This window comes from Lepisosteus platostomus, chromosome 27 (genome assembly GCF_059453375.1).
Source record: "Lepisosteus platostomus isolate fLepPlt1 chromosome 27, fLepPlt1.hap1, whole genome shotgun sequence".
NCBI classification, from domain to species: domain Eukaryota; kingdom Metazoa; phylum Chordata; class Actinopteri; order Semionotiformes; family Lepisosteidae; genus Lepisosteus; species Lepisosteus platostomus.
The window spans coordinates 5,426,404-5,480,827 of record NC_142637.1 but is presented as its reverse complement, the minus strand read 5'-3'; the positions used below and the strand labels follow the sequence as shown (position 1 = coordinate 5,480,827).

The window sequence follows — 54,424 nt, the reverse complement described above, 5'->3', positions numbered from 1 at the left end:
AGGCGTCTTTGTAATGTAAAATATGAAGAACTACTTGTTCGGTTGTAGGTGACATTTTCACTGGCGATCAAAAGTAGGAGCGCAGTGGTGGCACTGTGACTGGAAGGTTGCCGGTTCAAATTCCGCGGCTGGCAGAGGAATCCTACTCCGTTGGGCCCCTGAGCAAGGCCCTTCACCCCAACTGCTCCAGGGGCGCCGTACAATGGCTGACCCTGCGCTCTGACCCCCAGCTTCTCTCCCTGTCTGTGTGTCTCATGGAGAGCAGGCTGGGGGTATGCAAAAAGACAAATTCCTAATGCAAGAAATTGTATAGGGCCAATAAAGTGATCTGATCTTAAATGTAGTAGTTCAGGTGGGTAGCTGCGTCAGCATGCGTAGGCTGCAAAGGAACAGGTAATAGGTTTATTCCATGCTGAAAAAAAGAAGAGAGAAAACACCACGGCCGAAACGTTGTGTTTTCTCTCTTCTTTTTTTCAGCATGGAATAAACCTATTACTTGATCTTAAATGTAGCCTGTTTCGGAGTGCTTGTGCTGCAGTTATAACGTGTTAGTAGAAAGCACCGACACTTCCACTCCCTTCCACACGGTGGCGATGTTGGCCTTTAACAGCGCCCTTGGGGAAACCAATTGGAGAGCTCGGGAGAAGATCTTCAGGTAAGGTGGGAAAAAAAGGAGGAGACACTCCAGGGCGAGAACGTGTGCGTGTGTTGGGACGTTCAGATAGGGGGGTCTTTCGAAAACGTGATGGGTTTCATCTCATAAACTGCAAGGCTGACCTTCACAAACTTTAGAAAAAATATGTGTGACCCGTGCAGCGTGGGGCTCGTGTCTGCGTCGCTGTAGACTCAGCAATTTAGGTAAAGGAAGGGACAAAAGGAACTGAAATGGATCTGAAAATACAAGAAGGGCTTGTGTAACTCTCCGGGCCTTGACCTTTCTGTCACGGACTTCATGCATGTCCACCAAGCCGTCGGCGTGACAATGCCACGTTTTACAAGAAGCGTTTCGCAAATTAGGGTGTGAGATGGAGGTTTAAGGACGATGTGGAAATCGCAAACATGCTCAGAGCACGGTGCCATAAATCAGGATTGTGCTCTCTTTCCATCCCATCTCATCTCACTGGTTACATAAAAGCCGCCCAGTCTACTGTCGTACAAAATGACAACAAGGTTACGAAATTCTTTGGCCTTTATTTTACCGGATCAGTTAATCAGTCAGTTAATAACACGCTCTCATTTGTAGTGATAACCTGGAGACCCAATTATTCAGCACAGCACTTATCGAAGCGATTTTTCAGACAAGCACCATGCTCGGGGGTATTAGTACAGCATCCAGTCCTACGTTTTGGGCACACAGCTGCCTGGACCGCTGCTGCAAACTGCGTTGTCCTGACCCTGCCGGTATTCGCTCACGGTCACTCGTGGGCTCCAGTAAATGCACTCGGCCCCAGTCCCGAAACAGCGGCTAATTCTTTTGCAAGGGGGTGAAGACGCTTCCGCAACATACTCGGTGCACAGAACTCCTGTTGCACCCTGTTACTCTGCACTGGCTACGTTTAACAATTATATTGCTACCGAGCAGACGTTTGTGGCATTTTTCACTGTTTTAAATCCTTGCACAAGCTTCCGAAGCTCTGACTAAAGCCTGCAGGCATATCACCCTGCGACTCACAACTGGTAGCCCACCGATTGCCATCAGGTGTGAGCCTGGTCAGTACACCTGGATGGGAGACCTCCTGGGAAAAATTAAGTTTGCTGCTGGACAGGGTGTTAGTGGGGCCAGCAGGTGGGGCTCACCCTGCGGTCTCTGTGGGCTCCAGTATAGTGAGGGGGCACTAAAATGTGTGAAAAGGTGCTGTCCTTCAGATGAGACGTAAAACGAAGGTCTTGACTCTGTGGGTATTTCTCGAAAAGAGTAGGGGTGTTACCCCGGCATCCTGGCTGAATTTCCTATTGCCCTTTACCAATCATGGCCTCCTAATAATCCCCATCTCTGAACTGGCTTCATCACTCTGTTCTCCTCTCTACTGAGAGCTGGTGTGTGGGGAGAGTACTGGTGCACTATGGCTGCTGTTGCATCATCCAGGTGGGGCTGCGCACTGGTGGTGGTGGAGGGGAGTCCCCATTACCTGTAAAGCGCTTTCTAAGTGTAAGCAATTATTGACTGTTTTTATTACTCAACAGACTTGTTTCTCCTGTAGGGCAGTGACTTTGGCACTGGAGAGTAGAGAGCCAGGAAGTCAGGCAACACTGTGGTTTCTCCTGTCAGCAAGGGGCGATGGCTGAAAGTCTATATTTAGACAACAGGATACAGCTTTATCTGTGTTGTGAGGTTGCGCTGCCCCTTGAGCGCTTATCATGCAGCCTCTTGATTGTGTGAATGCTGAGGCTTGGCTGTGAGCTACAGGTTATCAGATAAGGCTGCTAGTGTGTTGGTTACATTGTGCAACTGGTGCTAATTCATGTCAGAAAGTCCTTGGCTGTAGCCCACATTTTTGCTTAAGCATGAATTTAATTGACTTGTACTTTTTTACACTTTTCACTCTTCCCCACTTTCATTTCTTCGTTACATTTTATTTTTTCCTGCTTTTAGTATTGATTTGCATCATAGATATACAAATGAAAATATAATTAATCTATATCAATGCAATTCTTTTATGGTCTCGCCTATCTTCGTCAGCCACATCGCTAATTCAATAATGTTGTTAACAATGTACAACAGAGGCCCACATATTAAAATGACATTGGTAATCGAATCCCTTTAGTCTTGTGAGATACTTAACCGTTACTCCATCATCCACTTGTGGCAATGCTGCAGAAGTGTTTATGAAGAAGGACCCCAACATCTGTAATACTTGACTTTTGAAGTAAAATGCATTAGTTCCAAACTACCATCTGAAATTAAAACAGGAGCAGTCAGTTCTGATTTCCTGCAAAAAGAGATTTCTTGACAGTTGTAGCTGCACATCACAAGAAAAATGAATGGTTACAACATGTAACATCTCTTGCAGTTATTTGAGATATCTCTTAGAAGCTAGACACCCTTGGGACTTGAATTTCCAGTACCATGGAGGCAAGGAAGAAAATTCCATGCAGTGTGTATAAGGTCACCTACATCTATGTTGCCTTTAGGACATTTTTCAAAGGCTTTAATGAACTAACATTGTCTGTAGGGTTTTATTACACTGGGAGACATTACAAACACGGCGAATGGTTCCGATACACATTTGGTGTATTGGAATTTACAGAATATATGTGGTGCAAAATCAGAAGGCAAGTTATTTAAAGGTCCCTGATAGTTTGTCTTGTTTTTAATTGTTCACAAAAAGACTTTAAATTGTTGAATGTTTGGTGCTTGAATTATTTTGTCTCTGAAGCTTTTCAAGGTTTGCTTGTTTCCCAAACAGGCTTGACAGAGCTGTCTGAACTGTCGTCTTATTTCATCATACAGTACCTCTGTGTAAATGTAATTTTTCCCTTGAATTTCTAATTGCAAACCTGTTCTTTTTATTGATAAAATGTAAAAATGTCTTGTTAAGCAGAAGATGTTTGAATAGTTAATTAGTATTAATCCATCCATCTCTTAGAATATGCTGCAGTAAAGGTATATTATTTCCACATTGTGGTTATTATTGAAATATTTCTGTGAAACAGTATATCCCATCAACATATTTTTTTCTTTGGAATGTTGAATCAAAATTTGAAATGTAAAAATGTGTTTGACAAGAAAAGACTCCCTGCTTAATTCTAGTTAAAAGCCAAACATGTCATGTTAGAATTGCAAAACGTACTGCTGAAAAAAAGTACCTTGCAATTGAACTCAGATAAGATTGAAATAAATGTTCTTTTTAGGAGCAGTTACTGCTGAGCCATCAGAAACTAAATTCTGTTTGTTAGGAAAGAGAATCAGTGTGAACTGTGGCAACGGGATTTACTGTAGAACAAGCAAGAGCTGGAATAGATCCCATCATTTAAACCAGCCCTTGACTTAGTGTTACCCGTGGTACAGATAGGTGGAGCTGTGTACTCAGTTTTGGGAGTGCAGTGCAGATCCAAACACTACATCCCTGCTGGCTCAGCAGGTTCTTATGAGGCACTTAGAGAAGCTTCTCACTGTAAAAAGAGGAATTCATCAAACTGAATCCATTGGTGTCTCCCTGGCTTCTTTGACATCCTAAAGCCCATTTTGGTGAACGACAGAACAGAAGCATGAGTCGGCTTGGACCCGAAGCACTCTTCCCCCAGAGTATTATGATTAATTTATTTAGATGACATTTTTATTCATCCATCCGTTTTTCTAACTGCTTCATCCAATTCAGGGGCGCGGCGGAGCCAGAGCCTGTCTCAGCAAGCAGGGATACACCCTGGACGGGGCAGCAGTTCATCTTGGCACTTTCATCCAGAGCAACAAAAATGTGTGGCCATTAATACCGCAAGGACATTTTATAGAAGCTGTGGGAGGGAAGTGGCTTGCACAAGGGTTCAACACTCGGTGCCCCACCCAGGACACCCGCCCACAACCTTCCACTGCTTCAGAGCAAACACTGTATAGTAGAGACCAGAGAGAACATCCCTCCATTCATTTTGTGACCACTTTATCTAGTACAGAGTCACCGGGGAGCCAGAGCCTATCCCAGCAAGCAGTGGGTGCAAGGCAGGATACACCCAGATACACATTCGTACCAGGACCAGGTTTCCCAGAAGTCACTTAACCTACCAGCACGTCTTTAGACTGTGGGAGGAAACCCACACAACCATGGGGAGAACATGCAAACTCCACGCAGACAGCACCCCAGATCCGGAATTAAAACCAGGGCCCCAGATCTGCAAGGAAGCAATGCTGACCACTGCACTACCAGTGCTGCCTGGAGAGACCATGGGATGCTTAAAATATAAAATTTGCAAACATTCATAAGCACATTCAGCATTAACTCTGTTTAGGATCAGAAATTCTCAAAGACTTGATATACCTGTGGGTCTTAACAGCCTGTGTCCGTTAACGAATAATCGTTCAAAAAGAGCATCGTGTTATATAATTCCATTGACATGAAATCCATTTAGTTGCAGTAAACACAGGAATTAAATGAAGGTTTATAGTATAAATAAGTACTTGAAGAGGATATTTTTTCCTTTTTCCCTGTGAAATAGAAAGTGGTATATTATAAAAAGCTACCATGTGCCCTGATGCTTAAAAGAATACTCTTGCTAGAGGCAAAGATACACTGCTGTAGGGTTTAACATTAGGAAGTAATTGGAATTGTATTTCTGTGAGAAAATGTTCTTTCATTAAGTAGGTAGTGAATGAATTTTTACAGCTCAGAAGGTTAGATGTCAACGATGGGTGAAGGGTGAGTTGGTTCCCAGACTAATCTTTTATAATTCGCAACATTTAAAGACCTGCAAGCTGTGTGCCTTTTTGTGCCATTTTGTACCAGAGGATGTGGATGATTATGAATATCTGTCTCCTGTATTGAGCTTTGATACACACACAAAATATTAGAAAATATACAAGGCTTGAAGAACTTTTCTGAGATCTCAACATCCCAAGTAACTCTGAATGGAACAGAAAAATACTAATTACAAGCTTAAAATCCAATCAGAAATAACCCTGTTTTGTTTTCCTGCTTTGTTGGTTTTACTTTTGCATAACAACAGGACTGTTTTACCAAGACTCTGCAGCACCACATTCATATCCCACATCTGCAGTTAGTAATACGTTACTGTCAATAAAGACAACTTAAAATTGTACCATCCAGAAAAGCTCAGGTAGAATAAAGAGGTATGTTTTGGCATGTTTGCAATTGAATTTGCCTCATAATCTTCAGATTGTGACTGCAGTGACGAGATTTGTAGACATAGCTACTTAAATTCAGACTGAATGCATCTGCATTCCTGTGTAATACATTACTGTACGTGCAAATGTAAGAACTTCCTTACCCTTGCTCACAGTTGCACACTTACACACATGTTCCATGTTCTCTGGAGCTTTGGAAGGTAATGGGTGAGAGGTTAAGGGTCATGCACAATCCCAACAGGTAACTTGTGTAGCTGGGCTAAGCAAGGAGTAGTGTGCTAAGAAAAAGATGCTGTATATTAATCAGATTGTATCTCACTCAGATCTGAAATAGATCTGTAAAGAAGATCTATAGTATAGATGCAGGAATTTTAATACCCCTTGTTAAAGATATGCAAGCCATATGGAAATATTTTGAGAGAATTCTGGAGTGCACACACTTTCTTCGTGCCAGCAGGAGCTGCAGGGGTTACAGGAATTGTGTACTTGGATTGGCTGTGAGTGTAGCTGAGGGGCCCATGGAAGTGTGGGAGGTCAGTCCCATAGCTCTTGATGTATGTGGGGTTCCAAGCTGTCAGACAGTGTCCTAAAGTAACCTTTGCAAAGTGCCGCTACAGGGAGGGCGTGCTGAGAGTTTGCCAGACTCCGCCCACTTTGAGATCAGGCTGTCCTCAGCGGCCAATCGTGTCTCAGTGTGTCTATAGTCAAGGCAGCAGCAGGCATGGAAAGAATTCAGAAGTTAAAACATTGAGAAAACACTGTAGCGGTGGACCCCAGGTCTGTGTCTGCTCAGTCTTAAAGCACGAGTGCCCTGCCATGATCTTTGTGAAAAGGCAGATGGAGCAGAGTCTAGAAAGCAGCAGGACTATGTGTCTCATGTGCAGCCACTGTGGCCAGATGTAGACATTGGCATCACTGCTGTAAGCTTCCATCGCTAGCTCTTATTCAACTATCTAAATACTTTCAATAGGGACCCTGGAAGTCACCCTAAAAATATGGGGATCACTGCCCTTGACTGTCCAATAGTGTGCATTGAGAAATTGTCTGAATCCCTGATATTGTTTCATTTTAAAAGCTCTTTCTGTTTTTTTTATTCAGATAGCAAGGTTTGTTTGCTATTTTCCTTTCCCCTGAAGTCCGTTCTCTCCAGAGCTGGATTACCAGGGGTTTAGATTACAAAAACAGCTCGCAGAGGACAGATCAGAAACACAATAGAGTGCACCACCTTCCAGCAATCAGATGTTAATCCCCAGTGAAAAACAGGTCAGGGGTTTGATTCAAGACAAATAACTGGGCTTGATAATTGAATGAATTTTCACTCTAGCCATGTGGATGGCTATTTTATCTTTTTAAAAATAAAAGTGTCAAAGCTGAGCCTTAAAAATGAAAACAGTACCTTCACAATTCAGCATGCAACACCAGCTACATCTTAGCTGTCCCTCAGTCAGAAAGAGCTTTGCCTCTCTTCTAAAATTCATGCCTTTAGGGATACGCATGCCATGTGTGACATGCCCGAATGTGTCTAGAGGTGTTTTTTTTCTTCTTTGGAAAACAACCAATGAAAAAGCTGAACTGTGTGCAAGAAACAATGATTCACCTTCATCCTAAAACGCAAGCTATGTACCCTAAAGAGCAAGAAACCTGAAGCTTTCCCAGACTGCGGACGAGTCTCTAAATCATGAATAGTATCAAATACTTGTTGCTGGTGTCTCTGTGTGGCTCAGACATCCCTAGAGCAGGTAAGATGCCTTTCTTTCATCGCGTTCGAATAGCTGCGCAGCCCTGATGGCTGTCAGTCACACTTGGGTTGGGATGTTACATGTACACCAGCAATTCTGTTGGCTCCGGAGCGGAAATCACTTTTGTGGGGGGCTTGCCTTGGCTTGTCTGCTCTGGAATGTTACGGATAAAAAGGAATTATTCCAACACACCATCAGTTTATGGGAAAGTGTTATTTTTTCTCCCTCCTGGCTCTCCGGGGAGGTATACAGGATTTATTTACACTAGTTTGTGAATCTAAGGTATGCTGACTTCATTTTGAAGTGCTTGTTTTTTTGGAACCTGCTGTAGTTCTGTCTTTGAAAGGTGGCCTGTTTCTCCTTCCTGTCCTTGGTATGCTGGGGATGGAATGGTTCAGGGTGTGCAGGCATCAGATGGGATCTAAGGGCACAAACAAGTAGTGATGGGTAGAATCTGGGATAGCATGCAGGACTGCTCTGCTCATCCTTCAAATCAATAAATGACTGAGAAATGGCTGATAATAAATACCAGCCAATAAATGTCAGGAGACGCTACATCACAAGCACAATATGTAGAGTTCGACATGCCATCTGGAGGTTCTTGTTCAAACCTGGGAGAGTGAGAGGAGCAATTTGATTAGCTAGATTGGGGCAAGGTGGCTTTCCTAACCCTTTGCCCCCTCCACTCACAGCTGCACGTTAGAGAAACAGAACAGATGTTCCTTCCTGTGACTGATACATCGGAGTCATTACGTTGCTGTGTTCATTGTATTCATACCAATTACTGATGGCTGTGGTAAGCCTGCCCTCAAATTGCCAGTTGAACATGAAGCTAACTGCACAGTTCAGAGTCTTCAGGTCAGGACAGGGTCTCTTGAGGCCTCACGCTTTCTGGATTGGTTTCAGGAAGGCTGCAAAATTAGCTGTCTTCCCCTTATTCTGTTATGCTACACCCAGTCAGTTGCCTACTCTGTGTTCTCCATGCATCTGAACAAAACTATCATGGTGGTATCATTTCTGAAACTTTCAGGAGCCTTAAAGGATATTAGCCCATTCATTAGGCGATATGAAGGGCTGTCATACGACAGAAGGGCTGTGCAAAGGAGCCATGAGAGAGCTAAAAGAGAGACACAAGAGCACAAGCGTGTCATCCAGCTAGACTTCACAGCTTTCCAGAGGTAAAGTGCATTAACTGAGTCTTCCTGAACCTCTCTGTCTGCTGGCCTGTGCTGAATGGGTCTAATGATATCAGAGCTGACCATCCATGGAGTTTGATTGAACCAAACAATTTGGACAGTGCATTGGTGATTTTATGTCAGTCCACCGGCTGCTCTGAAATAAGAGATCCATAGTGTTAGATTTTATCATTCACTTTGGATCTGCAGCACTTCAGTCTTGTACTTGATTGTAGCTTTTTTTAGCAGAGGTCCCAGAAACTCTAATACCTATCTACAGTTCTGTGGACAAATGCTAACTGTTTGCTTTTTTGTTTCTGGCTCTAGGGCTTTTCACTTACGGCTGAGGAGAGACACTACAGGGTTCACAGAAGATTTTAGGATTCAATTAAAAAATGCATCCCAGTCTGCTGACCTCTCTCATATTTACTCAGGAGGACTGGAAGGTACCAATCACAGTCTAGGAAAGCAGCACTTAAGATCTTGTGCTTTTGCTATGCACATACTGTATTAGTAGGTGCTTCAGCATCCCGTAGAAACTGTAAGTGTGACTTGGGTTCTTATGGTTCTGTTGGCCTGTCTGTGATCAACAGGGGGCACTACAGTGATATATACCTATATACCTGATGCCATGATCAGACCATATTAAACCTTTGCCTGAAGTACGTACAATACTCTACCCAATCCAGACAGTGTCTGTAACCCTACAAACATGTTAACCATCTTTATTGTTGCCTTTCTCACAGATGAAAGGGGTTCATCCTGTCATGGCTCTATCCTTGCTGGACAGTTTGAAGGATTCATTCAGACTCAGAATGCTACCTATTATGTAGAGCCAATCGAGAGATACAGCACAAGCCACTTGGAGCACCACTCCATTATATACCGAGAAGATGACATGGGTAAGTGTAAGAGCTCTATCTTGCCACACACAGCATGCCAGGCACTGGGATCTTTGTGGAATAATACACCTGTATCTGGAAGGTTAAATCAGGCAATCTATACTGTACATTCACAGCAGCAGAAATACAAACCTTGAATCATGCATGACTGGTATTTCATTTGTGGACAGTGAGCTATGCACTGCATTGAGTCACTGCTGCATGTACATTTGTGACAGGTTGGTGTCATTTATCTTTTCTTTGTTACATTTTGGTAATGTGGCCCTGCTGCACGTTAGTTTGTTGTCACCCAGCTTCTCAAGAGGGCTTGAGAGCTCCTGTTTCAGGGCATCAGGCATGTGTAGAGAGGCTGGCATTGTGAGCAGCTGGCGGTGGTCAGGGAGATCAGCTGCTGGCGGAGACGATACAGGAGAAGTGGGGCAGCGTGGGAGCAAGGAATGAAAGACGAAAAGGCACAGTGCACCCCTCGAAATGTTGGAAAATGCAAGCTGGGATGTGATGGAAACCCACATGGGTTGGAGAATTCGTGTATGCCATGAGAAGGCGCACCAACGTCTTTTCCTGATGCTGACGGAGTTCAAGTCGCTTGTGTTTGCTGGGTCACAGCCACAGCGCGATGATTCAAGGAAGAGTAACCCGAGTAACTTACTGGCACAGAGCGAGCGCCAAGAGACTCATTGTTCCCCGACAAAAGACAGGATGGCGCTTGTTTAGACTGTGCCTGGATCACTCTGTCACTGCGAGCCGGAGAGCTCTGCAGACATTGCTCAGCAATCTGGTCTCTCAGCTCTGCAGACTATCTGTCAGGTGTCTCTTTCTAAAGAAAACAGACTGGGGCAGTACAGGGTCATTCCAGGAAAGAACAGTTGGAAATGTTGTCTGCTCAGCACCAATTCTGGAGGGAGTATTCGCATTTCACATTCTTCAGGAAAACCGATCCTAATTAATAAGAGTGTACATGTTTAACTGCAAGCAGAACTTCACATATTTTCTGATTTTACTGACTGCCCGCTGGTAAGGCTCTTAATGACTGTCTTTCAACAGCAGTCTTTGCTTAGTCTGTGTTTCCCTTGTTTTCTTCCATGTGAAGCATGCGGTCGTTCTTTGGTTGAACACTAGCTTTGCACAAGGCCTTCTTGTTCAAAGATGACTCCGAGGGGTCTACAGAATGAGGAAGTGAACAGCTGTGCAGATGCCATCCGGCAGCTGTCGGGGACATGACTTTGGGTTTCCTCCGGATTAGGGTGAATCCCAGGTGGGAACAAGAGAGCGCTGTTGCTGCTGACATGTGAGCTGCTTTCCAGGGCCTGTCTCAAACACATGGCAAACACCCTCTGTTTGTAAGTGTAACAGTTTAGCCCAGATGTCATTTTTGATACAAGCTACATCTATTATAGACAAGGACGCTACAGTAAATATTAACATAAGTTCAACAGGGGGCACTACAGTGATATATACCTATATACCTGATGCCATGATCAGACCATATTAAACCTTTGCCTGAAGTACGTACAATACTCTACCCAATCCAGACAGTGTCTGTAACCCTACAAACATGTTAACCATCTTTATTGACATAACCCACCTACACCGCAGGGTGAGCGCCCCCTGCTGGCCCCACTAACACCTCTTCCAGCAGCAACCTTAGGTTTTCCCAGGAGGTCTCCCACCCAGGTGCTGGCCAGGCTCACACCTGCTGAGCTTCACCCTGCTGAGGAGGCTCATTCTGCCAGGCATTCCAGGCTATTCTGACCATGCCCACTGCAACTGACCCAGTAACAGTACTCTCCAGTGTCCAGACTCAGAGTGACCAGAACTGCGCAGGAGAAGTGTGAGGAAGACTCAGAGTATATGAGTATAAGCATTTCATTGCACTAATGCACATGACAAATAAACTGAGACAGCTTCAGGACCTCCAGAACTGTGCAGGCGAAGTGTGAGGAAGGCTCAGGATGGTCCTGACACGTCTCAGAGTGCTGGCCTATTCAAACTCTGCCTGAAAAGTGTTCAGTGGGCGGAAGTGTGCTTTCAAGTGCTAATCTAAACAATACCAGGAGAAGCCTGACTGTGTCTATTTGCTCTTTGAGTGCGATTACAGCTTGTCATGTGATACTTTTGTTTGAAGTCACACCATGGACGGCAGCAGTGTGCTTAGTGCTAGAGGTAACTGTTGGACATTTCCCATGAACCTCACTGCCCCCGTGCGCGTCTTTAAGCATGATTCCCATTAAACACATCAAAGAGCCTCACATGCTCAGGATGATTTTTATACATACGGATTCTCTTATTTCAGAATCTGAAGGCATGAACTTGATAAGCTAAACTGAACAGGAATGGGAGAGGACTTCACAAATAGGAGGCAAATCAGTTTTGTTCTCGGTAGATATGAGAGTTTGTAACGATCTGCTGCGTTTCAATTCGATTTGCTATCGTATACTTCAAACTTTCAGTTGTTTTCAGCTGCATTTGGTCACTTGAAGTCAGCTGGGCACAGAGGATGAAACGTTTAGGGTTTTTCAGTGACAGTAAATCACTTCCCACAATGAGGAAAAAGAACACAGTTTTCTAGAAATGCAACAGTTAATTTGTAAGGTTACAGACAGTCATTCATAATAAACGGAAGCCTCAGACAAATTTAGTGTGTGGGCTCCTAGTTTTCAAGTGAAGATAGCAACAGGTTGCAATTCCTTTAGCATGCTGCTACTTTTAGAGCGAGCTTCTGTGCCTGAATCATTACATCAGCACTTTCAGGATCTCCACAGATGCTTTTCTAGGATTGAATTTTAACTCTAAATATAATTTCTGTGACGATAGCCTTTACTGTATGGGTAATGTGGAAATGCCCAGCTGACTACCCTGCAATAGGCTGCAGCTGGGAATCTGCAGGGACTCCAACAGAGGCCGAACTGTACAATTCCCAACGGAATAAGCCGAGCAAATCATTCGTGTTCGTCAGCAGCCTTGAGCACAGCAGCCTGGAAAGACCAGGCTGACTGTGCTTGTTATTCCTGAAGAGGATGTGCCCATTTGTAAAGGCGTTTGTGCATCAGAGACTTCTAACCCAAGAGTTAAAAAATTGGAATTGAGCAGTGCGATGCAAATGAGACATAAGAAGCAAAATTGCGCAGCTCTTCAATTAGAGTGCGGAAAATAATAATGTAATAATAAACTTTATTTTAAATAGCGCCTCTAAAGGTGGCTTCTCAAAGCGCTTTACAGAATGAACAGCAACAGCAACAATTAAAAATAAACAAAAAATACACAATAAACAATAAAAAATACACAAGATAAACAGGATGGGAATACGCAGAGGAGACAGTAGATGGTGGTTCTAAATACAGTAGGAGCAGGGGGGTGAAGAATGGAACCAGTTCAGTAAAGGCTCTTCTAAAGAAGATGGTTTTGAGTCTGAATTTGAAGGAGTTTAGAGAATGTTTAGAATTCAGAGAGTTTAGAAAATGAGTAAGTAACAGTGCGAACCATTACTATTATTATTATAATTATTAATTATTATTATTATTATTATTATTATTATTATTATTATTACAAAAAAGTGTCAGATGAATCTCTGTAAAACAGTGACTGGAGTTTGGGTCTTTGGCTTTATGACAGAATGAAAGGAAGGTTCATTTGCCTTTGCACTTGAATTGTTTGAAAATGTGTAGAACACAGTGTTGGTGGAGGTGTGCGTGTCTTTCTGTCAACAGGTCAATGCCCTGTGCTTCCTCCCCGCCTCCCAGTTACCATGTATGGACCAGAGGGTGGCTCCTGTTCAGACAGGGTGGCGTGACTCAGTCGTACGGTGTCTCAGCTTGTTTACTCAAGAAGCAGCGCGTGTGCACCCTCTGCCAGTGTGCTGGTGCCAATCCCAGTGACCAGCCCTGCCTCCGCCAAGGTCCCCCCCCCCCCGAAAGAAGGGTATTTTGTTGCTCTGTGCACTCAAAATTAACATATTATAGACGAGATCACATTAAGACAAGTACTGTATAGGGTTTTGAAAGGTGTCAGAAAGTGCAGTCTTTTGCTGCCCCAGTCCAAATCAGATGGTTGTGTACAACTGAGAAATTGTTGCACAGGCCATTCCAGAGGAGCAATGCTGGTCTTTCACCTGAGGTTTCGGCTCGGAGGTGTGGTGGGCAGCCAGGGGGAGGAAGTGGTTTTCCTGGTTTATCAGTATTTATGAGTTTATGAGCATAATGAGCACAGCCATTGTTTTAGCTCTGCAAAATACAGCTGCCTAAGGGTTTAGAAAAATCCAGCTTTATAGTGCACAGAAGGATTCTCACATGGAATTTGATTCAGTGTTTTGTGGAGGCACGTTTTTCCTTCTGGGATAGCGTGAGTCACCTTCTGTGGAGCTTCTCTTGGGAGAAAAAGTGAGATCACTTTCCTGATATACTGGCTGTATTATTGTACTGAACAGAAGTCATTGCATTCCTTTTGGGTTTTCAGCACTTGATCCACTGAAGCAAGTTTGCAACATCCTTCTTTGATCCATAAGTGTGGAGAAACCACATGCTACAGCTTCCTCTGGATAAGCTGCATGAGAGACATGGTGTGTTTCTCACATTTCTCTCTGTCATGCTTTAGCATGCTAGAGTAAGGCTTTTCTGGATTTGTTCATACTTTCTGACTCTCCAGACCTTATTAAACCCCAAAGCCTCTCACCACTGTCTGAGAAAAGGTCATAATCACCAGGGTTCTGCTCCTTCATTGGACAGCATTTGCCCTGAACTTGTTTTTGTTCTTGCAACAGTTTAAAAGTTGCATTCAGCTGATTTTCACAATGTAACAAGTTTCTGAGTGCTATCCAAGCAAAACATTGTTTGGCTTCAGTACAATATTGTTACCCAAGTGCAGATTATTTCGGACTGCCTTGGAAAGTCAAGGACTCTGAGTGTTACAAGGTCAGGGACAGAATGCACAGACGACCTTCTGCCATTAAGCTCAAGAGGGGGTGGAATCTCTGAATTGACTAGTGTCTGTGGACCGTGGGGTTTCTGGTGGCTGTGGACTGTAAGTTTTGGGTTGTTAGCAGACTGAGGGGTTTCGGATGTCTGTGGACAGTGGGTTGAATCAGGATCCAGTGTCATTGGAAGAGAACGTCATATGCAATTTTTAATAACGCACAGGGTTCGGAAATGTTTGAATCTGAACACCTGTTGGACACAGATGTGTCTGCATAAAAACAAGTGGGTTTTAACAGTGAGGTCATCTGAGGTTTGCAACGGTCTCTCTTGAAGGACAAGCAGGAAAATGTCAAATCACAGCCTACAGTATGTAGTCCACTTCAATGCCTCTTGCTTGGTAAGGTGTGAGACTGTGGGAATGGTTTGGTAGTAGTAACTGCCAATTCATGTTTCTAAAACAATGAGATTTCAGGGTGCAGTCAGTCAGTCTGAGCAGAGGAACCTTCTAGCCACGGTCTCCAGCTGACAATAGATATCAACTCAGAATTAGGCAGAATGAATGACTGACAGTATATCTTACATCTTAGGACGGTTGCTTAGCAGAAAAAAATGCCATTTTACTTCCAAGCAGGTAAAGCTTCCATTAAATATTGACAGTTTTGTTTTTCTGAAAAGTAAGACAGACAAAAAAAACATCCTGTAACAACTAAACAATGTAGAAATTGAGGCTTTGTCAAATGTTCTTACTCCAGTGTTCTAAAACACAATCAGTTCTGCTTCCTTCTTATTTAGTTCTTTGGTTGGGTTTGAGGAACTACCGACCTGTTCTGGACGGGTGAGAATCCCCCATATCTTTGGTCGGGCCTCCGGTGTCTGTCCTGCTTTTTAATCCCGTCTGCTTTTCCAGATTCCTCTCCTCTGAGAAACGGCGGGGCGGGTTTCTGTGGCTCAAGAAGACTCCTGCGCTTCACACAGGACAGCTCTAACCAGGTCAGACATCGGCTCATTTGGAACAAAACAAACCGGGATCCCTCTATATTAGTGCTCCAGTATTTCCAGGCCTTGTTTTAGAATGTTTAACCACGTAGTAAAGACAAGTAACAACCAATATTATTATTGCAATTAATTGTCTCGCATTACCATACAGCTGCTGGCTCGCGTCTTCCCTTTGCGTAACCTGAACAGTAAATGCAGCATTCAGATCTTTAGCCAGTGAAGGATGAGTAAAAGCGAAAACACAAGTTATAAAAGACAAATTAATATTGCTTCTGTTTTAACTGGTTTTCAGACAAAACTGCTTTTTTTGTTGTTTTGAGCCGTCCCCAGAAGATTTTTTGGACAAACAGTATATGCAAATATGTATCAATATATTTTAAATGAGAAATAATTATCCTAGTAATAATAACAATAAAAAAATATCTATGCTTAAAAAAAATATTTTTTTGTGCTCTCCTTGTACCCTTACTGCACATGTGTTCTGCGATACGGGAGACGATAATGTGAACAGGGGAGTGACAGTTAATCATAGTAAAATATAATACTGTGTGACTGGAGGCTACACCTTTAAACAGAAAATTGATTCACTAAACTTTAAGCTAATTATTGATTCCTGTAGTGCTGTAACTTTACTGTTGGCTTTTATTCCTGGGCTAGATGCCATTGAAGGTCTTTGCTGCTCTTACCTTTCTGCTCCTGGGCTTGTACACAGGTTACTGCAGTCCACTATAATAGTGGTAGTATTTGCCAGTAATTCATGACCTCTCACTCAGTTCAAGGCCACCTACCATGGCTCATATCAAGGCTGTTGCATAGATTGCCAATGGTTACCTTTAACTAAAGAGTGACACTGATTTCTTATTTATGAGGAAGTAATATCCAGGAATAAACTGTCTGCAAATTATATGTAAGCACTGGTAATAGATAAGCACACTTAACTGAAAAGGGTTAATGGTTAAACTCTGCTATAAACACCCTGTCAACACCCATGACTCTTAATTTACAAGCTGTTTATTCTTGGTGTTTTGTAACAGATTGCAAATTCTCCTTCACTATTTCTCTTTTTAGGATGCCTTTAGGAAGGGATGCTGTGGCAGTGCTAGTCTTAGGTTGGAAACACTGCATGGTGATTGTCATAGTGTGGCTGGGCTATACATTCCATGCATTTGAAGAGATGTGCCAAGTGTTTTAGTGCCATGTAGACTAGATGTTTTAAACAAGTTTCTAGTTATGTCCTTGCACGTGTATTTAGATCTGTACAGGGGAGTGCAATTAAAATATTCGGTTTGGCATTTGTTGGGTGTGACAGCTTTGTAACACCGTGTGATGCTAAGCGCCAGCAATCCCAAACCTGTCGTCTTGTTGTCATGTCCTGTAAATGTTTCCTCACGTGGGGCAGGCCATGTCCAGATCCCGGAGGACAGTGGACTCCTCCAAAACCAGCTGCACACTCCACCTGCGCACAGACCACCTCTACTTCAAGAAGTTTGGGAGTGTGGAAGCCATCGTGGCACAGGTGAGCTGTGTTGGACAATGTGCAGTACGATATCTACCCTCCTGCGGGGCTGCAGAAAAAAAGTTTTATATTTGTAGCCAATCATCTTTTACCCCAGTACCATGCTGAAGAATTCATATGCAGTATAGCTATCAAAGATGGTATTTCCTTACTTGTCCAGATCCCCAAATAATTAAATATGATTCCAACTGAAACTGGAAGAATCACAGACGGTCATGACGAACACAAGACATTTAGCTTTGCTGCAGACACATGTTCTCTGTAGATTTAAGTTCTGTCTGCAGCATTTGTGATGCATACTCAGTTGTGAAAATCTAAAAAAAATCACAAGGTGTGTCACAGTTATCTATGCCTTTTTTCTTGCAGTAACCTTAACCTGTTATATTTTCACAGCAGGTCTCTGAACACTGTGTACGCATAGGGAACTTTGGTTAACTTAACAGAAAAAGTTTATTGACCTGTGGTTTAACAGCCTAATGTTATACAGCTTCCTTGGAAATTTACTGCAGTAGATTATGACTGGAATTGTTTTGCTGTTTCCTACAACTTTCCTACTGCTCTCATTAAGATTTTCATCTGTTTCTTGCATATTTTAATAGGCTATTCATGATCAAGACAGTAATGAGCAATAATATTCCTGTATAAAATTCTTATCTTCCCCTTAGATTACGTTTTTCACTGGTTTCAAAAGATGTATCTATTATATCGAACTGTATCTTAACAAACCCTTTCCCAAGTGTGATTGTTTTTGTATCCTAATCATTTTATATCTTTACATTTCTATCTTCACCAATGAGAAATTATTTTACAAGAAGGCTTGCAGTCAGCTTTATCTCGAACTAGTAAAGTGTGTTTTAATGTGTTTTAATAAAACAGTGGAAGAGTTTGGAGCTTTCAGGATGAGCATAGGTAGTGCATTTTCTGTCATTTTTTTGTGATTTTCTGTCAGATCAGGAGACCAAATGGTAATTACGATTTTGCAGAAGTTCAGGCCATAGAATTCTTTTGAGGTGCCAAATGTGTTTGGAATCAATTCATGTGTCACACAGGTGCTGTATAATGCTGGAGGCAAAGGTGTAAACCACAGAAGAGTCTTGTGGTTTAATTTATAAATGTATCTTCTGGACTATAGTCAATTTTGGTTATGTTAATTCAATGGTTGAATGGGACCCTTTCAAAAGTGCAGGATAATAATGGCATATTTGTTTTATTTTTATGCCTTAAACTCTGAGTAAGAATTACATATCTCTTACACTGAAACTGATGGTTGCTATGATTATTAAAGTATTATTTGTTTGAGGTTGGATTAGCACTTTTATTGTTAATAATTTCTCTTGACATGAGAAATGAATGAGCTGAATCTCGAATGACTTTTGTCCTAATCCTCTATAGTTTAATTCCCATCCAAAGGATGTTTGATGTCTGAGATCTATGCTAACTTATCTCTTTCTTCTCAGCTTCTCAGCTGTTTGGGAAGTTAAATTCTGTGAATTCATTCATAATCCCTTTTGTGATGACACCAGATGTTTTGCAAAATTAATTTGGGGTGAATTAAAACTTTTGTTGCACATTAGGTAAATCTGACACAGTAGAACTGCATGCATGAAGGTTGAGTGACATCACCCTATAGGATAACATACATATTGTTTCCTACACACCTTCATTTATGCATAAACTGTGTTCTGCTGAAGAAGCCAAAAAACATCAGAAGTGAACTTTTTTTGTATCGTGACACTGAAAGTCTTATATTTTTCAAGACATCTTCATTGCCTTTTATTTTTTGTTTTAGTGTCTAATTTCAGTTAATTAATTTCTTCAGCACTGTCGTGGGTCTTTAGAAGTCTTACTGCATTTGCGTCTTAAGAAATATTGCGTCTTATGAAATATCTTAAGAGGATTTCAGTATCACTGAAATTAAATTACTGCGTCCAGTAAAGGACTACAAATAAATCTAAAATCCAGCTACAAGAAAGGGAAAAGGGCCGTAGAATATTATCTCTGCATCAATCAGATTTTAATGAAGTCAATCCCAGTAATATGTAATTCAAAACACGTGGCACTGAGAGAAACTGAATTTTCATGATTATCTTGTTTAAAATGTGTATTAACTTGAGCCGCCAGGTATGTTTTTTCCTGTCAAGTTTCGCATCGAAGGTCTGACTTCATTTTTTCAGATTACAGGTTTATCGCTGGGGCAGAGCTCTCGCCTCTTCTTGCTTTTAATGCAGCATGAACACTGTTCGGGCATGCTCCGAAACCGTGGCGAAAATAAGACCCTGGTTGGGATCAAATGGAAAATGGATGTCACACCGGAAAAAGTAGTGATTGCATAGGATGGGAAGTAAGGGTGTTGGGGATAATAGCAACCTGTGTCCACTGTACACTTCAGCTACTCTTTTCAGGATCCGTGTCCTGTGCTTTCAACCTGTGCAGTGGTATCAGTGTTTTCCCTCCTGAGCTCTGTGCTCTGGTTGGTCATCACAGCTGGATCACAGCTGGATTCTCTAGTTACTCTTATTTAACTCGAGAAGACCAGTCTCTCCAAGCCCTGTTTCTAAAAATACGTCTGCTCACACTGTAGTTCAATATAAATCAATTGCAGGACCAAAAGAGGTCTGAAGAGATGGAATGAGATCTGCTATTGCCAGAAGTATTTAACCAAACACATATGCAGCTGCATTCTCTCAGTCTCCTGTCGCTGGCAGCTATAATATGTTTTATATGGATTTAGCTTCTCTGTAAAATCTGCTTTACATACTCTCCGCTTTCTCAAGCCAGAACTCCAAGAAGACTACAACTAGTACAGTACAGTGTGTCAGGTTTGCTATGGATATGTAATTATTATTATTATGATTATTAAAAGCATCTGTTTTTTCTGAGCCGCTTGACAATATGCAAGATCAGACTGTTGTGGATATTCCTTTATGTAGTAACTTAGGCTGATAAACTTCCAAAGCTTTGAAGCTTTAGCAAGCATGCAGGTTTAATTTACAGTTGATTCAATTCTTCTTCATCAGCTGGGGGTCCCAAACGTTTAAAAAGGCTGCAGTATATCGTTATCATTCCTGCTGTTGCAGCAGTGCTTATAGTAATAGCATGTTTGAAGAGGAAGCATAATCAGTGAAGGTGTAAGGACCAGGGGGACTCTCTGTGTGTGTTACACAAGTGCATGGAGCTCCTGTTACAGATCCAGTTATCTTGGCTGGGTGCCCATGCTGCTCAAGGCTGGCATTGCTGACTGCCAGCTCCCCCTGATCTTTACACAGAGAGGGAGATGCCAGCCTGCTGGCGCCATTCCAGGCTGACCAGTTTCAGCTGCAGCGGCAGGGCCAGTGCCAGCACATTGCGCTCGCTGGTGCCCTCTGCCCTGCGCGGTTCATCGCAGGGGCCTGGTGTTTCCTCAGGGCTGTCTGGCGTGCTGCGTTTCCCAACAGCAAGATCGCCCAACCTCCCTCCCACCCCTTCCTGTCCTCGCTGGGTCGGCGTCTGTCAGGAGTGCAGCGAGATCGAAAAATCCCACTATAATGGACTGATGTATTGGGGAGCTCTGTTGCTTCCACTGCCTCTGCAGACTCTACAGTGTAGCACACGTCTGACTTGAGGTGGACTGCAGTTTGGATGGAAAGCTCTGCATGGACTTTGGCGATTACATGGCTGTTTCTGCAAAAAGAAATGTCGAGGCCAAATTAGACATGAAAAATCCTGGTTTTCATTCCAACCCACCTTAATTAAATAATGAATTCACCTAAGAAGTTGTTTCAATTGCCTATTTGCCTTTTGCTTCAAGTCACAAGTTTGGGGATTTTATTTCACTTTCAGGATACAATAGTTAAAGCTCCAACATGTTTAAGAGCTGGGAACAAACCCGTCAAATTAATCTTATTAATTATGAGATTGATGAAGAGTTTGATTGTGTAACTGAGAGCTCGGGTGGACTGAAAACCCACGGGTGTGGGGGTCACCAGGATTGTGAAATACTGCTCCAGAGCATGTAGGATCATCGTTTTATTTTTATGCCATCATCAAAAGGAAGGGAAAATGGCGCTCCTAGAACATGTGCATGTATGTACAAGAAAAGTTGATCGTTGGGGTACAGCATGTTAGCCTCAGGCAGCTGTGGAGAGATGTCCTTTTTGAAACTCCCCACCTTTAGCTCAAAGCTGACCTTTGACCTGACCTGCCATTCCTTTCCCTCCAGTGCAGAGTAGGTCTGCAGCCACATTATTTTAAAATGTAAAAACTGTGTTTGTGATAGTCCAGCATGTTCCAGGGGTACTTATTCTGAACTCCTGCCCAGGTGACTGGTGTTTCCAGACAGAAGACACAGTCCTTTCTGGTTCATTAGTTCACAAGTAAGCAACATTGTGATAAAGTGGAATCCTTTTCTAATTTCATGAACTGTGATGTGGGAGGACGCCTACATATCATTCATATTGCCGTTTAATATTGGCGAATGTTCCAATGGGGAAAATAGTAATAAACAAATGTACTGCTACCACCCCCTCACTCATCAAGTCAAGAACATGAAGTAATAATGGCTTTAGGGAAAAAGCACTGTGTTCCCATCCTTATCGAATGACTAAAAAGCTCTGCCAGTTTCTTCTCGGTGCAGTGGGAGTGTCAAAGAGCTCGAAGTGCACAGACATTTCTCTGTAGTCCTGTAAGAAGCAGTCTCAACACTCATGTTTCTTGGAGCGCAAAAGCAGGCATGAGACCAGAGCTATGAAACAAGTTTTCCTCTACAGGATGCTTCAGCAATTTGTAATTTATTTACAATAAAGTGTATATATCTCCAAAAGGAATAATTGTAGGGAATGAAAAGAGAAGCAGATCAAATCTTCACCTCTGTCCCCAGAAAGTCTGGGCAGTTTCAGAATTTGATGGTTAGATGGCAAACTTGTTCATACCTTCAGCCTTGCAGAAGGGGTTTTGTCTGTGCGGCATAATTATTGCCCTTCTGGGTGTGCTGTGCTTGTCTCAATAACACACAGAGTGGATTTTATACTGCAATGTCAGTCAAACTAAAACAAGGTTTTATTTTTAGATTTTTGTAACACTTGTCGTATAGCCCCATGATTGGATAGTGCCCTATCTGTCACGACTATAGTCCCCCCTCCTTAAGGGTGCTCCAGCCCTTTCACTAAAGACTTCATTCTCTGCACCTGTTTCCCATTCCCTGCCCACCTTAAAAGCCAGGCGCTGACGCTCATCCGGGCTCTGCATCTGATTTCCATATCGTGCGAGTCCGGGACCAGGAAGCGCCTGGTCCCGTTAAGGTTTTAACCTCCGTTCCCGTTCCTGTTCCCCGTCCGCCGGTTCCGACCCGGCCTTCGTGGTTTTAATTCCGAGTTCTGATGGATCTCCTGGTTTTGGACTTACCTTCGTGTTTTGGATACTCTATGGATTATTCTTTGGGATTGTTCGCCTCGGCCACACCTCCCCGTGCACCAGCGCACCTTGGACACGCCCCCCTGTCTTCAGCCCCGTTTTCCTGCATGACGTTTCCCCAGTGTTCCCCCACTTCGTCGGATTGTGTCGTCCGCATAGGGCCCGGAAAGAACTGTTCGTTACACTATCCAAATGGAGAACAGTACTGTTGCTTTTAACCCTGATCTACATCCTACACTTCCAGGAAAAGTTCTTTGCTTGACATGACCCTCTCAGAGATAAAGGCTTGGATGGCTTGTTGGTTACTGACAGGAGGTGCTTGGGGGATCATCAGTTTCATCTTTAATGACAGCTGCTTTATTTGATTGTCTGTATTTTTCTTGGTCTTTCCGTTAGCTCTATAGCTTTGAGATTCTTTCTCTAATGCGAGCCCCTGATTTGGAAATCAGCCACATATGGTGCCCTCCAACTTTATTCATACCTTCAATGGAATAGGAACAAATACATATAGTATAATGAGTTAAATACAGCATTCTCATAATGAGAATGTGATGTTTTTTGTTGCTGTTTCAACAGGGCTATAAATAAATCTGGAGAGCAATGGGTATGCATGTATATTATAACGAGTTTGTACGTTGTCGACATTTTGTTATTTGCTTCGTTGTACCTCCTGATTTTCCATTGAGGTGCACCATGTTGATCATTTCCACAAGGGATGCAGTTGTTTAAATGTGGTGAAGCATGCTCAGTCGTCATCTTCCACTCTTTCTCCCTTGGCATCCCCGTTCGTATGTTAATTGTTCTTATTTACCAGGAGGCCTTGCGGGACTTTCCCATTCTCTTCCCATCAGCCCCCTGCGCGATGGTCCGCACGCACCAGTGAAATGAACAGTAGCAGGGGTGACTGGGCAAGAAGAAGCTGGACCAGGAGGTTCTTGGGCCCATTCACACTTATGGAGTTTGTAACGACAGTTCGGGGGGGACGAACAGTGATTCCTTTTCTTTAAACGCTGCTCTATCTTCCAACCCTCCAAGACAGCATTTCCCCAAATGCTCTAAGGAGTCAAGGAAAGCCTCACATTCATCTTATTGCGTTCCTGCTCCACTCCTCTCCCTTTGGACACTTTCTCCTGACCTCCTTGTCCTATAGCCAGGTGGTTGATCTTCAGCCAAGTGGCTTCGGCCAAAAACTCTTTGTCTTATCTTTTCCACATGAACATTCATAATGCATTTTCTGCCTGGGTTGTCGTTTTTCCTTGTGAACTTCAGTGAGCAATGACAAAGCTGAGAGTAATCTTCACACACTGTGGAGTCTTGCCTCACTATGACTCCAGGATGTTTTGGTCCCTTGCAGCAGAAGATGGTTGATGAGCAAGCGTCACCCCATGGGAGTTATGTTGTTGCAGCTGACTCTGCGATGTTAAAGCCACAAGATCTAAAAGGGTTTTTAATTTTTCTTGGTCCCCCAGCTTTATTATGGAGGAGAAAGAACATGTGGAGGAAACAGGAATAACAAGCGTCACAGCAAGATCACATGTTGAACTCCTCCTAAACTTGTGTTTGAAACTCCATTCATGTCCAAGTGTTATAATATACTCAAGTCATGAATATAGGTACCAATCGAATTATGAAATACTCGCTACGACTTTAAATTACATGGATATGCTAGTACAATTATTTCAAGGACTGTTTTTTTGGCCCATGCAGTGCATAGCCCATATAACAGCATGTTAGACCAGAAATGTACATTTTTTCAGTGTTGTAGCTTTGGTTGCAAATCATTGATTTTAACACCTGTTGTAGGTAGTCAGCCATTAACCAAAAGGGCTTCAAGATCTGATCGCATTGTCGATTTTTTTTCGTTCTTCCTGACACGTCTGTTTTGATTTTTCAGGTGGGGAGCTACATCAGAGCCGTGAATGACATTTATCACAGAGCAGATTTTGAGGGCATCAGGCTGATCAACTTCAAAGTCAAATTATTAGAAGTAAGTACTCTTTTCTTGGGCTAGGGGATCACAGAAAGCATGGTAAAGGCATGATATAGTGATGGCAGGCAAGAAAGGCAATTTAAGCTAAGCAACCTGTACAGATTGGAGGTTCTCTGTACCAGGACTTATTTCAAGAAACAGCTGGATGAGATCTGTGTATCACTTAGCCACTGAATACCATATGAACTAGTGCCAAATGGCCTCCAGCCCTCTGTGAAAGCTATATCCCGATCTGATCCTCTTACGACATGTTCCCCTCCTGCTGTGGGCTGGGGCCTTTCACTCCTTTGCTAGAATACCGCTGTCTTGTAGTTCCTGCTCAAGACCTCTTGCATTTTCCTTCTAAACACAAATAAATATTTTAAATTGTACCTTTTTAAAATCATTTTCTGTTAAAAAACATCAGTGAAGTTACTGAGAAATCAGTTGGATTGACATCCTTTAAGCCACAGTTTCAGCCCAGTTGGTTTTTTGTGAAAAGCACCTTCCACACATGTGGTGAGGGCAGCTGTTCTCCTGCTCGGATTTGAACACGGCCTCTCATTCCTCTCAACCCCATGAGCCTCCCAGTGCCTCGTCCGGCGGTGGTGAATTCCTCTCCTCCATAGGCTGCTAAATGCTACCCAAGCGATAACACTACTGATAATACTACCTGATAACATGCTTGGGCTCTCAACTCCAACTACACTATAGGCATCATTCTAGGGGACCATCTGCAGAGCTTAACAATATACCTTGTAGTCCATGTCAAACCAGCAGTGTGGCAAGCACAGCTCACGCCTGCAAGGAGTTGAGCACCTCCCAGCCCCGAAACACTCAGTACCACCCCAGGACAGTCCAGTGAATTCTACCACACCAACAGGCAACCCGGTGGAGCAGGAAGATTCAGTGCCATCCACTTTCTGTTGAATACATTGCTCTAAGTTACACTTTCCGTGCGATAACAGGATTTTCTAGTCAAGGCTAGATACAGTAGCTGATGTTTGTGATCTGGAATCCTTGTAGGAGGTGAATTCAGCAGTGTTTTCTCATACTCGTCTTAAAGGAAGCCTCTGGGATGCTTGCTTATGAACACCATTGTGAAAGTGCAAGCGGTCACAAATGTTAAGAGTAATCTTTTTAGATATTTTAACATTCGTTTGAAGCATCCTCAGTTTGAGGTTTCACGTGCGTGGTTTCTCTCAGATTATTACAGAAGATGACCCTTCCAGTCCGCTCTACCCTGCGTTTATTGGGCCAGAGAAGCTCCTGATGCTGTTCTCTGAAACAAACTGGGACAAGTACTGTCTGTCCTACCTAATGACCAACCGGGACTACAGCGGTGTGCTGGGGCTGGCTTGGGAGGGGAAGCCAGGTGAGATCGACCCACCTGAATTTTCTGTTAACCGCTGAGTGAAACAACTCCCAGCCAACTGAAAGTTGAGCATCTTTTGAGCAGACCTAGTACAACACCAGCGAAGCACCAAACATAAAATAGAGCAGACACTAACATCCATATTAAGTAGTTTAATCTAATGCATCGAGTCTTAGATGGTGGATGGTGATGCTGAGATTGGATGTTTATACAATGGGCAGAGAAGTACAGTGGAAACAATTGGACAGTCCCACTCTTTTTAGCTCATTTTAATACAGACCCTGTATGTACTGGCTAGGATGTGAAAAACTCTGTCCTGGCCCCGTGCCTGTTGAGATTAAAGAGGTTAAGCTCGGCTTAAACGTGTGACGTCAATATGTATTATTGAAAAACAAAAATCACGTTTGAGTTACTAAATGGAGCGGGAACCTGATTTAATCTATATCACCCTGCAACTCACCACTGGCAGCCCACTGAAGGTCAGCAGGCGTGAGCCTGGTCAGTACCTGGATGGGAGACCTCCTGGGAAAGCTAAGGTTGCTGCTGGAAGAGGAAGTGGTGTTAGTAGGGTCAGTAGGGGGCGCTCACCCTGCGGTCTATGTGGATCCTAATGCCCCAGTATAGTGACGGGGACACTATACTGTCAAAAAGGCACCGTCCTTCAGATGAGACGTAAAACCGACATCCTGACTCTCCATGGTCATTAAAAATCTCAGGGTGTTTCTTGAAAAGAGTAGGGGTGTTACCTCGGTGTCCTGAACAAATTTCCCCTGGTCTTTAGCAAACATGGCCTCCTAATAATCCCCATCTATGAACCAGCTTCATTAATTTGTTCTCCTCCCCACTGAGGGCTGATGTGTGGTGAGCATCCAGGTGGGACTATACACTGGTGGTGGTGGAGAGGAGTCCCCAGTACCTGTAAAGCACTTTGAGTGGAGTGTGCTATGTACTGTAAGTGTAGGGATTCTTATTTATTCACCACAATCACGGTATCTTTCTCTGTAATGCTCCTTCTGAGCTCCTATTGTCGTATGCCAACTGTGCAGCTGTGTCTCACCATGTAACAGATCATAGAAACAGCTTGTTCTGAATTTGACAGTGACCCCGCAGTTAGCAGCCACACACAAAACACCTTGCAGTCTTTTTTATGTATATGGTTTGGACCTCTATAACATAACTTCCAGAACAGTGCCTGCTGTAGCTGCACTACAACAGGGCAGTAGGGTCAATGCTTTGTTTTCAGCTGCCAGGGCCTCTGTTCGTAGCTATGATTACAATGGTCACGGTGGCATGTTTATTCTGGAGTAATAAATCACTTGGCAATCCTCTGGTGAAGCTTATTCACCCCTGTGCTTCACCTCAGGCAAACCGATTGTAGTGCTTGTCCTGCCCTTCCTTTCAACAAGTCCCAAGGCTGAAGCAGGCACAGAATGTACCGAAGACACATTTCCACAGCAGTGGACAATAAAGTATCTAACTAACCCCCAGGCAATGTGTCCTTAAGGTCAACCAATTTATTATAACAACTTCACTGCCATTCAATATTCACAGAGGTTTATAATACAGTGTTGTTTTCATAACTCCTTTAAGTAATGTATTTGTTTTTTATTATTGTGATTCCATAACTAGTATAAGGGGCCCTATGTCTTTATTTGGTTTCCTTTCATTTTCTTTATGGAGAGCTCAGCCGTTTTTTGTAGACATCCAAAAAATGCAGGAAATGAGAAAGAGAGCAGCTTAGCCTGTCCAGGCACTGCATCCTTTCCAGCAGCTGTCCTGTTCCAAGCGTCTGATCATAACTTAGCCCCCCCCTGCGTCGCTGAAGGGTCTATTAATGTGATTTCAAGACAATTTCCAAAACAATCTGGAAACTTACTTCCCAGCAAGTGATGGAATAGGGCCAGTTCTGTTGGTTTTCTCTTTTACTTCACATCCTGATTTCTAGAAAAGGGCCTGAGAGAGATATTGGAGCCCCAAACTGCTCATCTGAAATAATGACAGACTTTCCGTAAGGCAATGCTAAATGAGAAAGAGAGGGTGTTTACTTCATAGATTTCTTTATCAGTCCTGAACAAGATCTGTTGGACACCTCTAATACAGGTGTCGTTGAGACAGGAGGCCATAATTCACCAAAACATCCATCCATCCACTTTCCAACTGTTTCATCCAATTCAGCATTGCAGGGAAGCTAGCAAGCAATGCACACAAGGCAAGATACACCCTGGATGGGACATCGTATGACGCACAAACAGGCACAGACATGCATACGCACCAGGGCCGAATTCCCAGAAGCCAGTCAACCTACCAGTATGTCTTTGGACTGTGGGTGGAAACCAGAGCACCTGGAGGAAACCCACGCACACACGGAGAGAACATACCAACTCCACGCAGACAGCACCACCAGTCTGGAACTGAACCCAGGGTCTCTATGGTTAAGAGGACTCTCACTCAAGGCGTGTCTTGTAGAAGGGGGCTGCACTGAACCTTCATTTAAACTTCTCTCTGTTGTAAAAGGAAGTTCCTCTGGGAAAACCTTGTTTCAGTGCTTATTTTCAGTGCTTAACTGCAACCAATAAGGTATTTCCCCTTCATCTGTGGGAATGCCAACTGGGAATGGCTCCAAAACATAGCCTTTGTTCTAACAGGCTGCTGTATATACATTAGGATTCCACCAAAATGGAAGTTGTTGATTTAGGTGTTATTAAAGTGCTTTAAATGACACGTTCATTATATTGGCTTTTCACAGTGTACATGTATCTCTGTAATTGTTTTGTATTCTAAATGGGAGATGCTCAAGATTTTCTGGTTCATTCCTGGCTTTGTAACCAGGGTTTGTATCTTCTTTCTGATTGAAAACAGCAGATTTGAGCAGAGAAGACATGCATGCATTCAGATGTCAGAAGCCAACACAGAGGATGTAGGAGCTAATTGTGTTGCCAAATAAAAGAAATTGAAAGATTATCTGAATTAAATATGCACATTTTAAAGAACAGACTCGAGGGTGAAGAAAAATGAGTGCGCAGATGTCACAGAATTCAAAGGTTAAAACGTCGATCATATTTGTATTTTGCACACTTTGTCATACCTGATCTCAGAAAGCTTTTGTCTTCTTTCTGCCTAATACTTTATGACAATCAGGAGCACTCCTGTTTCGTATCTTAGGTGCTTTGCAGTGGGAAACATTTTTTGGTTTACCTTCGAATGGTCAATTCAAGGCTTTTTTTCCTCAAGATCTCTATCACCAGCACTACCATGGTGTTGTGTTTTGGAGCTCCAGACAGGGCTAACGAAGGCGAACATGATTACCAGAGTTGGACTCATAATAGTGGCTTTGTCTAAAATGACAGCACATTAGGCCTCACGCTTGAATTTTAATGACGGGAGAAATTTCACAGGTCTGTTTACAAAGCGGCCTCTGTTTTTGGTCTTTTTTTGTCTCCCCCTCTCTCAGGCCACTGCCCATAACCAGGCCAGGCCTCTTTGCTGAAAGCACCATGTTGTCGGACGGTCCTGCCCAATTGGCTGTCCCAGGAGGGTGTGTGAGGGAGACTCTAAGCCTGCACGTGACAGAGCAACAAACTAGCCGCCCCCTTACTGAAGGTTCCCTTGCAGCTTTGTGCACAAGGACCTAAATGGTCACATTCCCAGCCCTGAGACACAGGCCATGTTGCCATGGTGAGGGCTCACATGAGTTTACACACACACACAGTGGGACTGAAGTGTGTGTGTGACATTGCCTTGACTTTGACTGGCTTATGGCGAAGCATGTGATGGCCATAAGAATGCTCAGCATGCAAGCACTAGTAAAGGCCTGGGCTCTGAACCAGCACCACTATTAAATATAGCGTGTCTGGTTGTGCAACATGAGCTCTTTAACATTGTCACCAAAGTTTCATCTAAGGCCCAAGTCATTGCTTGTTGCCTCACTTTTCAGATCACGGCAGGCTGATTGATTTTACTTGATTTCTTAGGGTGTTGTCACAGCTTCAGGGATGTTTAGAGATTGGTAATAAGCACATGCCTGCAAATCCTTCAGTCTTTCAGTGAAAGGTTTGCAAGGTTTTTATAAATAAACATCGCGGCACTAGAACTTTCGTACCCAGATGACATGTGATTGTTGTGACGTAGCAATAGTCATAATTCGAATTTTCTACAGAGCCTTCCGAACTAAATGAGCCCAGAGATCTTCCCCTATCAGATGGGACCCACGTCTTCCACCACTGGTGTGGGCAGAGCCCATTCTGAACCAGCAGTCACACTACACAGCAGATCGGTGAAGGAGTGAGAAATTGCTTCACTAATGGACTCAAGGGAAAACATCTAGGGGACTAAATAGCGCAAGAGCAGAGCAGGTCATTGGCTAACTACTGAGTGAAACATTATGGCTTTCCTAACTGCCCTTTAGACAAGATTCTTTGGCCCTTAGACTTTGTCTGAGGCACTCTTTGTTAAAGCTTACACTAAAAAAAGAGTTCTGGTGGTTGCAATTGTAATTTTGCTGCTTTTAGATTTTTATTTTTATTTTTAAAGCATTATTCAAGAAAAAAGTGGTCCATTCTTCTCTTTCCTTTTGTCTTTCACATTGTGTCTGAGTATGAATTCCTGAACAGTGGTCTTGAACTGAACTAAGGAGGTCTGTGTAACAGTACTCTGTGCCTGGACAAGCTGCGAGCCAAGATCAAGATCACCCTGATAAAATAGCACAGCAAGCTGAGAGGCATGGAATCTGGGAGAGGTTACAAGGGAAAGTGTGAGTAGTGTCCCTGATGGATGGAAAACTCCATTGTAGTCAGGCAAACTGCAGTAAGAAAGACAGGTTTGTACCCTTTAGAGATCCGTGGATGAATAAGTTCTGTTTCAGTGTAACCAGGGGTTCTGCAGCACGGCTGGCCTCATATTAAAGATACGTGGCGGCACTTCTTGCTTTTCAAAAGAACACAGTTAAGCTGAACAAGAATGTGCATGTGCAGACCTCAAACCTTCACCCAACATGTTGCAAATAAGTGCAGCCTCTTGCACCAGCAGACTGAATTGAATGCGTGCTCTTCAGATGTATGTGAGGGGAATCTTAATACAGTTCCTTTTCTGCCTGGTTTGCTTTGATGCTCACAGCCATAAAGGAGGACTTAAAAATATCTGAATGCAAGGGAATCTGGGTTTAATTCACATATCTCTAAAGTGACACAAAGCCTAGCCTGAGGCAGTAGCTTTTGCGGGTCAATTGAATTGGGTTGCACTGTATTCTGAAGTCGTGGCAAACAGGTGTGTTTGTAGTACACTGTTAGGTTTAGATCTGTGGTATTGCACTCTATGAAACCTGTAGATCAGCCCAGTAATCGCTGTGCACCAGTTCCCAATTAGAAAAACTCAACACTTGTTTAATGACTGTATTGTGATGTGCCCTTCTCTAAATCGCACCAGTTCGAGAACCCAAACAAGACTATGATGTTTTAAAGCTTTGAAACCAGGCCTGCCAAAAAAAACTTCAGGCACATAATGAATAGAGGCTTTTGTCACAGAGAGCGCTCCTTCATTTCTCCCTCTTCAACAAGTTTTAATAAGTGCAATTAAGTCACTCGTTAAAATGACCAAGGGGTTTCCAACATCAAGTAAAGTCCTCATGGCGTCTGCCACAATTGAGGTTTATTAAGATTATAAAGAACTATATATACAGTGGATAATCATAATGTGATAAAGTTAAGTAATTTTAAAGTTTGTTTTGAAGAATGGAATGCACTTATTTTTTCATTGGTCACAGTGGAAGTACTGTAATTTTTCATAAAAGCATAAATGAATGAGTGAATAAGTACATGTGAAAATGTGAAAAGGTTATTTTCTGTTTCTGTGAGTAAAATATTGAAGGAACGTTGGTTGCTTTTCTACCTAATTAAGCATACCAGGTCCTTCAGTTGTAGTGGGATCACCCCAGTTTATGTAGTTATGTTTACAGTCCCTGTCAGAAATGGTAAAATTGAGAAATTATACAGGTATTTAGGAGGGATTTGCCCCTTCTGGGAAGCCAAAGCTTGCGATTGTATCCCTTCCGAATCTGTTAGTTGGTTGATACTCTAACACACACTGAACAAAACCTAATTAACCACACCATTGCGCCAGGTTTTAGAACTGGTTGTCACTGCCAAGGCAGTTCAGCCATGCGTGATGACTAGAGGGGGTCATTTGTCCCATCTAGCCCAGTCCAGTTCAGGAATTCATCAACAACATGGCCTGGGTAGCTTGTTCCATGCTCCCACAACCCTTTGGGTAAAGAGGTGCAGGTGCCCCCGATAAGAACATAGGAAAGGTTATAGTCAGGCCTAGGGCCCACTCCCCATTCTCTTCCCATCCCTGACCCACCTCCAGGAAGATCAATAAGGGTGTGACGTGTATTTGGAGGTGGGATAGGCTCCAGTCCGCCACACCTGCACTTAACCAAACTCTGTGCTTTGAAGAGCAATGAACACCTCAAAGGAAAACTAAACATACGACTTTCTCCACAGTGTTCTCACTTCATCCCCTGCACAGCCAGAATTCTGGGAATGACTTCATGTGTAAAGAAGGCGGTCTATTTATCACTGGTAGATATCAGGGCTGTCACATTATATAACACTGCTCGAGTTCGCGCCGTGTTTCCATAGGGAGCAGGCAAGGCTGGTTGGAACAGGGTTTTGAACTGAAGCCAGTGCTGTTGCTGAAGAAGAAATAGCCCCAGTCCTTAATTAAAACAGCTATGATTTTGTTATGGCTTTCCATCTGCTTTTATGTGGTTTTACAAAGATAGGGGTAGTTTGTATTCCTGTTCTTCAGAGAGCTGTAGAAATTTGTTGGGGGAGATAAATGACTCAAATCTCAGATTTCTGCAACAATATTGCTGTAATACTATGCTGGAAAAATATCCTTCATGGATTTCAGTGTCTGAGACAGGCTGCTTTTTACTGATATGACAGATACCAGATTTGTTGCGGTCTCAGTGAGTTTTTTTGTCTATCTCCTGTCCTGCCTGCATAGAATACATAGAAAACTGCTTTCTGAGTTGGATTAGCCTTTTAAGAAATTTGTTATATAAAAAAAAACAGCTGATTTAGCTCAGATTGTGCTTTGATTTGACCTGCATGCGCAGGAAAGTGCTTTGTTGCTGGCCTTCTTCTGTGGGGGAGTCTGTAACTTGTATATTGTTCTGTGTTTTTTTCAGTTTTACAAGAGATACTTAGTCAATGTGAACAAGTTAATCTGTTACTGTATTACTTAACAAAAAAAATGTGCTGATGTAGCTCTGTTCCTGTGAAACTCCATGCCGTCTGATGGTGGTGGGGGGGAGTGTGTGTATGTGGGTGGTTGTCTTTTGACTGAAAATGACTCGTCTGCCAGTGGAGACAGGAGACCACCTACAGTAACTTGAGCCAAGAAGACAAAGGTGCTCACTCATGGCTTCTACTCCCGCTAGAAGACTCATTTTTTGTATTAATCAAAAAAGAAAATATAGAAAATCCCAAGGGAGGTGACTGTGAAAGTGAGGGGGAGGGTGGTGAAAGCCCATTCTAAAGCACTACAGTAAGCCTCAGGGTTCCAGCTCAGTTCCAGGGCCAGTTTTCCCAGAAGCCCGCCAGTATGTCTCTGGACTGTGGGAGGAAACTGGAGCACCCAGAGAAAACCCACATGAACACGGGCAGAACATACAGACTCTGCGCAGACTGCACCCCAGGAGCTGAACCCAGGGCCCCAGCACTGCAAGGCGTTCCAGGCATTAGACCCCTGCTTTGTGACTAGCTCTCCTGGGGAGAACAGATTGCTCCTAACCATATGTATCTAACAATGTGGGCTCTCTCATCCTCACCACTGGTGTATTTAAACAGAAAACACAGCATTTTCTCAAAATAATAATATAGGGATCAAGCCTTGACACGCTGGAGAGGCTATGTCACTGTCTAACTGTATTGAAGATTCGTTGGCTGGGATCAACAGAGTAAAACACGAAATGGATTTGGAAGCCATTGCTGTGCTTATCCATGCTTTTGGGCTGCTCTCATTTCTGAGTTGAATTTCAGCTTGACAGCTTTGCTGTTCACCTTTTATGACAACAGCATGGCCAATTTACAGCACAATCTCATCAGATCTCACAGGTTGGGCTTGCTTGGTACTGGGATTGGGAGATCTCAAAGAAACGCAGGTTACTGGTGTAAGTGGTATTGGTGGAAATAATATCCCAGTATGGTGACCAGTGACACTGTGCTATAGAAGGTTCCAAACACTGGATGAGACATGAAAGCAAGGTTCTGACTGAACCCATGATTCTGAAAGTCTAGGTTGTTAACCCTGGTCTCCTGGTTGAATTCTCCTCGGGGCTTTCACAGTGCAACCTACCTCAATTCAGCTGGTGAAGCAATGTCTCACTCCTCTACCTGACTTGCTGTGCAATGGGACAGCTGGTGCAGAACAGCTGCAGCACCTCACCCAGGTGGGGGCACAGTCTGTGGAGGATGATGTAGGTCCCCTTTAGGATAGAAAGCAATATACAGTATATGCCAAAATATTTATTATTATGGGCAACGAAGACAGTTCTGTCTCTAAGCTGCTGGAGGTCTGTTTTCTTCAGGGAACTCAGGGGGAATATGTTCCAAGTATGCCAAGTTCAAAGACGGCTCCTCTGCATCCCTGAACACAGGCCTGATCACACTGCAGAACTACGGACAGTATCTTCCTGCAAGGATGGTGCACTTCACCATAGCCCACGAGCTGGGCCACAGCCTGGGCGCGCCGGTGAGTACACTACTTACTATTTGTATTTGGAGCCTGCAAGGAGAAAAGGTGTGAACAGCAAGGTTTTCCCTGCACTTTTCATGTAAAGCACCGAGTTATCTTTTCTAGCCTTTTTGTATTAAAAGACTTCTGTTGTTTCCCTTTGCACTGCTGTTTTCAGAGAGAGCTTGTTTGGCTCATGGCTCTGAGGTCAGCACTCTTCTTGATAATAACTGCTTTGCAGTGAAGCTTGGCAGCAGGTTTTCTAATGCTAATGACAGACCTCCTGCATCGCTGTTTCCCCAGTCCCTACATGGGGATGGTAGTTTCAATCAGTCTGTCCCCATCGGTGCTGCTGCTCCTTGTGAGTTACCACTGACCTTTCCCCTAATGCTTCTCATGTATTTCCATCTCTGATGTTCCCCGTCATTCAGCTGGCAGTGGATCCTGAGTCAGTGATCTCTCATGCTTAAAACAAACAACCACGTCTGTTCTGCTGTGCCTGTATCACCTGCCTTTTAGTAGTCCTTTATAAATCAATAGTGCTTCAATCCTTACCTGATGTCCTGGATACACTGACAGTACACTTTGTTTATGTCACTGTCCATGTGGCATTTGTCGTCTTCAGTGGAGAGAGACTGGGCCAGTTGCACCTTACATGTTACGTTTAAAATCTATGCTAAGCTTTCCAGTATTAATAGATTCCTGTCCTTTGAAATCACCCTTAATTGGCCACCAAACCCTCACAGCTGTTCTTAATGTCACGTGGAGGACGTGAGGTGTCTGTCTAATGAATGATTATAGAGACTGTGTCGAGGAAAAATGACTGCAAATTAATGCCGGGTGTTAGAATACCATTTCCACAGAGCTGATTGCTTTGTGATCTTGCAAATTTATTTTTGTTTGACAAAATAATGACAAAGTGAAAACAAAAGAGTCGATGATGCTCATTAGCTCATTAGGGGAGGGTTACATTTTGTTAATTAAATAATCCAATCCAATTAAAGCTATGCGTTTAATCAGGTCCTTCATCTTCTATCAAGGAAAGGAGAGGAGGTTTCTGTCCATCTGTTTCTAGAGAACAGCTTTAAAAACATAGCTGGGCTTTCTGTTTCAGATCCTCTCAAATCAGAAATTCTTTCAGAAGAACGAGGGGTTTCTTATTTCAGTCTGAAATCCATATCCTCTTAGTTCCCACTTTTCCCAGTGTCCCTAGGTTCCTGATTCTCTGCTGGTCCTGAAGACGCCCACAGGAAAATGCTCAGTACAACCTTCTTTAACGGGGGTGTTACTGTCTGTGAAGCTGTTACTATAACTTGTGTTTCAGCACGATGAGGGGTCCAACTGTGGGGAACTAGGCTCCCTCGATGGAAAAGGAAGATATTTGATGTTCCCACAAGCGTCTAATGACAGACAGGAGAATAATGAAAAGTTCTCACCCTGCAGCATTCAGCTCATTAGCAAACTCCTGAGAGCCAAGAAGGACCAGTGCTTCGTAGGTAAGGTGACAGCTGTGTCATTGAGGATGGCAAGAGACGTGGGATTTTTGGGTAATCAGATATAGACATCCTGTAAACCACTTATCAGGAAGGCCATTACTGTCATAAGAAAACTGAATGCAGGGCTTGAATAAGTCATCAGTAAGTTTCCTGAAAGTTATCATGTGAAAGTCCTTGACGTGAGTGCATTCCAGAAAATGAACAAAAACATCAGTTTGGAAAACTGATAAAAAATGAATTTATTCAAACACTGACTAGGGCGTTAAACCTCATGATGACCTTGAAGAATCGGGAAATTTTATAATGTGAAAAGCTTTGGCTTCTCCGGTGAGGGAGTTAGCAGCTCTTCCAAATTAGGGTGTGAATTGGAAAAAACAACTGTAGTTTTGGATTTCTGATTCAAAGCAATACCTTATCTTAGTTCTGAAATGAGTGTCACCACTGCTGCATTGCCTTTGTGTAACTCATCTCTGCAGTGATTGACCAGCCCATCTGTGGGAACCAGATAGCAGAGGAAGGGGAAGAGTGTGATGTGGGTCACAACGACAGCGACCCCTGTTGCTACAGTGCCAACCAGCCACGGACCATCCAATGCAAGCTCAAGCCTCACAAGCAATGCAGGTGCCAGCTACCTGCTCCCAGTGGTCTCGTCCTTTGGGTTCAGTACAAAACAGTCATTGCAGACACACAATTCGTACATGAGGAGCTGTTTTGCCGATCCTGAGCTAGCTCTGAGTGTGGTACAGCTGGGAGCAGGGTGCTGTAACGTTGACCTTTTTATAGCCAGCAGCTTCATCACCCTGCAACTCACAACTGGCAGCCCAGTGAAGCTCAGCGGTGTGAGCCTGGCCAGTACCTGGATGGGAGACCACTTGGGGAAGCTAGGGCTTCTGCTCGAAGAGGTGTTGGTGGAGCCAGCAGGGGGGCGCTCACCCTGCAATCTTTGTGGGTCCTAATGCCCCAGTAAAGTGATGGGGACACTATATTGTAAAAAGGCGCTGTCCTTCAGATGAGACTTAAAACCAACGTCCTGACTGTCCATGGTCATTAAAAATCCCAGGGCATTTCCTGAAACAAAAAGTGGTGTTAACCCCAGTGTCCAGGCCACATTTCCCCATCTATTGATTGGCTTCATCACTCTGCTCTCCTCCCCACTGAGAGCTGGTGTGTGGGGAGCGTACTGGCGCACTATGGCTGCCGTTGCAACATCCACGTGGGGGCTACACACTGGTGGTAGTGTTGGGGAGTCCCCATAACTTGTAAAGCACCTTGAGTGGAGAGTCCAGAAAAGTGCTTTGTAAGTGTAAGGAATTATTATTAAAAGTTAAATTAATCCTCTTTTGCTTACACACAGCAAAGGAAAAACAATGAAAAACAAAACCACAACAAACACGGTCACCCGACCAATTGTCTTCCACCAGTGGGTAAGGTGACTGAGGATGGCAGGTCGTTCACCACAGCTCTCTGAGGACTGTGGTTCTGACATGAACTGCCATCCTTTTCCCACCTAGTTGTCTCTTACACGAGCAAAAAATACTAAAGGAACATGAAGCAAAGGACATGACAGTGACCAAAATTCTAGATCAGAGCTTCCTAGACCTCCTCTTGTTTTCATTCCAGCTGGATTGAACCCTTCATTCAGTTAATAAACCACAAACTAACCGCGTTCTGCTCCTGGCAAATTATAGTCGGCGCATAGGAATATTTGAACATGTGAATTTTAGAATCTCTTTCATTTGCAGATCTGAAACAAATGACAACTTGTTTAGTGAGTTAAATCTGGGGATCATATAAAGACTCAATACCTCAGCTGGAACGTAAACCACCTGCCATTGGGGTCACAGGATGATGTCGTGGGTGGGCTGAAAGTGCCAGAAGAGAAGAGCTCTTGCCCAGCTTAACGTTACTGATGCCCCCTGTGCCTCCAGCCCCAGTCAAGGGCCCTGCTGCAGCTCCCAGTGTGTCCTCAGGCCCCCTGGAGTGGTCTGCAAGGAGGAGTCCGAGTGCCAGCTGGCAATCTCCTGCTCTGGATCCGCTGCCGCCTGCCCCACCCCCGCCTCCAAGCCCAACACCACCGTCTGCGGCCGGGGAACACGCGTCTGTACCAAGGGGGTGGGTGCCCACAAACTCACCTACAAAAACACCTGCCAAGGGAATAGTTCTTTAGCCCTTTCTGCACACTTTTAGCATGTAGCATAGGAATGTGCAGCAGGGTAAGACTGTATTTACCTTCATATAAGCTGTCCGTGAGTATAAGCCACAACCAGAAATACGGTGTTTTGACAGCCTTGCAGAACTCAAGATAATACTGAACTCAGTACTTCTGATATAGGGCAACTCTAGTCCTCAAAGGCCAGATCCCTGCATGATTTAACAGGGACGTTTAAATTAGCTTGTGATTTACACTTCAAAACCCAATGATTTGACCTGTTGTTCAAACAATTAGTTCCATTAATAAGGACAAGAGGCTGTGACACAGAAGATTGGAAGTGTCCATCTCTCCTGTAGAATCTGGTCAGGTGTTTGAAAAGAGAACAGAACTTACAATGAAAGAGTAGAAAAGTGTTTTAATTCAGTAAAACTGAATTATTAGCATAATATTAAACACAGAATGAACCATGCAGTTGCTTTGTGTATTTTATCAACCAATACCAGGTATGTTACGATTAACGCTGTAGAATTGCTGCCATAATATTATTTGGTAGTAACACCCTTATCCGGCACTGTGAACTAAAGTGCTGCTGATGTAAGTGTCGTCAGAGTGGGGTGGTCATGCTGTGTTTCCTCTCTTCAGGAGTGTGGCCGGTCGCTGTGTGTGAAGTATGGCCTGGAGCAGTGTGACTGTCTTGGGAACTCCATGAGTGAAAAGTGCTATCTGTGCTGCCAACAGCCAGGTATGGGACAGACCCTCTTAGCGTGTTAAATTTCCCACAGAGCGGGAGGCTCCTCTGCATCTGACTGAGGTGTGTGATTAAAGAATCTGGATGGTTAAACAGCTTCCATCTCATGAAGATACCAGTACCTTCGCAATGACTTTCCGTTTAAGAAGGAGCCTAACCAGCTGGCTAGGTTAACTGGTCTCTCTAAATTGTGTGTCTGAGCTGTTTTTGTGTTTGTGTGCATCCGGTAGTTTTTTTCCAGTGCCTGGTTCTGCTTTGCACCCTCTGTTTCTATATTCTATATAAGCCACTTGATTTATATAATATCTAAGAGTTTATCTATGGAAAATGCAGAACTGATATAATATCAGCATTACAAAACATCTGGGTAATGTATTCCCATAGTTCCTTACATCTGCATTCTCTTAGAGCACACCGCCAACCTGAAAGATGTACCATGCAAGACCCCCATTCTTATGCAGTTGTGTGTTTCTGTGCAGGCAAGCCAGAAACCTGTGCGAGCACCACGTCATCCGTGCTGTCCCAGTATTTCAGCGGCGCGCGCCTAGCCCTGCTGCCCGGCACCCCCTGCTCCGGCAAGCAGGGCTACTGCGACAGATTCAACGTGTGTCGCCTGCTGGATGCGGATGGACCTATTGCCCGGCTGAAGAACTCCTTCCTCCACCTCAATGAGTTTGATGACCTGGCAGAATGGATGAAGGCAAGTTCTTCTGGGGGTTGGCTCTTCTAGCTGGGTGGGTGGTTCGCTTCCACTTACTGGTTTGTAGTTCTTTTAAAAAGCTCACTGGGATTCTTGGTTTTGCACTCTAGCTTTGTTCATGGCATTTAGTGCAGTTTGAGAGTGTTAAGCCCAGTTAAGTGGCGGGTACAAGGTCTATGGTGAAAACCTGATATTGAAAGGTGTTATTCATCACAGGAAAGGTGATTTATCTGCATTCAACCTCAGGATTTCCAATTTCCCACTTATAGCTGGTACTGTCTGCTGAATCCTAACTTCCCTGTCTCGATTCTGTAGGCACATTGGTGGGGCATTCTCCTGGCTATCCTGACGCTGTCTGCCATGATGGCCAGCACTGTGTTCTTGTTCGGGAGACGCCAGCCTTCAGGACAGGACTGAGCTCATTCTTCTTCTCTTTCTCACCACACGCACGTCAATCCTAAACACTGAAAGGAGAAAACCAGTCTTCCTCTGTGTTTTTCCCAGTGTACTGTTTTGTTGCTTCGTATTTCTTTTACTTGTCAACAAATTGGCCCAACATCAGGGCCTGTGGAGTTATTTGCCCAGAAGTGTTTGTGTTCTAAATCAACCAGAATAATGGAAGTATTACTGTGATCAATGGACAACAAATCTAATGAAAGCAGTGTACAAGCACATTCAGAATGCATAGAGGGTTCTGACTGACCGCTCAGTCACAGCCATCTTCAACACCTCGGGACAAATTTGACTATTCCTCTAGCATCAGAATAGCCCCGATGCCCAGTTTCTTAAAAATGTAGTGCTTTATAAATCAAACATCTTGAAAAAAGAAGGCCAGAAACATAATGAGTTGTGATTCTGATGGAAAGCTCTGCACTAGCATGGTGTGAAATTTCCTTGAATGGGCCATGTAGCACAAAGACACCTGACTTTTGTGTCTAATGCAGGTCGATACAATGTGAAGTTTTAGCAAAAGCCTTCCACTTTCCTTGAACTGCAGAGTATAAACATTGATAGTTGTACATCTAATGGGGAACATGCTTTAGCAATTAAGGGGAGGGAGAGTATCCACCGAAAGGAAGGGTTTCGCCCTTTAAGTTTAATCTATGTTGCTTTGGTAACACTGTGGCTGGCCTCTGTAATCTGTGAGACATTGAAAGAATTACCTCAGGCTGTAAAGAGGCACCTTGTCAGCAGACGCAGGTGTGCATTGAGACAAAACCTTGAACTTATCTGTCAGCACTGTGGCCAAAAGGGAAAAGGCATTTTTTCCCTGTTGTCCTTACTGACCTGAGAATATTTCCTTGTTGTACACTTGTGAAAAGTGTTGTTGTGTATTTTTTCTTATATTACTAAAGGAGACTCTTAGCCTGGACAATCATTAGGATGTATTTTATTTTAAACACATGTGTAGTTATATACAGTGAGGCTACAAAAGCAGGTTTTGTTTTTCTTACTAGTCTGTGAAACCCACCCCCTTATAAACAAAACATATATACATAAATGGTCGACGCGATCACTCTCAATTTTACATCAATATGAACACAGTATAAACATGTTAAAATTCTAGTGTTGCACTGGCCATCTGGGACCTTGCAGTACAATCTGTAACAACACTGCTAAAATAAATAAATCTCTACAAGCACCAGTGATCAAAAGTACTTCTGATCTTTCCTGCTATTCCAACACAAGTGTAGAGTTGGAATGGCAAAAAAGATGAAAAAATCAGAACTTAGATGCATCCCTCTCAAATACTGAGAATAATACATGTGCAAACATATGCAGGAAGCTCAGTTCTATTCATTATTAAACTGATACATTATAAACTGAGATAAGGTTTATTAAACATTAACCATTTATTTTCCATTTGATTATTTTCTTCTCTTTTCACAATAACAGTTAATAATTAACTCTCTGGTGCCATTGGATAGTTTTTACACCTTCTGCCCACTTCAAATAAATATATTTGTTTTGATTATTAATTTTTTTTTGTCCTTAAGGGCGCATAACGCAAACAACAGATGAATACAGTGCTCTTCCAGTTATTAAAGTAATTATTAATTTATTTAAATTTATATTATATATGTAGTCAATAATGAATTATTAAAGTATTGAAGTTATCTTCCATTCTTCCATTCCAGCTAGTGGTAACAAGAAATCAACCCACCACAACTGAAATCTGAACTATTTAAATAACAAGTGAAGAATAATCAATGATTTGAACTTGAACTCTTCATGATCCAAAACACATGACGTGTCATGTCAAAAGAGAGTATGCTGATCTTCATAAAATACTAAGCAGTTAATTTGGAGAATAAATGGACAGATACAACAAGCATTCAAGCTGTTCGATCCAGTTGACCTAGGAAAAAGAGACAATTGAAGACAAAACAGGAAACACCTTTTGGTCTGTGCTATTATCATTTGGAGTGTCAGAACTCTAGTTCCTCGACTTGCACTGGTGCCTGAAACACTGATAGTAAATTGTGTCTATGAATGTGCACAGGTCACCTGATTGTTCTGGGTCTTTTCTAAAAGCAGCAAATTAGACTTTCAGGATTGTCTATGCAGATAAACTACAGTGCATGAATAATGGAAAGCTATGCACTTGTAACAGAGTCAAGTATTTTAAAGCACTTTATAAAAACTCCCTACAGCACAAAATGAAACACATTTGTACTGTAAGTGCTTTCTAATTTAGAAACAGAAAGTGTACTGCTGTTCATGTCTCATCTAGTAAGGTGATTTTTTTTCTAATGAGACCTAATCCATTCACATGTTAAAGGCAGGCTTTTTTATTCTGTCTTTCATTTTAAATTTTAAAGGGGAACAACTACAAACATCCATCCATTCTCTAACCACTTTTACACCAATTTGTGTTGGAGCAAGCAACGGGCACAAGGCAGGTTCACCCTGAATGGATGCCAGTCCAACTACTAACATGACTGACTTAAAATGAAAAACTATTTGGGAAGCTATTTGCTGCCTATTTCAAGAAAGATCCCCTTTTGTTGCTGTAGTTTTGTCATTTTTGTTTTTACTATTAGAAAACCCAGTGGACCTTCACAGTTCATAACTCTTGAGCAGGTAGTTTGCGATTTTTTGTAATATAAAAATATTTAAGAAACTCTCATGATCAGTGCCTTATGATTCAAGTCTCCTTTTTCTGTATATTAAATCTCAAAACCACAGAAAACCTTGCATAAGAACAGACTCTTTGGGTGGCTATATGTATAAAAATATCCATATGCAATATCTGAGAATTGTCTTTAAGTACCATTGCAAAATACAACAGATTATTTACATACAGTAGTAGTTGACATGGACCTTTGTACAATATATACAAATAAATAGCTTTTTTTCTTACATAACAAACAATAGTTAAGGCTGGCTACAGCTTATTGCTAAGTGCGTTTTCAGAACAGGGGAATGGAATGATCCACACAGCTCTGTTTCCTCATGTCTTTTCTGTGTTCCTGCAATGATAATAACAACCATGATTTAATATGATAAGACAGTCTTCCAAAAAAATTCATACTTTATGTTTATGATAAGGATGTATTCATTTTTAATGAATTCCTCACACTTATATAGTGCTTTTCTGAACACTCGACTCAAAGCGCTTTACAGGTAATGGGGATCCCCTCCACCACCCCCAATGTGTAACCCCCACCTGGATGATGTGACGGCAGCCAGAGTGCGCCAGTACACTCCCCCCACACACCAGCTCTCAGTGGGGAGGAGAATAGAGTAATGAAGCCAGTTTATGGATGGGGTTTATTAGGAGGCCATGATTGGTAAAGGGCAAATTTGGCCATTGATTATGAAATGCACTGTAACCATGCCTTTTTGAATTAAGCATATCTGCATCAAGGACTTTCTGAAATTAGACTTCAAAATGAAGGTCTATCAAGCATACCTGGCAGCGCAGTATGTGCACAGGCATCTATAACCATTCCTCCGCGGGACCGCACAGTTTCGAAAATCACCTTTTTGACCCCGAGTTCCATTCATCTTGGCACTTGACAAAAGTGATCTCCTGGGAAGGAGCCAGCGTGCGGACATCTTTAGCACAGAAAGCCATCCTGAAACGAAACAGTCACATGGGACGACCCGTTTTAATTTGTTTTGTTTGTACCCGCAAAGAGTTATCCAGGGCCCCCTCCTACATTGCATTACTAGGTGCCCAAGCGCTTCATCTTGTACTTTCTGAACGAGTGCAGCCAGGAAGCAGAAAGCCAGGTAAAGTATGCGGCCCCAATCCCCCAATCCCAGTTTTAACAATAAGCCCACTTGTCCATCAAATCTTTTTATGCTGGAGTATTGCCTTCCTGGTACAAGTCTTTCCCTGCTTGCTGACCTAAAATCTGAGGAGCATAAACACGTGGATTCGGGCCTTGCTTACTTTTTCTGTGATTCCCCGGCTTTGACCTGGACCTTTCGGATCTCCATGCTGGAGCCCGCGGGCTTTTTGCTGGACCACCAGGATGACACGGCCCTCACCAGGGAGGATGGAGACCAGCTGTTGGAGGGCTCCCATCTGAGTGTCAGCATCAGCAGATCGCCGATGTCCACCTCCGTCACCAGCAGGAAAGAGTGAGTCTTGTTGGGAGAAAGCTTCTCCCTGTGACAGACGTGGACCCCAGGTAAGCACTGAGACAACTGCAAAACTTTGCACGCAACTCCAGATGTCTAGTAACCCTTCCAGGCTGATAGGGAGCAAGGTGGGTGGACAGATTCATTTCTCATTCTGCGATTGATACCAGTTGTGTGCTGCACGTTCTTGCTGATTAGATTATGAGCTCTAATCTCAGGAAAGGGAAGCTTCTTTACTTATGCGAGGAATGCCGTGTAACAGTTTAATTCGGTTGCCTTTTAAGACTGAAAATGGTATCTTGTGGGTAGTTAAGAAAATAAGAAAAGTTACAGATGACAGAAAGCATTTTTGGCACAGCTAGCTCATTTGGTTAGTCATCGATCCAGGGAACCTGTGAGGCTGTTTCTTTACCAGCAACAACATCATGGCTGTGCAGCTGGTTTCAGAAAAACACACCACTCTGAACAGCAGGTGTGGTGCTCTCGGTCACTGGAAACACTTACGTGCTGAGGTGAAGATTTTCGGCATCGTTTTTGGTTCCGTACAGAGAGACGGTGAATAAGGGCTTGATCTCTGATCGCTTTGCTGTGTTGAGGAGGTGGATCTTCAGCTGGTAGTGATAGACTGAAGAGGAAAGAAGGAAGAGCAACTAGCAACCCGCCAGCATAGTGGAAATGAGCAAAATTTCCTAAATCCAAAGCAACAGGATGAACTCTTTGCCAAGTGCAACTAAATCTGTTACATCAGTATTACTATGAATCTATAAAAATTGAAGATATTCTGCTCTCAGCTTCTTTTGATCATCAAAACACCAAACAAAGGGTAAATCTAAATTTAATTAAAGCCAGTGAAAGGAGGACCTAAATTAATGTAATAAAAGCCTTGCAGCGGTTTTGAGACAACTCTTGCGATAGCTGTCCAGGCCAGCGAAGAGAAGAGAGGACATCCTTCTCGCTCGGTACCTCTGAACGGCATGTCTGCCCGGGTTCTGGTGTACATCTTGGTGCTGCGCCGGTGGCGGACCCGGCTGGCGCCGTAGCCCACCGCGTTGCAGCGGTTCCTGCGGCAGCTGAGACAGAAGCCGCGGTTGAACACGTCCGCGCTGCTGCAGCGGTAGGCCTGGCCAGCCTCGCGCTCGTGAAGCAGAGAGTCGATGAAGAGGTGGATCGACCTCTCGTGCTGGCACTTCACCACGTCGGACACGCCTGGGCGCACGAAGAGCAGAGAGGCGGCCATTAGCGCCAGGAAACCGGTGAGAGAGCAGAACACCCCAAGGATTCACCAAGGAGTGTGAGGAGAGTTTTATCGACAAGCCATCCACCCATTTTCTAACTGCTTCATCCAATTCAAGGATGCAGGGAGCCGGACCCAATCCCGAAAAAAGCAATGGGCATAAAGCAGGATACTCTCTGGACAGGACACCAGTCCATCGCAGGGCAGACACACTCTGGGTGGGATGCCAGTCCATCACAGAGCCAATTTTCCAGAAGCCAATTACTCTACCAGCATATCTGTGGACTGTGGGTGGCCTGTACTGAGTACATGGGGAGAACATGCAAATTCCACCCAGATAGCATCCCAGTTCCGCAATTGAACCCAGGGCCCCAGTGCTGTGAGGCAGCAGTCCTCACCACTGCACCATCATGCCTCCCTTGTTTTGTCATTGTTAACCAACGGTTTCACAGACCCACATTATCAGTAAACCAGGGCTACCCAATATTAATTAAGATATAACCAGGTGGAAAATGGGTGGCAGGAGTGTGTACAATAGGGAGAATTAAACAGACAACCTATTTGACTCTGTTATCCTTTTTTCACCATGAGATCTCTTTAAAAGGTGTTTATGCCAAAGCAATGCAGGGATTCTTCAAAAAGGAGCACACCTCTTAAACTGACAGAGTGGGGAAATGTCAAAAGAAAAACAAGTTTTTCTCTTTGTACGGTACGTGACAGTGTTTTACCTTAAGATGTTCACTTTCATATAACACGCAAGCTTTATTTATAATTTTGTTTGGACCAAAGTAGGTCTATTTAATAACATTGAGGTAGAAAAAAAGTTTCAACTCCTGCATCACATCTTGGGAAAAACAAGGCATTGATATTTAACTGCTCTCGTTTGTTGTGGGAGTATGACTTTCCTAGTGGATGACTGTACTTAGAATGTGGTACTGTAGGTGGTGTCTATGCATAAGTGGAGTTTCATTAGAGATTTTGGCCAGGGCTGTTTGTTTTCAAACATCTGAACCATATGATTGTTTGAATAAGAGCCGAAACATTGACACTCAGACAAGGGACTGATTGGCAAAAATTGGTTCATTAAATGAGCATGTTAACTAGCAATATTATATACCCACTGGCTGCTATGGATTATTTAACTGTTGTCCATAAGGCAGAGGGTTCTGCTTTGTGTCGATTGTCAGAATATGCTTTTGTCCTTTTAAGGATAGACTGCAGATCTCCCAGCCAGGTTTGGAAAGCTGCCTGACTTTCAAGGTGAGCTGAGACCAGGATAGTGCATTTCTTTTTGTGTTTTAATAGTTTGGATGAAATTACACTCATTTTTGATTAATAATTGTCATTATCGCTGTACATTCTTTGAAAAAGTACTTGCTTGCTCTACATACTGTAGCTGTTGTTTTTCTGTAATGCTGTAAGAATGGGACTTCACCTTTTTTCAAGTAATCAAACATCGAAATGGAAAAGAACTTTGGTTTTATAATAAATGTGTGAGTGAGTGGCTTGAGGAACAAGCCCTGGCTTAGGAACGACCTTGAACTCACCGAACAAGCCGTTGGCTGTGATCTTCTCCAGAGCTCTGCGAAGGCTGCACCCTGGCTGGGAGATGCCTCCGTTGGGGTAAATATCGACGTGGCCGACGGGCTGCTGGATGCCAATGCTCAGGCCCAGGGAACCGCGGGTGAAGGTGTGCAGGACGTCGACGAAGTGGGCGTCGTCCGGGGAAAGCCGCCCGTGGGCTTGGGCTCCCTCAAAGTTGGGACCAGCTGGGTCCAGACCTGTACGGCACAGATTGCATAAGATAGGATTGCTGACCCAAAGTTCTGGACCAACACAGCACTGATTGCAGCCAATCGGCTCCTAGACTGAAGGTTCTAGACCTGCACAGCACTGATTGCAGCCAATCGGCTCCTAGACTGAAGGTTCTAGACCTGCACAGCACTGATTGCAGCCAGTGGGCTTCTAGACTGAAGGTTCTAGACCTGCGCAGCACTGATTGGAGCCAATGGGTTTCTAGACTAAAAGCTTGACTGCCTCGTAGGAAGGACTTTTCCCCACCCTGACGTGCTCTGCTGTGTCTGCACCAGTGCCATGGGCACAGTGTTTCATCACGAATATGACCACCTTATAGCCCCAGGCAGAGCCCCCCAATCTGCTGGCTGCCTGGTCTTCTCACAAACAGGGCGCGCTTACCAGTTATTCTCCCCACTTTACTGGAGGCGTGGCTTCCTGCAAATCCTGCCACATGGGCACCCAGGCTGTAGCCAATAAGGTGAACCTTGTCAAGGGGGAAATTCACTTCCTCCTGCAAACATAAAGAAAGTAACAAGGATTATAACACAATGTGAAACATAGGAGACCAATCTGTTATAATTAAATGTCTCCGCTCGGTTTTTTCCTCAACTTGTCCCTCTGTCTTGAATTGTCAGTGTGTTATTGCAATGATGGCATGGCAGTTGTTGGAAATAGTTGGTCCCTATGCGCTACTAGCCGAAAATCAAGGAGAGAGGGAAAAAAAAATAAAGTTGAGCAAAACGCTGGGTTTACTTAGGCAAGTCGCGTAGCCGGTAATCACGGTCGAGAGCAAGCGTGGGTCAAGTAGGTTTAGAGAAGGGAGCTTGGTGAGGTTTATCTCAATACTAAGCTGGGAGTGCAGGTGAGGACCCCTTAAGTAGTGGTTGTCCGGAGCTGTGGTGCAGGGCGAGGGATGTGGTTGGGTAATTAGGTTGTGTGTCAGCGTTTGTGGGAAGTAGCCTGGGCTTGTGTCTGATTAGTGAGATCCGTGACAGCAGTGCAAACGCCAAAAAAACAATTACTCAGCTAAACAGGAGTGGCAATCAGAAGCTGCTGTACAAACGCTTGGTCTGTCCATCGGGTTGCGACAAAACCCCTGATCTGACATGGCAGTAACGTCTTGCTTTCAGGCTCACCTCCAGCCAGTCGAGGAACCGGCCGATGTCTTGTCCCACCAGCTTGGTCTTCTTCGCTGCTATGGGGTAGTGGTTGTGTGCCATGCTCAGCCAATCCACCACTATCACGTTGGCATCGCGCTCTCTTTCATACAGGGCTGACACCAGCTTGGCTACCCAGCCCTCAAACATTCCGCTGACCTGCAGAGGGTTAAACCACAATGGTGTTGCAGCAAACCCCGTCTCAGCCCTTTTTCAACACGCACTGTGTCCTCACCGCCGACAAATGAACAAATAGTACTTGACATGCACAGTACTGCTGCAGTTTTGGTCAATACTTTTTTGTCCCGGATAGGAAATGTGCTTTTCAGGTAGGAAAAGACGTGATACATTTAACACCGCATGAGCACATTAACAAATAAGGAACATTTCAAATAACACAGATAAGAAAGAAAATATATGTAGTAAAATAAACAGTCAATGATCCAAACTGAGTAGGTTAATAGCAGAGACCATTGCTACTGCACTGGTTGGCACTGTTCTCAGCTGTGATGCTGGCTCTAGACTGCTTTTTCAATAGCATTCAAAATTGCGTCACCAAAATATTGCAAGAGCCACGCAGCAAACCCGGTCAGTAATTTGTTGGGAAAAGGGGTATCGGTCAGGACTTCATTTTCAGTAGGAAAACAAAACTAAAACCAGAAGCCAGTTAGCCTCCCAGCATGTCTTTGGACTGTGGGGGGAAACTGGAGCACCTGACTTGAACTCATGAACACAGGGAACACATACAAACTCCACAGAGACAGCACCCTGGTAATTGAACCCAGCGACCCCAGCGACCCCAGCGATGCGAGGCAGCAACGGTGACCACTGCACTGCCTCTGCAAAACCCCCCGTGAACACAGGGAAAACATGCAAACTCCACCCCAAAGGATCCCCAATCCAGAAATGAATCTAGGATGCAAGATGGCAGCGTTAACTACTGGACCAGACCACTGTGCCACTTAATGCAATAGTTATTATTTATTTGTAGTGGGATTCCTTACCCTTTACAAGTTTGGAAATAATGGTGAGGAAGAAAACGACCAGCCTTAAAATCCTTAATATGTGTATACATACTGTTTGTTCCATTAACGACCGTTCTTTGTTAATTGTCGGATTTGCTAACCCCCTTACCGTCCAGCCGTGTATAATCAGGAAGGTTTTGGATGTGTGGTTGAAGCTGCAGGCGCTGAGGGAGTCTGGTTTGCTGGGGCCGACGTAACAGACATCGTCTTCGGGGTCGCTGGGTTTGCGGAGGGAGAACCTGGTGAGGGCAGAGTCGGAGGGGTCTGCTGCGTGCTCTTGAGGCTCCAAGGAGTTGTCTGCGCAGGAAACGTGAGTGCGGCGAAAATGGTAACGTGCCATTATACAGTTCAGGGTATTATTACTGTGGGAAAGACCCGTGCAGACGACGTATAGTTTAACAAAGCGGAACGGCTCCAGAGAATACCATGGAGACCTCAGTGCTAACAGATTTCTATTTCTATTCTCGGTATACTTCTTTTTCACCAAATTGTAGGTTGTTGTGCTCATTACCTTGTGAAAATTAGGTATAGCCACCATTTTAAAGCCATATAACAGGTTATATGCATGGTAGCGTGGACAGTCCAACCTCTGATATTTAATGTGAAGATGTTAATCCAACCATCCTGGCAAGCAACAGGGTGCCAGTCCATTACAGGGCAGGGCACGCAGACACAAATAGTTTTCCCAGACGCCAATTAACTTACCAGTATTTCCTTAGACTGTAGGCTGGAGCTAGAACCGCCAGAGGAAATGCCATGCACATTTACAAACCACACAGGTCTGGACGTGAACCCAGGGCCCCGCACAGGAGGGCAGCAATGCTAATCACTTGTGCCACTGTGCAACCCTAAGCTATTAATCCATGCAATGCAACCTAACGGTGTTGGGGCTCTGAGTTCAGTTCCAGATTTGCGTGGCGTTTTAATGTTCCGCCTGTGTTCGTGTGGGTTTCCTCTGGGTGCTCCAGTTTCCTCCTACAGTCCAAAAACACTTATGTTGATTAACTTCTGGGAGAACTGGCCCTGGTGTGTGTGTGCCCTGCATTGGACTGGCGCCCTGTACCTGGCTGTGCCCTTGCGCCCATCAAACTATTGGAAGAAGCCGTTAGATAGAAGATGGATGAATGGATATCCCGAACTAGAACAATAATGCGTTTTCAAAAACGCCAAATACACGAGAAGAAGAATTCATTCCTCATCTTGCTTGATCCCATTCACACGTTTGATCACACTGGAATTGTCCTAGAAGCCTTTCAGTTGAGACACAGTTGGATGCGCACGAGTTGTAGAAAAAAGCGCTGCACAAACATTACGGGGCTTCGCTTTGTAAGGACTGTGAGCCAGACCGTATTTGCATGTCAGGGCAGCTTGAAGGCAATAGCTTTGTTCTCGTCTGACAGTAGGAATCAGAGACGGTACTCAAGGCGTTTATATCGAGATCTGTTGTTTGTCAGGCTCGACTAGTGTCGTGCCAAGTGGAGCACTTAGCTTTCCTGCAGTATTCCTGGCCAAGAGAGACATACAGTATAGCGTCACCCAGTTTCCGACGAATGTGCTGAACGGGATGTCAGTATACAAATAGACTGTCATGACCGTCTTCAAAAGAACACCTCTGTCTTGGCAGGGGTCAGTTTAACGAGAAATAGTACTGGGTCATCTGCTATAGGTCACCAGCGCTCCAGGGGCGTGTACAGTATATTTCCGTGATCCATTCAGTTTCCTTAAAGGGGGACTTGGCTCACCTTTGGCAACACATCTCAATCACATTCTTTCAACCGGGCCATCATGGTGGAGTTTATTATTATCTACCATGGAAGAGAATGATCTAGACTCCAGAGTCTTAGCCATAAAAAAACAACAGCTAAACCAACGTATTTACACGTTTAAATCCGGTGAATATTTATACCCGAACGCTCTAACGTTCATTCTAGACAAATCGCTAAGAGTTATAAACTGCCACACAGCGGCGACAATGCGCAAGTGAGCGATTTAAAAGTTAATTATTTTAACATCGCGTCAATACAAGCAAGCTTTTAGTCAACACAAAGCACAACGTAAAATCGCGCAGAGCCGGTAACTTACCAAGAAGCCCGAGGACATCAGCTCTCATACTAGAGCTCGTGGGGAATACGGTAACACCCAGCAGAAACACAAGAAAGTAGCAGCATTTCTGCTTTTTCATCTCTTCCAAATGCACAAAGTCTGGACGGGGTTTCAGTGCTGGATGGTCTGTCTTGACGTTTGTTGCGGAGAAATAGTTAACAGAAGAAGAATTATTAATCCGGTAATTAATTTTTGGCCCTCTTTCCTTTGATTGAGATAATGAGCCGGGCTGTTTTAACTGAGAGAGAGCTCATACAGTTCACTTCTTAAATAGGCACCTCTCGCCCGCACGGCAAGGTGACCCATCCCATTGGTCGGTGCGGACGGGTGGGACTGTGGGGCTGCTGCCGGCAGATGCTGTAAAAAGCTTTCAGCATGTAATGCGATTATTCTGGCATCTCGGCGAGTGGGACACCCGCCGGTTTACTGTGGAGAACTGCAGCCGAGGAGCTGCAACGTTTTTCTTCGCTTCCAGGATATTTAGATACAATCTGAAAACAAACTCATGCAATGGCCAATTACAGTAAACAGCAATAGCCAGAGAACAGTTCATGCATTACCTTATTAACTGTACTATCACGTCTTTTCCCTCAAGAATTGCATTAAACCAGGATTAGTATAAGACCAACGAGCTTTAGTTATTGAAAGCAGTAAGGCATCAGCCCATATGTGCTCCTACTTTCTCATACTTGAGGTGCTGTGCTCCTTTTGCCCAAATACTGTAGGTTATTAGTACTGCATTCCAAACGTCACACCTCCCACCTTGACTACTGTTTCATTTTAGCTTCCAGAGCCGTTCAGGTCCGTTATCAGTGTGACTAAAAGCCATGTGAGAATGTTCTCCTCTGGAGACCCAGCTGGGCTGCTACAGAGCTCACAGCATCTCACTGGCGGGTCATACTGTATGCAGGAGGGGAAGAGAAGATCACACTTTCGAAAGTGAGGACCTCACAAACAGAGCATGCGCCCGCTCAGATTTCAACCCATTTCAAATGCTTAAACAGATTGAGATGTGTCTGAAAATGGTTTTGCTATATATATATTTTTTTTATCTCAGTCTGGAAAGAGCTCAAATACTGATTCCCAGTTTACACTTTCACTTGTTTTGCACAGGTTTAGAAATAATATATTTCCTGTGGGTTTTTTTTTAAATGAGGGTGTCCAGCCCTTTAATATTAGTAGTGGGTGAAAGATGGTTCAGTAGGTCTCTGTGAAAACAGTTCTAAAAACCGTCTGGCTGCCTGCTCTTCACATCTTTGCATTGTATAACTTGACAGCGTACTGCAGTGATTAACATGTGTTGGAAAACAATTGTAAGTGGGGCAACTTTACCTTGAGTCTAAATTTGTTCCACACTGCGTCTGTTCCAGAGGTGCTGTGGAATGTATTTTAAGCTGTGGGAAGCTGTCATCAGCAGAGCATGACCGAAGCCCAGGAAGAACACCGTGTGTGCATGTTTCACATCTTGAGCTGGAATGGCTGCGCTGATGACATCCACATTGCTTGCTTCAGGTCTCGTGATCGATGTGAGCACAGCTTCACTGTGAGTGTGTGTGCAGCTCACATCCAGTTTTACAGCTGGATCTTTTGAACGTTTGAGATGGCCGACATGAGAAAGAATCTTTAAGTGCTTGCCTTTGCACGTTTGTGTTGTAGCAGGTTTATGATCAGTGGTAAAACTTTACTATAAAATCACAATTCGTTTAACATAACCCCAATGTTATTGTCCATTCCTATGTAATAACAGTCGACTGTGCTATTAACATAGAACCGCACACATAGAACCTAAAATCATTCTCTGCACAAGTCTTTGCGTGAGCTGCTTTTACTGTAGCCTTAACTTGCAACAATATTTTGTCAAAATCATTTATAATAGTGCTTCAGAGCTGGGGAATATCAGTTTGTATTTCATTATATCATTAAAAAAATGTAGTTCAAACCAATTGTAGTTTTATTTTTCAAAGTTATTCGCCACCACCTGGTCTTGAAGATGACGGAGAAAGAGTATTGTGTTTTTCTGGTTTTACAGCATGGAGGGAAGGCTACCTTTATTCCTTTTCTTTTTTTGCCATCGTAAGATGTAAGAAAAATAAGAACAAGCAGCAGACGGGAGGCAACAAACAACTAAAGCATTATTTTTTTTTAAAAGTGTAGTAATTGTAATCAGTTGTTTCCATTATCGCAGAAATATGGTGTGCGGAATTAAGAATTTGTCAGGTCACATGCTAGGTTAGGAATGTCTGGCTGATCCTGTCTAACCTTGGAGATCTCTGCAGCCATAGCACTGAAGTAAGGATCTGGTGAAGGCAGCTGAAGCTTGATATACTGGGAGGTATTAAAGACACAACAGAGGAGTATATCGCAAAAAGCATTTGTTGAGTTTATGATGCCTATCAGTAAATATAAAAAAGCATGCAGGCCTGGCACTGCTTCTGGAATTTCTGACGCTATGGTACAACAGAGAGCACTGGAAAAGTGTCACATGGCAGGAGCCACAAATAAAAACACTGGAACCCAGTCAAAACTTTGGTCCGATTAAACGCTGACCCCCTCCCGTGAGCAAAGATCTCACTGCTGTCACCTGTCAGCGTCCTTTCGCTAGTTTTAAATGTGTTGCTGCAGCTTTCATTTAGAGGTAGGTTGTGTTCTCTGCTGTTCACTGCTGTTGCAGTACAGCGACAGACACTGGTTCCAACAACCACAGTTGCTCTCCCTGCGTTGTTGGCTTCATTGATCCAGGAGGGTCCAGTATAAAGATCCCAATGATACCACTGGCTCTGCCATGGGACAGAGTAGGATGTACGAAGAGGAGAAAAAATGAACCCATGGAATTGTACCACCCCCAAAATGAACCAAGTTAAGATTTCCTAAACCCAGTGACTGATACTCTTTCGTTCCGATCCACTGGAGGGAAATTGG

General features: G+C 43.6%; 2 protein-coding genes across 5 annotated transcripts; one reads left to right on the top strand and one right to left on the bottom strand.

Moving 5' to 3' along the window:
• The first annotated feature begins 4,320 nt into the window (after positions 1–4,320).
• On the top strand, positions 4,321–42,720 carry LOC148639116 (disintegrin and metalloproteinase domain-containing protein 10). The gene is made up of 15 exons (XM_088622494.1): positions 4,321–7,533; positions 8,564–8,711; positions 9,036–9,154; positions 9,455–9,610; positions 15,428–15,510; positions 16,916–17,032; positions 24,315–24,407; positions 25,596–25,764; positions 34,355–34,518; positions 35,825–35,996; positions 36,473–36,617; positions 37,925–38,108; positions 38,791–38,890; positions 39,376–39,596; positions 39,912–42,720. The coding sequence occupies exons 1-15, from the start codon at positions 7,473–7,475 to the stop codon at positions 40,011–40,013; spliced, it is 2,034 nt and encodes a 677-aa protein (XP_088478620.1). The 5' UTR covers positions 4,321–7,472; the 3' UTR covers positions 40,014–42,720.
• Positions 40,970–52,402, bottom strand: lpl2a (lipoprotein lipase 2 a). Of its 4 annotated transcripts, none has more exons than XM_088622495.1 (11): positions 52,268–52,402; positions 51,485–51,635; positions 49,512–49,699; positions 48,357–48,536; positions 47,620–47,731; positions 46,971–47,204; positions 45,153–45,395; positions 44,694–44,814; positions 43,999–44,217; positions 43,583–43,678; positions 40,970–43,069 (listed from the first exon to the last, which is right to left on the bottom strand). In XM_088622495.1, exons 2-11 carry the CDS (start codon positions 51,582–51,584, stop codon positions 43,051–43,053), a joined length of 1,512 nt encoding a protein of 503 aa, XP_088478621.1. In that variant the 5' UTR covers positions 51,585–51,635; positions 52,268–52,402; the 3' UTR covers positions 40,970–43,050. The 4 variants fall into 4 exon arrangements, 3 of the variants coding, with proteins under 3 accessions (XP_088478621.1, XP_088478623.1, XP_088478624.1); XM_088622497.1 differs by lacking the exon at positions 52,268–52,402 and adding an exon at positions 52,066–52,249; XR_015930899.1 differs by lacking the exon at positions 52,268–52,402 and having other exon boundaries at positions 43,513–43,678; positions 51,485–52,047.
• Positions 52,403–54,424: the final 2,022 nt, after the last annotated feature.

Bases quoted from the DNA above. Each gene is read 5' to 3' on its own strand.
- LOC148639116 (XM_088622494.1), top strand. From the start codon at position 7,473: ATGAATAGTATCAAATACTTGTTGCTGGTGTCTCTGTGTGGCTCAGAC. The intron at 8,712-9,035 runs GTAAAGTGCATT...TTCTGGCTCTAG, and splicing joins GACTTCACAGCTTTCCAGAG to GGCTTTTCACTTACGGCTGA. The intron at 36,618-37,924 runs GTGCCAGCTACC...CTGTGCCTCCAG, and splicing joins AAGCCTCACAAGCAATGCAG to CCCCAGTCAAGGGCCCTGCT.
- lpl2a (XM_088622495.1), bottom strand. From the start codon at position 51,584: ATGAAAAAGCAGAAATGCTGCTACTTTCTTGTGTTTCTGCTGGGTGTT. The intron at 44,815-45,152 runs GTACCGAGCGAG...TTTCCTCTTCAG, and splicing joins GGCAGACATGCCGTTCAGAG to TCTATCACTACCAGCTGAAG. The intron at 44,218-44,693 runs GTAAGTGTTTCC...CGTCTGTCACAG, and splicing joins GAAAATCTTCACCTCAGCAC to GGAGAAGCTTTCTCCCAACA.